This window comes from Zea mays, chromosome 10, assembly GCF_902167145.1.
Source record: "Zea mays cultivar B73 chromosome 10, Zm-B73-REFERENCE-NAM-5.0, whole genome shotgun sequence".
Taxonomy (NCBI): Eukaryota; Viridiplantae; Streptophyta; class Magnoliopsida; order Poales; family Poaceae; genus Zea; species Zea mays.
In genome coordinates, this window is record NC_050105.1 from 20,039,210 (window position 1) to 20,111,298 (window position 72,089).

Consider the following 72,089-nt stretch of genomic DNA (forward strand, 5'->3'; position numbering starts at 1 on the left):
TTGTTAGGTCCGTTACCACCGGCTCAAGGAAACTTAAGATATGTTGTAGTGGCTGTGGAATATTTTTCTAAATGGATTGAGGCAAAGCCTTTAGCCACAATAACTTCGGCCACCATTCAAAAGTTTTTCTGGCAGAATATTGTTTGTCGTTTCGGAGTACCAAAGGCCATCACTGTAGATAATGGAACACAGTTCGACTCTGAAGCTTTCAGAGAATTCTGTGATCAAATTGGCACGAAGATTCATTTTGCATCAGTCAGGCATCCGGAGTCAAATGGACTTGTTGAAAGAGCCAATGGCATCATAATGACAGGAATAATGAAATTAATCTTCAATCAACCCAGGGGAAAGTGGCCAGATCAATTAATCAAAGTGGTATGGAGTCACAACACAACAACATCAAGGTCTACAGGCTTTACTCCATTCAAATTATTGTTTGGTGACGAAGCAATAACTCCGGAGGAAGCTAAAACTGGATCAATAAGAGTAGTAGCTTCGGTAGAATCAGATTCTGAAGCTGATCATTCTGTGGAAAAAGATGCTATAGAAGGGATCAGGCTTCAAGCTGTGGAGAACATCAATAAATATCAAGCCGAAACAATCAAATGGCATGATAGAAAGGTTTGGCTAAAGAGTATTGAGCCAGGACATTTGGTGCTTCGGAGAGTGGCTAACCCAGATACAGTGGGCAAATTGCAGTTGAAATGGGAGGGACCTTTTTTGGTAGTATCTTCGTCGAGACCCGGTTCATACAGATTGAAGGATATGGACGGCAACGACATTCCTAGATCTTGGAATGCGGATGAGCTTCAACGATATTATGTATAACTTGATGTAATTTTTTATATTTTTTATTTTTTATTTTTTCTTTCATGGCACCCTTTTCCTTTCTGAAGGGGAGAAAGGTTTTTAATGGGGCCATCACATGTAATTTCCTTTTTTAGCTCTATAAGAGTAAAATCCCCCAAAGATGTAAATGTAAAAACTGAGAACGCACCATCGAGTGCCGAAAAGAAACAGGGAAGAAGCTCGAAAGCCGTCCCTAAGGGGATGCGGAGCACGACGAAGCTACTAAAGAAGTCGCTCCAAAGGGGGCGCAGCGTAAGTTTTCTGCTCAAAAGTCGTTCCAAAGGGAATGCAGAGCTTACAGCGAAAAGTCAACACTGATACCGCCGAAAGTAAAAGGCGAAGAAGCTCCTAAGGGAGGCTTACAGCGAAAAGTCAACGTTGATTCCGCTGAAGTAAAAGGCGAAGAAGCTCCTAAGGGAGGCTTACAGCGAAAAGTCAACGCTGATTCCGCTGAAGTAAAAGGCGAAGAAGCTCCTAAGGGAGGCTTACAGCGAAAAGTCAGCGCTGATATGTGATTGTTTCTAAGGAAATAACGGTTGTGATTATGGCTTCGGATATGTGTTTGGACATTCATTTGCACACCACATTACATCATAACATTTGCATTCATAAACATTCATCCAGGCATATGTAGGATAACCATCATCATAGCATAAGTGGTTGCTTCGGCAAAAAGGAAAAGCTGTTTTTTATGCTTCGCTGTGTACGAAAAGAAGGGAAGGTGTTTTTTCGCTTTCGGCTCAAAAAGATAATTTCGTCCACATCAAAGCACCTCATACATTAATGGAAGGGTAAGAGCATATTACAAGGTATGAACAAAATTCATTAAGAACTGTTTAGCCATATTTATAAAAGTTATTTCAAAAGTTTCTTGAGTTTTTCTACAGTCCACTCCTACTGATCTTCATGGGACCTCAGCTTTGGCATCATACTCTTTAAACATCGGTCTCGGCTTCGCCATCCTGCATGAATTAAGTTGTTGTGAGTCAAAACCAAGTTTGAAGGAAAAGGTAAGCACAAGGTATGATTTCTTACTGGTTCAAGATGACTCCGAGCTTCGTCTCCAGCCTTTTCTCGCCCGCCTTTTGTCCATATCATCTTTACAAATCTATTAGAAATGCTTCGAGCGAGGTCAGGAATATCATCTAAAATTGATGGTGATAGAGTGAAATTGGGCCTATTAACAATTTTTCCATGTTCGCAGCCAGCTTTCAGAAAAACTGCAGTAGTGCCCCGAGAAGCTACCCAGGCACAGAAATCACCGTGCCCGGCTATAACTTCGTCAAGCTCATCAATTTCACCCTCAATATGTTCGAAGGTCTTTGGTAAATCTTCAGCTGACGGGGTGAACTTCCCACTGCTAGCCCCGACTGAGTGGAAGATTTTTCTCAGTCGTTGAATACATTTATTGCTAAACTCCAAACATTTGTCTTGAAGGCTTGCCAATAATTTTTTCAAATCTGAATTTTGTTGGACTTCGGCTTCAAGTCTCGCATTAAGTTCTTGCTTTTCTTGTTCAAACTGTTCAGATTGATAGAGAAGCTTCGTATTCAATTCTGTTATTTTAGCTTCGGCTTCTGCCAATAAGCCTTCAGTTGCCTGAAGTTCGAAGTTTTTCTTTTCAATGGTAGCTGATTGCTCTTTTATTTTGCTCTCTAAATTTTCAATTATAACCTCGTGTTTTTTGTCTTCCAGATCCTGCTGCATTTTCAAAGCCTTACTCAGCAGCATACTCTGCACATAAACAACCTTCGTTAGAAATGTCTTCGTTATTAAAAACAATAAAAGTCAAGGGAAAAATAGTTCACCTTGAAATTGGAATAAAATAAACTACCAACGATATGTTGTCGTCGGTAGCGGCTAATATCCGTTTCTAGCTTCGGAAAACCGATGCTCTTTGATAGAGTACCGATAATCTTAGCTCCAGTTTGATCCCGGATACAGTCTAATTTTTCATCGTCAATACCCCCGAAGAGGAGTGCTCCTGGTTTATATCCGCAAGATTTGGCATATTCTTTGAGCTCATCTATTTCGGTTTTTGACAGTTCTTGTCCAACTAAATTTTGAAACATGAAGGCTTCATCCTCTGAAGTTTCGTCAGAGATTTCCTTTTCTTTCCCAGACACTGCGGCCATGGTCTCCTCGGCGGCAGTCGTAACTTCTTCTGTCAGTATTTTGTCGATATGTTCAATTGTGGTTTCCAAGTTCAAATCTTCGGTTGAGGTAGCTTCGGTAGCCGCGATCTCCGAAGGTGCGACTTCAATATTTGTTATTTCCTCAACCGCTGGTACCTTCCGAGCTGAGGCTCTCGGTGGTGTCTTGTCAATGACTTCTGTCACTGCGATGATTCTTTGTCTCTTTGTTTTAGTTGTTTCCTTCGTTTTTTCGGGCTCCTTTTCCTTCTGAAAAAACTTCGTCAGTCGAGGCCCTAATGGACTTAGCTTCACAGGCAGGGATTCAGTCATTACCTTCAAAATCTCTTCCACGTCAGTGGCAGAGCGTGATGCAGGAGTCTCTTCTTCGTCGGATGCTTTTCGCTTCGGAGATGATACTTTTTTCTTCTTCGGAATTTTCTTCTCTTTTGGTGGTTCTTTCTCATCTTCATTTAAAGCTTCGGCTACCCTTTTCCTTTTCCGACCTTTGACACCTTTATTCAGTTGTTCGTAGTCAGGGTATTCCAAACCCAAGGCGTCCAGCACTCGATTCAGTCTTCGCTTCGGACGGGTACCGAAGGCCGCAGTCATCAACTGATCTTCTTTTTTGGAGTAATTACCGAGTATTTCATTGCACATTATTTCAATTGTGTCCAGCCACTCTTGGCAAGGCGTCTTAAAGTATTTCTTAAACTTGTAATAGTAAGGTAACCGTACAAGTTCTCCTTCTTTCTTCTCCCCCTTTAGCTTCGGCATTTCCCATTCTTTTAAAGTAGGAAAAACCCTGAAGGCCAAGAACTCTTGAACCAGGTCTCTCGTGCCGATATGCTCTGAAATAATTTTAAACTCAGCCAGTGCAGCCCAAGTGGGACCTTCTAATGACATTTGGCATCGCGGTCTTGTTTCTCCGAAGATCAATTCAAGAGGGCTTTGTACCAGCTTCTCTTTGTCTTCGTCAACTTTCACATAAAACCATTCCGACTTCCAGCCTGCCGACCATTTGCTTCGGTAGCTGATTACAGGAAATTTCGTGGTTTTCCGATAAGCAAAATTATAGCAACCAAAGTTATCATGCAATCCATCTTTTCTAGCCTTCGTCTGATAGTGCAGCTCATGAACTCGACAAAAGCTGTCGGCAAACGGCTCCACCGCCTGGCTTCGAAGGGCCCAGATATAAACACCAAGCCTAACGATAGCGTTAGGAGTCAACTGATGAAAGTAGATCCCAAACTGCTTCAATACATCTGCAATAATCCCATGGAGGGGGAATCTCAACCCAGCCTTTAGAAAGCTCTTGAAAATGACTATTTCATCCTTCTCCGGCTTCGGGGTAGTTTCTTCCCCCCGAAGCGAAGTAGCTTCTTCTGACTCTCACTGAAATAACCCGACTTCACCATTTTGGAGAAATCAGCCTTAGAGACAGTCGACTTTCCGAAGTCCAAGTGGCTGGGCTTACTTGGCATGGCAATTTGATAATCATCTTCGGAATCAGTTTCCTCAATGTCTCCTTCTTCTGCTTCGGCAGTTGCATGTTTTGTTTCAGCGGTGGGGATTTCTTTCGAGATTACCAGTCCGGATCGTTGCATCGCTTCGGAGATGGGAACAGTCTCCGATCCTTCAGCTTCGCCTCCTTCACGCTCAACCCTAGCGGTAGAGCACACTCTAGCCATTTAATTCTGGATTTTTTGGGAACTAAATACTTTTCTTCCGAAGTTTTTTCTCTTCTGACGAAGTAGGCTTCAAGCTGGAGCTTCGTTTGGTTTCGAGAGTCAAGCTTCGGCTATGGTTAAAAATTTTGGCAGCAAAACAGTACAAACAGCAATGAATGCTGTGGTAACTTCACACCTACCCGTCTGTTTATATAGTGATGTAGGTAAGAAGGTGAATCGCCAGGATTTTTACACCAGGCGAACAGCTGCTTGCACCCGCTGCCCGGTGGACCGCAGAGACCAAATAGTAACTCTGCAAGGTGGGACCGTTACGCGCTCGGAAACTGAATCGTTTCTCGACAACGAGCTCAGGGAAGGTGTTTTTTGGACCTTCGGCTTCCCGAAGCCTAAGATACTTTTTTCACGGATCAAGCTCGTTACGAAAAACGATCTAGCACCGCGAAGGGGCTACTGTTGGGACTATGCTTCGTCGCCGAAGGTCTGGTAGGAAGAAACAGCTTCGGCTGAAGCTGTCCGCATGTGATGACCGAAGGTTCCTCTTCATGAAGCTTCGGAATTTACAAACCGACATAAAAGTAGAATGACCCTTTAGTCCATAAATGTTTGAGTCGCTGTTGTAATCCCTTATGAGGGGCATAATCGTAATTCCTCACAGGCTGCGCCCTGTGCCTATAAATAGGTGAACAGTACCCCTGTACTGTTCACGCAATCTTGTAATCACTGGCACATTACACCGGAATTATTGCTTTCTGTCAAGACGAAGGTATAAATGTACCTAAATATTATGTTTTGATATTTAGGTTAATATAATAAAATATATGAATAATGTTATTTATTTTCGGTATGTCTCTCTATAATGTTTCGTGTTTTATACTTCATTTCATTTCATATTGTTTTTAAGTCTTATCACGAAGGTATGACCTTCGTGATATTTTGCTTACGGCCTTCGTCCGAAGCTCATTAAATCCTTGGGGAGATAATGCTTCAGCGGACGAAGGGCATTAATATTTAACATTTTATGTTGCCTTGTTCTTAATTCATAGCATTTGAGAACAAGTCCCCAACATTAATTTTGTCTATACCATGTTTGTTTGTATTGCTACGACTAGTAGCGAGGTTTCGAGTCACCTGAAGATCACCCTGGTAACTGGAATCTCAAGTGCCAGGCAAGTTGTGCCCTTGATCACTTCTTTTTACCCAGTCATGTTCTAATTAATCATAATGATCTGCATAGGTTAATTTTGATGGGACCCAATAGGTTATCCTAGTTTGACTATCTTTATACCTTGTTCACCACTGGATTTTCGGGTAGTACCTGCTATTGCTTTATGTGGTTTTGGGTATAGAGATACATTTTATTCATGATTATCTTTTATTATCAGTTATTATTTACTGTTCATGATAAGATCATTATGTTAATTGGAACATGGAGAACCACCCGGGAAAACAGTGCTACCACAAGGGTTTATGGACGCCCTTGGCTGATTAATTAGGAAAGCTAGTGGAGGACTACCTTACCCGAAAGGGGCAAGGGCAGTAGGGGAGTGGTCAGTGTAGGGAGGTCCTTGGTTGATTTTGCTGCGATGGCGGTCAGGCAAGAACCCTGCATTGGAGCTTCCTATAAACTATAGCGGGTTTTCTGAAGCTAGTGGAACTTTGTAAAAGCCTCGTAGTGTTACCCTGCCTCGCCTCCTCGGTAGAGGTGTATGGGAAGTCGCGATCCCTTGGCAGATGGGTAACATGACTTGTGGGTAAAGATGCGCAACCTCTGCAGAGTGTAAAACTGGTATACTAGCCGTGCTCACGGTCATGAGCAGCTCGGACACTCACATGATTAATTTATGAAACTTAAATTCAATTTGTCATATGCATTGCATCGCAGGCGATGTTGTTACTTTTGTTCTACTACTTAAATTGGGTTGGTATTTACTTATACTTAGTAATTGCTAATAAATGTTTGACCAACTTTAAAAGTAATGCTCAGCTTCAACCATCCTCTTTGGTAAGCCTTACACTTCATGAGCTCCCACCTTTGGCGGGTTCATGCACATTATTCCCCACAACTTGTTGAGCGATGAACGTATGTGAGCTCACTCTTGCTGTCTCACACCCCCCACAGGTCAAGAACAGGTACCGCAGGATGAGGCGCATGGAGGATGCTGCGATGAGTTCGTGAGAGAGATCTAGGTCGTCGTCTCCCAGTCAACTTTGGTTTGCTGGACCGTTGTCTCCATATAATGTATTTATTTATTTATTTTGTACAAAACTCCGATTATATAGTAAAGATGTGACATTCGATCCTGTGCCATGATTCATCATATGTGTGAGACTTGGTCCCAGCACACCTGGTGATTATGTTCGCGCCCGGGTCTTGGTGCCCCGCAACCCGGGTGTGACACATACTAGTATCCATCTCAAAAAGAAATCCTAAGTTCATGCAACTAAGGGTTTCAAGCAACTCCTACACTTAAGTGCACATTACAAGCCAACAAACATTTAAGTGTAGTAAAGTAGCATATATAAACAGTTATGCATAAACCGGGGCTTGCCTTCAATTGCTGGGGCTGCGGGGAGATCCTCGATGGCAGTCTTGGGAGCTTGCTCCTGGTCCTCCTCGTGGACAACTTCTTGCTCGGGGATGAGCACGTACTCTCCGTCAACAAGATTGCAATCTAATGAATGCAATGAGTAAGATACATGCATGATATGATATGCAATTTAGCAATTAAACTTTGATGGTGAATGATCATTTTAATAAGGTAGGGCTTAATCTTGCTACTTGAATGTTTTGGTGGTACACTTAGCAAATTAGGGTCAAGCTTAGTTAAGCTAAGTGGTAAGTTCATTTTGATGTTCCACTGATTTCCTTTTAATGTCTTAGTGAGAATTTAATAAGATTTCTAGTTGAACTTATCGGAGCGAGGTTTATTTTTCCCTTCTTTCCTTCTATTCCTTTTATGCCTTTAAGGTGGGTTTGAACTACAAGTTAACTTAATAATTTTCCAACAATTCTGCAAAAATTACAGTGGCTTCTTACTGGTGTATACGCTTCTGTCTCAAAATTTGGGGTTTAAAAAGTAAGTGGTTTTCTCTGTATAAAATTATCAATTATTAGGGCAGAGAGGGTGTTTTGAACTACAACTCCTTTTTAACAGAAGGTTACTCTTTAAGACATATTTTTGCTGGCATTAAGGGTTATAACATGACTTTGTATAAATTTCTAGCCATTAATATTTATTAGTTATTTTGCTATGATTTTCCAAAGTTTCTATCCAAAGGGGTGCTTTCTACTACCACTATATTTGAAAAATATCAAACAACAGATTTCTAATTTTTTTCTACCTTCTTCTTTGTGCAAGAGCAATCATTCTAAAATTTGGCAACTTTTTGCTTAAGGGAAGGGTGGTAGGAATTATTTGGATTAAATGGCCTTTTCATAAAGTATTAGCAATGAGTATTATTTTGTAGCTTTCAATTGGATTTTGCATTTTTCTCTGGTGGCCTATTTCATTATTGATCTAGTAAAATTTTATTTGTCCACTATTGCACAGGTTTTGGCTTACTTATGATTTAATTGAAATATGGCTTAATATCAAGTTTTATTTGTTTACCCTACTTAAAATGATGGACTAAGGTGTTTATCATTTTTGTAGTGGGGTTCTAGTGGTTACAAGTCCACTGGATTTTTACTAACAATTTTGAAATTGTTTGCATAATTCTAATAATTGTTTTTCTAGTTGATTAGTGCCTAATAAAACATTTCTTCTAGAATTTGCTCTGGACTAGGGGTCCCTTTATTTTTCCTAGGTTCTCTGTTACTTAAGTAGGCTAGGAAAAAATATTTGCATTCACTGTTCATTACTTTGTAATACCTCTCTGATTTTCTTAAATTTTGGGCAAAATGGCTTTGAACGGATAATCCTACTTAAATTTCCAATACTGGGGTGCTCACTATTTTTAATCAGTGTCTATATGGGTTTTGTACATCTACAAATTTTCTTAAGTTCAGCATAGAAGCATAACTAGTTTTCTATAATTTAATAAGGTTTGGTCATTTCCCTTAATCATTTTCAAACTCAAAAATTCAAAACAGAAAGCATAGGATTCATTATTTTTAATTGATAGTCCATAATATTTTGAATTCAGCAAAATTGGTTCGGTTAAATTTGGTTGAATATAACTCAAGATAAAAATTTCCTAAGTTCTCTACTGAATTTAAAAAGATTAATTAGAAATAGATAAAGAGAAAATAGTTTTGCGCTGGGGTCCCTGGCGAAAGATCTTAAAGGAATTACAGACAGGTCCTCGGTGCACTATTCACATGAGTATACGGCTCTTCAGAAAACCCCCTAGGGTTTCTGGAAATCGAACCCACGTTCCTTCCCTAATGGAACAGTGGACGCGGAGGAAGAAAGGGGCGGAGGGGCTTATCGGCGGCGAGGCTGCTTCGGTGAGGTGGTCGAGGATGTAGGGGAGGTCTTGAGGATCATGGCGATGTGCGGGTCGCCATCGGGAATGGTCGGAGTCGGCCGATCCACGTGTGCAGGCGAAGGAGCTCGTCGACAGCGAGGAGTCCAGCCTGCTCACGGTGCGATAGTGCAATCAAACGGGTCAGAGAGCTTCACTGGATGCTAGGGAAGACGTGGGTGCAAGGAATCGGAGAATGACTCACCGGATTGCTCGGTCTACGCGTGCAGGCGGGCGACCGAAGTCCAGCGAGGATGATCTTGGGTTTCCGGTGAGGTTCTGTCGGGTCTGAGGGCTTGGAAAGCTTCACGGGCCACTAGTGAAGCTAACCGAAGGGCTGGCGCGGCTTGGAAGCGACTGGAGAGAGCTGGCCACGGTGGTCGAAGCTTGGGTAGTGGTGGCGGGCGGAAGAAAGGCTCGCCGGAGCTAAAGAGGGGCGCCTGGCCAGCGAGGGTGAGCACGGGGTGAGGTGAGGCGCGCCCGGGGAGGCTTTAAAGGCGCGGGCGAGCACGGCCGAGGGCGAGGGCGTGCGGTGGACTTGACCGGATGCTGGGGCGAGCGCGCGCGGGGGTTGGTCGAACGCCGGCGTGCCAACCAGGGTCGAACACGTGTGTGTGTTTATTCTGCCCGAGTTCTAGTGTGTGGTCGTTCATCCGAGCCTGCTCTCGCCTTGGTCAGTGCACAAAACCTATTATCCTCCCTATAAGCTACCAATCTTTTGTGGGGGTCATAGGATTTTGCCTACTGGTTTCGAAGATTTGGAGCTCTGAAATATCGTATGTCTCCCAGCCCGAGGCAAATCCTTGGATTTGTCGTGTCTAGGGCCCGCGTCCCAATGCCATCTTCTGGCATGTAAAAGAGGGGTTAGTTAGACACGATTTTGTCAATGGGAGCATTTGGATTAGAGTCAAGGATCAAGGTGAACATGCTCGGTTTTTGTTCAAGGGCTGAAAATTCAGAAATCTGAATTTCAGATTTCCCCATTGAACTCCAATTAAATGGCTTGTTTGGAGTTTTTAATAAACTATTTTGGCCAAGCTTTCATAATCTTTATTATAGCTTATTTAGTGTATTTCCATGTTTATAATTGGCCTAAGCCATGATTTTATTTTTTTCATGGTCTTTCATCCCTTTTCTTCATTTCTACTTAAATGGCTTAAGTAGGGTTAGTATTAGGGTTTCAACATTTTTCTCTTTTTGAAAACCTCATTTGTTTCAGACATGATTCTTTAGATATAAACTTAGTGGATCTTTTATTCTTACATTGATTTGGTGCTTATGCTCAATTTGGCTCACATGAAATGATGGTTCTTGGGTTAGCACTGAGAAAAGCCCTAGGTGACACTGGGGTGTCACACATAAACTAGGAGATATATGCCAGGCAGTGCTTCACCAATAATTCTGAGTCATGGCAATCCATTCCTTGCCGATAATTTGTCGCGTTTTAGTTTAAAAATAAATTAATTAGACAACAAATATTCGAGAATGGAGGTAGTATATGTCATTAATCGGTGACAGTGTCGCACCAACAATTCTGAGCCATGGCAATCCCTGCTGACAAGGCCAAACAGGACCTGATGTTAACGTCCCTAGGCCCTAGCTTTGCCAAACCACTCGCTTTTGTGATCCGTAGGGGTTCTGTTGTGCAAGGTAAGGGTAAGCGGTAAGCCAGCCATGTACGTGAAGACATTTGAATTCATCCACCAGATCTCTAGCCTCACCACATTTGAATTCATCCACCAGATCTCTAGTCTCACCTACCATTTGCACCCAACGAGTAGGTACTACCAAGCAAGCAAGAGAAAGAGAAGGTCGAGGTGGGAGCCATGGCCAGCTTGGCCACCAAGCTGGGCGACCTGCTCATGGAGGAATATGTCGTGCACAAGGCCCTCAAGCCCGACATCGAGTCCCTCTCCAGGGAGCTTGTGATGATGAATGTCGCCCTCGTCGACGTGTCTCAGGTTCCACCTGACCAGCTCACTGAGGGCATGTTCGTTTTGTTCTCAATCCATGTGGATTGGGTGGGATGTGATGGGTTTCAATCCCAAATAAGTCAAACTCTTTATATTTTTTCCAATCTCATCCAATTCAGGCCTTGTTCGGTTAACTCTCAATCCATGTGGATTGAGTGGGATTTGATGGGTTTGAATCCCAAACAAGTCAAACTTCTTCTTAATTTTTTCTAATCTCATCCAATCCATGTGTATTGGGAATAACCAAACAAGGCATCACATGGGATAGGAATAACCGAACAAGCCCTGAGGTGGAAAAGCTCTGGGCACGTCCCGTTGGGGAGCTGTCGTATGACATGGAGGACACCATCGACGATTTCATCCTGCGTGTGGCCGGTGGTTGCAACTCTGCAGCCGCTGCCACAAACGCCAGAGTCTTCAAGAAGATCCTTGGCAAGATCACTGCCGCGATGTCGATGAAGAAGTTCAAGGATGGCGCCAGATCTCTAACAAGGTCAAAGACATCAAGAAACTCTCCTACCAGTTAGTTGAGCTCCGCACCAAGTACACAATAAGGGGTGCAGGTGTTGATCTCGCCACAAGCACTAGCATCGACCCCTGTGTCATCAATCTGTACAAGAAAGAGTCAGATCTCATTGGCATCCAGGAGTCAAGGGACAAAGTCATTAGGGCATGTACAGTCTCTGTTCAATCCTCACCTTTTCAGAGCAGCAAGAAGCATTGGTGCGGTCTCTGTTCAATCTACAGGGACTCTAGGAACCAGCGCTTTCTTCTAAAATCTGGCAGCAGGGAAGCCGTATGTGGGGGAGACTGGGAGCCACCAAGGCAGCTCCAGCGCCTGAGTATTAAAGGCATCGTCTTCTCACGACAGCCTCGATGGATCAACCACTCCTCCCTACCATGCCTCTGCTTCTTATATTTGTCGGTGCACGCCGTTGAAGCACATGACCTAGATAACCTAGTGAGGTTGACACAGCTCCAGTACCTCAAGCTCTAGTACCTCCAAGGTATGTTGTCGGTCCGGACGACTTCAGGAATCTGAGGTTCTGCGAAGTGGGTACAACCTCGAGTTTCATGTGGGCGCCACACCAAGACTTGAAGAGTTGCAGTTTGGAGTTTTTGCAGGGTACTCGACTTGGGAAGTGAATGGTGTGTTGTTGGAGCAGTTCCCAACAATGGGTGTGATCGAAGATCTTGACTTGGGTTTAGATAACCTCCTTTCACTTGAGCAAGTCAGTATCATAGTAGACTGCTCAGGTTATATATGAAAAAAACGGTTCGAGTATTTGAAAAAAAATATCTTATCTAATGAAGAGCGGGAGGCTCAGGTGAGGCTGTTCTCTTCGAGTCTGCTAAAGAAAATACATTGTCTCAATTATCACTACCGGAATCCGGGTCTTTGCCGAGTGCTTTTTTGTCGGGCACTCGGCAAAGACTTCTTTACCGAGAGCCGCACTCGGCAAAGTCCTGCACTCGGTAACGATGTCGTTTACCGAGTGTAGGACACTCGGTACAGAAATACACTCGGTAAAGACAAGTTTGCCGAGTGGCAAACACTCGGCAAAGGTGGCTCGGCAAAGAGTCATCAGCGGTCGTTCTAAGGCTGACGGCCGTCAGCCTTTGCCGAGGTCCGAGGGTCGGCACTCGGCAAAGTGGTTTCTTTGTCGAGTGCCAAATACTTGGCACTCGGCAAAGAACTCTTTACCGAGTGTCTTCTGTGGACACTCAGCAAAGCATATTTTTATTTTTAAAATTTTGTCCACCAAACTTTTTGTGGTATGTTCCTACACTATGTAGACCTACATGTATCATTTGTTGACAATTATAACAGAGTTTTCAATCGGTAGTAGATTTAGTTTGTTTATTTGAATTTCTTCGGAAAATTCAGATTTGAACTGCAGGTCACTCGAAACTTGAAAAACCGTGCATGCAAAAATAATATTCATGCTACTTAGCACAAGTTACGATCGATTCTAGGAGCGGACCGGAAACTTCGAGCAACATGCTCACTAAACATGGTCGTTAACTTGCCATCCACATGTTTAAAAATTGTATAAAATACAAACAAAATCAGAAAATCATGAAACTTGTCCACGTGTCATGATATCATATATATATGTTGTGATAAAAATTTGAGAAAGTTGAGACGTAATATGTGTAGAAACCTAAGAGAACTACACATGAAATCATAGAGTTTCAATGTAGTTCTCCTAGGTTTCTACACATAGTACGTCACAGCTTTCTCAAAACATTATCAAATTTTTATCACAGCCTCTACATATGATATCATCTCCAGAGGACAAGTTTCATGATTTTTTGACTTTGTTTGTGTTTTATACAATTTTTAAACAACTCGATGACAAGTTCACGGCCATGTTAAGTGAGCATGGTGCTCGAAGTTTCCGGTCCACTCATGAAATCGGTCAGAACTTGTACTAAATAGCATAGATACTATGTTTGCATGCACGGTTTTCCAAGTTTCGAGTGACTTGCAGTTCAAATGTGAATTTTCCGAAGAAATTCAAATAAACGAACTAAATCTACTAGCTACAGAAAACACTTTTCTAATTGTCCCAAAATGGTACATGTAGGTCTACATAGTGTAGGAACATACCACAAAAATTTTGGTTGTCAAAATTAAAAAAATAAAAATGTACTTTGCCGAGTGTCCAAGGATGACACTCGGCACAGAAGCCTTTGCCGAGTGTCAAATGGGCGGCACTCGGCAAAGTACAATGAAATAATCTTTGCCGAGTGTCCCCCGGGGGACACTCGGCAAAAACACTAAGGACACGCTTTGTCGAGTGCCTGTCAGTGGACACGCAGCAAAGAGGTCTTTGCCGAGTGCCGGATCCGGGGCACTCGGCAAAGTGTATTTTTTAATTAAAAAAAATATTTGTCGAGTGCCCGCGATCTGGCACTCGGCACAGACTGTTTCGTTGGCAGTAAACCGAGCGCCGCCACACTCTTTCCACTCACTCTCTCAATCTCATCACTCTCACCCGCCGTTCGCCGCCCGGACGTCGCCTCACCACGCACACGCCACCTGGCTGCTGCCGCGTCGCCCGTCCCCGCCATTCGCACGCCGCCCCGCCCCTCCCCACCATACTCAGGCCGCCCCGCCCCTCCCCGCCGTCCTCACGCCGCCATGGTCGCCGCCCTCCCCACCATCCTCACGCCATCACGGTCGCTGCCCCTCCCCGCCATCCACACGTCGCCCCGCCGCTCCCCGGCAAAGGTCACATTTATTTATTTATATGTGTGCATGTAATATATTGTTTTGTTTGTCTCAATTTGATATAGTGCATAGATGGATGTATTTGTGATTGATGATCATTGTGTCAATTTGATAAAGTGCATGTGCTATATTTATTTGTTTGTCTCAAATTACATGTGATGTTATATTTAGCCACTAGGTACTTAGAATTTGCATTGTGTGGATAACCCTTTTTCTAGTAGATTAATAAAAAAATGTCGAACTCTAAAACATGTATATTACAAGGACAGAATAGAAGCGGATATATATATATATATGAATTATGCCGTTGAATTATGCGTGGATGTCTCATGGATTGGATATATATGTGTGTGATTGTCGGCCATCATGTCGTTGAATTATGCGTGTATGTCAGCCATCGTGCTAATAGTTTTATTTGCAGGATTTCGAAACCTCCCCGTGCAGGAGAGGTCCTGCCGAAATTTTCTGCTAGGCTTCTGTTAGAGGATGGAGGACCGTGAGTGGATGTACATGGGCCGTAGAGGAAGGAACGATGTCACCACTGAATAGATTAGAAAAACCGATGATTTCGTGGAATGGGCGTATGGCAAAGCTGCTAAAGGAGCGAGTCTAGTCCCATACCTGTGCAGCAAATGTGCCAACCGGAAAAGAAAACCAAAGAAGGCCATGGTAGAACATATTTGGGAGAATGGATTTACGTCGGGCTATACTCGGTGGATCTTTCATGGTGAAGCACATCGTACGAGAGAGGAGGTGCTGAGACAATGTGTCGAGGATTATGACGCGGATGCAGGGGTAGCGTATATGTTGAACGACTATCACGAGGCACAGTACACGGGAGGATGTATGGATGACGAGCCAGAGCCAACTACAAAGGCGTTCTACGACATGTTCGACGCGGCACAGAAGCCCCTTCACGGCCAGACAAAGGTTTCTCAACTGGATGCCATTGGGTGTGTAATGGCGTTCAAGTCGCAGTACAGCATGAGTAGAGACGCATTCGATGGCTTGTTGACGGTTATTGGGAGCCTGCTTCCGGATGATCGCATGCTATTTAGGAAAGAATACGCGGAGGCAAAATATTGTCCCAAGTGTAAATCGTCTAGGTTCATGGAGGTAGACTCTGGTGATGGACAGAAGAGGTAGCTCGACATCCCCTTGACAATCCTATGGCACCTTCCGTTCATACCGAGGATCCAGCGTCTGTACATGACAGAGGAATCCATGAAACAGATGACATGGCACAAAAATGGAAAACAATACAATCCTGACAAGATGGTGCACGCATCTGATGGTGAAGCGTGGAAACACTTTGATGCCATTCACCGTGAGAAAGTCGAAGAGGCTCGTAATGTACGTGTTGCGTTGGCCACAGATGGGTTCAATCCCTATGGAATGAGCGTTGCCCCGTACACATGTTGGCCCATGTTTGTTATCCCAATCAATCTCCCCCCTGGTGTGTGCTTTCAAAGGCAGAATATATTCGTGTCGTTGATAATTCCCGGACACCCGGGGAATAAAATGGGCATGTACATAGAGCCTTTGATCGATGAATTGGTACATGCCTTGGAGGAAGGGGTATGGATGTATGACCGAGCTACGAAGACAAACTTCAGAATGCATGTTTGGTACCAGTACTCCATGCATGACTTACCGGCGTATGGGCTATTCTGCGCCTGGTGTGTTTACGGTAAGTTCCCATGCCCAGTTTGCAAGGAAGCTCTCAGGTTCATTTGGTTGAAAAAGGGTGGCAAATATTCGTCCTTCGATAAACATCGACAATTTCTCCCTCCTGACCATCCATTCCGCCTAGACATCAAAAACTTTACGAAAGGTATCGTAGTGACAGACCGCCCACCTGCAAAGATGACTGGCGCTGAAATTCGTCAACAGATAGATGGGCTCGTGGCCAATACAGAAGGTGGTTTTGTTGGATATGGTGAGCAGCATATGTGGACACATAAGTCTGGCTTGACTCGGCTCCCCTATTATGATGACCTGCTCCTTCCACACAACATTGGCGTGATGCACACTGAAAAGAATGTTGTCGAGGCACTGTGGGCAACAATTATGGACATTCCTGATAAGTCAAAGGATAACATAAAGGCAAGAGTGGATCTGGCAGCGTTATGTGATAGACTAAACCAAGAGATGAAGTCGCCAAGTGGCGGAACGACATGGAGGAAGGCCTAAGGCCGATTTTGTCCTAAGCAGGGCCCAGAGGAAGGAAGTACTTCAGTGGATCAAGATGTTGATGTTCCCTGATGGGTATGCAGCTAACCTGAGTAGGGGGTGAACTTATCTACTATGCGAGTCTTAGGGATGAAGAGTCATGACTTCCACAAATGGATTGAACAGATTCTTCCTGCGATGGTTCGAGGCTATGTCCCTGAGCATGTCTTGCTAGCGCTTTCAGAGTTGAGCTATTTCTTCCGTCAACTTTGTGCAAAAGAGTTATCTTAGACCATGGTTGCATACTTGGAAAGATTGGCACATGTGTTACTGTGTAAGCTTGAGAAGATATTTCCACCCAGCTTCTTCAATCCAATGCAGCATTTGATTCTTCATCTCCCCTATGAGGCATGAATGGGGGGCCGTGCAGGGACGTTGGTGCTATCTAGTCGAGAGATGTCTAAAGACTATTCGAAAGAAATGTAGAAATAAATGCAAAATCGAGGCTTCCATTGCCGAGGCATACATTCTAGAGGAGGTGTCAAACTTCACAACAACTTATTATGGTGACAAACTGCCGAGCGTGCATAATCCACCCCCTCGTTACAATGATGGCGACAATGAATCGAACCTTAGCATATTTCGAGGCCAACTCGGAAGCGCAAGTGGCTCGACCACCAAGACCCTGACACATGAAGAGTGGCGACATATCATGCTATATGTATTGACCAACCTTGAAGAGGTGACGCCATACATGGAACAATTTCTTCATGAATTCTGGCGTCGATCAAGGGAGCGGGTGAAGCAAGAGTTGTGGGTAAGTCTTAGTATAATGTAAAATATGTCGCATTCGTTGCAAATTCTTGAAATAATGTATGGATACATCCTTTTTGTATGCAGGATTTCTTCAGATGCGAGGCTGGATACGAGGCTAGGGCGGATGTGGTGGCCACCACGAGCTGTAAGAAGCTCGTCGTGGACATGCACTATGAGGCCCGAATCCAGGCCATCGTCAGCTACCACGGCTCCGTCCTTAGGGAGAAGGTGACCAAGTAGCAAGCCCGAACCATGTCGTTGACCAGGGACTAGTACCTGCAGGTAAAGTCATGCATGTTTGGTACCAGTACTCCATGCATGAATTTTATTTTATCTTCTGATATGCACTTTACGTGTTTACTTTGTAGATGATTCCACATTGGTGCGCCGCACATCCTCTGTGCTGGGAGCAGATGGTGGATATGTGGTGTTCGGCTGAGTGGGACGAGGCGCACAACGCTAGCCGGGAACGGCGTATGATGATGCAAGGTTCCTCCCACCACCAAGGCAGCCGGAGCCTGGGCCAATATGCAGAAGCATGGGTAAGCCCTCTTTTTTATTTAGGTATATAGCACTGGATTAGATATTATTTCTAACTATCTCATTGGTTTTCTTGCAGTTGGCGTCGCATGGTGGCCGGCCTTGCTCCATCTTCTCGGCCTATGTTATGGCCCATAAGGGCAAGGCGACGTCCGACGTCACCTACAACCCGGATGACGGGCCCGAGGCCTACACCAACCCCACCGTCTACAGCCGCCTTCATGACTACATCGCCATGGCGCAGGAGGTCCATGGCCCAGAATATGATTCGAGCACCGAGCAAATCGACCCCGATGTGATCATGAGGGTCGGAGGAGGCAAGAGACATGGGCGGTACTGGATTGCCGACGGGGCAATCGACTCGTCCTCCACTCCCACTCTGTCTCAGGTGCAAGCAAGGAGCACGGGATCGAGTCCAGCCATACGACCTCGGCACGATAGCTCACAGCATCGCATATAGCAACTCGAGGTTAGTGCTTCTGTAACTCGTCCTTCCTTGAGTTATATACCTTCTCTTTGAGTTACTATAACGTTGGCTTGTAATATTACAGACCCAACTAGAAGAAGAGAGGAGGGAACGTCAAGAGATGGAGGCGAGGATAATGGCGGAGCGGGAGGCGGCTGATCAGAGGATGGTGGAGATGTACAGTACATGCAGAGCCTTGGCGCCGCACAGGGTTTCGCTCCGCCACCTCCATTGTTCCCTGCAGTTGACCCTGCTCTGTTCCATACTCCTGTGAGTATCAAAATTGTAATTACATGTTGGTAATGCATCTGGTATAACACATGCAATCTCTTCTCTGTGCAGGGCCAATCTGGGGCGGCATCCAACAACCCTCATGAAGGGTACAGCCCAACGCAGCACCAGTCCAACCGCCCACCTCCATGAGAGTTATGTTTTTAGTGTTTCGAACACAAAACTTATGTTGAATACTTGTCAGAGCTTGTGAACTTGTGTTGATACTTCTGAACTTCTGTTAATACTGTTTGTGTTGAGAACCTCTCAACTTATGTTGAATACTTATGTCAAAATTTGTGTTAATACTGTTTGTGTTGGCTATATATGTCTGTGATGATCTGTGATGTATATATGTGATATCTATGAAATATGTTTTGTTTGTTTGGATGGAATAGGGAAAACAAATAAAAAAGGTGCCTACTGGTCACTTTGCCGAGTGTAACACTCGGCAAAGCACCTCTTTGCCGAGTGTCAGAACCATAGCACTCAGCAAAGAACCAAGACCTGGGCACCGGTATAGGTTCTTTGCCGAGTGTAATGGCGCTGGCACTCGGCAAAGAAGCACGCTTTGCCGAGTGCCATACCAAGAACTCGGCAAAGTACCTGACATGGGGGCCCCTCTAGCGTATTCTTTGCCGAGTGCTATCAGGCAGACACACGACAAAGGTAACTCCTTTACCGAGTGTCACCTGGGACACTCGGAAAAGACGCTGTCTCCGTCACCGGCACCGTAACGGCTGCTTTTCTTTGCTGAGTGTTCTCTGGCACTCGGCAAACCACTTTGTCGAGTGCCCGAGAAAAAGTACTCGGCAAAGAAGGCTTTGCCGATGCACTGTGTGCCGAGCCCTCTTTGCCGAGTGCGACACTCGGCAAAGTCTTTGCCTAGTGTTTTTAAGGCTTTGTCGAGTGCTTTAGGCACTCGGCAAAGCCGTCGATTCCGGTAGTGTATATATGTTCATGGGTATTACCTACTCACTTGTATGTTTGTGTACCACAATCCTCACCTTCAGCGACACATTGAAGAGGATTGTTGTGTGTGCACAATGAAGGATGGATCTGATGCTTTCTTCGTCTGCATGGTGCCAGCATGTGTGAGGTGCAAAAAGTGAAAGCAGCTTTTAGACATGCAGCTGAGGCTCATCCTAACCATCCAAGTATCGAACTGATCAGAACAAAACCCAATGAAATGGCCTCATCTGACCATTCCGACATAGAGGTTCATCCTAGCTACTTGGATTTAATTTTTGTGACAATTGTGACTATACCCTTCTCCGGTATTGCGATTTTACCCAACGTCATGGAGGCTTTCAAGTATGGTGGTCTGGGCAATCGGCTACAGGATATGTACCCTAAAAGCATAACTGACCATGGCATTCAAAGCCTCCATGAGAAGGATAAACACCCTAAACATACTGGGAAATTGTCCAGTGGCCTTTCCAGTATGGTGGTCTGGGTATTCTCAACCTGGAGATGCTTGGATGGGCCTTACGTGCCAAGTGGCTTTGGTTACAGAAGACTGATGCGTTAAGACCATGGTCTCCCTAACCGAGTGCACCGTAATGCAAAGGCACTCTTTGATGTGGTTGTTATCTCCGTGGTAGGCAGTGATGAATCTGTGAAGTTTTGGTCTGATCGTTGGCTTCTTGGTAAAACTGTGGCTGAACACTGTCCAACTCTGATCCAAATGATTTCTAAAAGGGCTTTAAAGCGGAGAATAGTAGCATAGGGGCTCACAGATCGTAAATGGGTGTCAGATATAAGGGGAGGCTTGTTTCTATCAGTTCTAGTGGAGTATCTGCAGCTCTGGAACTTGGTTGATGGGGTAGATCTTCAACCTGACATCGCAGACCAACATATTTGGCGCCTCTCTGCTCATGGTACTTATTATAGCAAATCGTCTTATGATGCTTTCTTTGTTGGCTCTATCTCTTTTGCCCCTTGGCGACACGTCTGGAAGACCTGGGCCCCATTAAGATGCAAATTATTTGTATGGTTCGCAATCAAAACAGGGTTTGGACAGCTGATAGATTAGCAAAAAGAGGCATGCCCCATCCAGTTGCTTGCCCTTTGTGTGATCAGACCGAGGAGTCCATCCAGCATATTCTTGTCTCCTGCATGTTTGCTCGGCAAATATGGACATCCATTCTACACAATTTAGGCCTCCTAGTCATTGTCCCTCAGCCTGGATGCACACGGTTCTCAAACTGGTGGTGCCAAAGTATCAAAAGAGTTGAGAAGAGTCTAAGAAAATGTCTTAATTCCCTGATTATTTTGGTTGCTTGAGAGATTTGGAAGCACTGTAATGCTTGTGTGTTTGAGGGGGTTGTACCCTGCATCCAACAAGTTAGGAGTGTTGTGATTGAGGAGGGCAGTGCTTGGTGCTTAGCTGGTGCATCAGCTCTACAAGACCTCCTCCTGCGCCAGCTCCCTAGGGGACCCTAGCAGTTTGGCTACTGGTTGTTGCTTTGGTCGTGATGTTGCTCTGTGTGCGTGGCACGTTGTGTTATTGTCAAGGGAGTCTTGGCCTATGGGCCTTTGTATTAGGGGTTGACAAGTCTTGTCTCTCCTATGTTTTTTCTTCTTAATATAATTACACGTAGCTCTACTGCGTTTGTTAAGAAAACGTGTTAATGTTCAGAAATAAATGTTAACCGGTCTGATAGGTCATAAGATGATTTTAAGTGAAACGAACTAATCAAAGCACCAAGATAAACAAATATATCATATATCTAGATGTTTTAATCTTGTAATAGTGCTTTTGCTAAACTGAATTGTTTTGGATTAGGCGTGTTCCTTGGCAAAACAACCCTGTGTCATTATGCTTTGCTTGAAGAAATTCTGTGATTGCATTTTTTTCTTTACATGGTTGCTCCATCCTTTTTGTTTCAAATTATTTACTATATATACAAATCAATATTTCAGGCAAACGTGAGTTGTTTAAGTACTGAAACGACAGGTCATATTCAGCAACATGATTACAAGCATTCGCGCATCATATTAGATTTTTGGTTTAGTCTAACATCACATTGAAGAGGGAGATGAACGCAAGTGATGCAGCTTATGTGTTATCAATATTTGTCTCTGTTTTTATAAGATGGATCATATATTTCCTCGAAAGCGATCTTGATTGATTTTGTGTGAAGTGTATTTTTAATGACATGGGTCATGTTTTTCCTTGGAAACGACCATGAGATTGGTTGTGTATTTGCATGAAAGTTAAGGATATAATTTCCTGAAAAATACTCAATACTGTAACACAATACTCATGTAGGTAGCTTCTTATCAGTATCCAGCCATGATGGAATCCAAATCAGTGAGCCAGAGCTTTCCAACAAGTGATTCTATTTTTGCGATAATCGTTTCAAGAACTGCCAAATGAATCCTACATCAAAACTAGCAGGCGCCGTACACTAATTCCTTCCAGATTTTAAAAAATGTAAAAATAAGAAAGGAGCACTTCAGTACAGAATTACACGCATGTTAATAACAGGCGCCGTACACTAAATCCAACGTTCCTGTCAACAGAAACTTCCCGATTTCTAAGTATGAACGAAAGAACGATACAATTGACATGGTACAATCTCAGTCACCAGCAGGTCAGTTGGACCTAAAGCGACAGTGAATGAGCTGTTATGTTGCAGCGGTAATAAACAATGAAATGAATTAGACTCCTAATGCAGATTAATTCTGCAAACAATGGAACCTGGCGCAATTATTCGATTAGCATCCATCCCCTTCAGATCGCTCGCCGTCAGAGAAGAAACCTGTACTTGTGCACGAGCAGTCAAAGGCCGCGTTTCTTTTTCTTGTCACACGAGTGGCCAGTCTTCCTCTTGTGGCGGCTGAAGTCCGACACAAACCGGAACGTCTGGGTGCAGCCAGGTTCCGTGCATGCGTACGGGCGCACCCCTGTATGCACCCTCATGTGCTCTGTCCTCGCCCATGGCCACTTGAATGTCTTCGCGCAGCCTGGGAATGAGCACATGAGCGGCCTTTCATCCAGGTGCACTTTGCGGTGCTGGAGCAAGTATTTATGGCAGAAGAACTTCTTCTTGCATCCTTTGACAGGACAGATGTCTCTCTTGTGCAGCGACAGGTCATGCTGGGTGCTGAAACTCATGTCACACCCTTCTATATCGCAAGAAAATTTTGCTCCTTTATCTCCATCGCCTGCCTGATGTTTACTGGTTTTTTTCTTGTCACCTTGCATCTTGGGTTTCACTTTCACAGCATCGGCCTTTTCTTTTGGAATTTCTTCAAAATTGGCTGCCGTTGTTCCATCTCCTCTTCTGTTGCACACTTCTATGTCACTTGATAATTTCATTTCCTTGCCTCCATTGTGCGAACCATCACTTGCCTGACATCTGCTGACTTTTTTCTTGCCACTTTGCATTTTGCCTCTAGATTTTACTCTCACGTCATCTGTTTTTTGTTTTCGAATTTCATTGCAGTCTATGTATGTGCCTTCATCTCCATCATCTTCATGAAGCAAATCCACAATGTCAGCCTTTTTGTGATTTTCTTGAAACTGCCTATTTGTTTTGTCATTCTTTTGCTTCTTAGTACTAATTTTCTTACCCATCTTTACCAATTTCTTGTTTACATTTGACAAACCATTACTTCCCTTCTCCTTGCTAAACCTCTTAGTGCCTAGCAATCGAGCACCAGATTTCACTGCTTTGACATCACCCCCTTGTGGTGGACTATTATCCCAGTCACCTATTGAGGTGTTTTCAGTGCCGTCTGTATCAAACCTGCAGTCAATGTCAACATTGTCCTTGTGTAGCTCATGAAAGCTGTTGCTTCTATTATTATCCTTTCGCCTCTTCAAACTTGATTTTTTATTTAGCGATTCATATTGTTGATGATGTCGGGTGTTCCGTGCTTCCACACTTTCATCTCCATCTTCATATTTGGCATGATTATCAGAATTTACAGGCTGATCATACACACTGCAGTGCAAAGCAGCTTCATCAGAAGCACTGGCACTGCATCTCTTCTTTTTGCCTCTAGATTTCTCAACAGAGTCCCCCTCTTTTCTTCTGGTTATCTTTTTTGAAGAATTTTGGTTGATCAGGGTAGTAGATCTTGTTGATTGTTCTTGCATCCTGTCACAACTAGCAGATAACATCGTTTTGCTGTAAACTGTTTCATGATTCTGTTCTACCTGTTCACAAGCTAAAAGTGGATGAACTTGGTTTGACATCCATTTTTTGCCACACCACCATCCAGCTACCTTTTTCTTTGTTGTGCTTGATCGCTGTCCATCTGCGAAGCTGTCTGGATTTTCCTGAGCAAATGCCTTGTAAATGATAGAATTGTATGGTACCTGCTTGCTGTAAAGTGGAGATTTGCTTTGTTTGGCACTGTAATATATGTTGATACCCATTTTTACTGCCCAGTCACTGCTCGTAGGTTCTGCATCTTCATCCTGAAGAGCCAATTGAATTCTTCCAGTGTCTTCACGTGTTGCTTTTTTGAAAGTGATATCTTTCCAGGCATGCTTCATACCAAGTTCTTCTGCTATAACTTTTGCTGCTGACTCTGCTCTAGGGTATTCTGCAAATGCATTGTGAATTAGTATGAAAAATTTCCAAGTTGCAAAAGATTGCAGGATTAGGACTTTGTCATTGCCATAATCATCAAAATGCAATAGGCCAACATCTCCTGTGTTACACTGGTTAGGCTGACTCCAGTAGTATACACATGCGGATGTGGAGCATGTGGCGTCGGCGGCGGCTGCATGCGAGCGTGGAAAAATTGAGTGCATCCAGTAGAGCGCGCATACAGATGAGTATCTACACCCACATAAGAGAGAGAAACACGTAGAAATGCGGTACTAGACGGCCGAGCGCTCATTTCGCATGTCTTCATCTGCGCTCTGCTGGAAGCGTGAATAGTTGAATACGGTCGCACAAAATATGCATCTGCGGCCTCATCCGCACACTGCTGGAGCCGGCCTTAGAGCGTTGAGGTCCAGGAGACAATGAAACCCCCATTACCCGTCCAGGTTTGAAGGCTGGCACAAACTTGATAAGACCAAAATCAGAGGACATCCCTCCCTCTGGTCGAGTTTTTTATTTAAAACTGTACTGCCACTAATCATTCTAAGTAAACAGGATACAAAGAGAAATACTAACGAGCAATGGAAAAATAATTTTGTGGATATTATGGAAAGTGCAACTACCTGGATGGCATAAGAGCATGATATTAGCACCACCAATTTGTTCAAGTCGTGTCCAAGTTTCCAAAGCATGTTCTAGACAAAACACGTGCATTCTGCAGGAATCCTTGCTGTACTTGAACAAAGTCAGTGCATCTGTTTTCATTGCAGCTTTAGCCGTGCCCAAACTAGTATTCGGAGAGGCTTTTACACCTGATGCAGTTAGATCATCAAAGTCAAGATACGCATGCCACTGCTCATGGAAGGTTAGTGACTCTCCCTGATCTGCTAGATGGATAATATTTGTTTCCATACTAACAGGAGTCATAGCAGTACTCTTATCCTCCACTGGTTGCATCAGAGATGCTATTGCTCTGGAGTTATTTTCCTCTTCATACAATTGCAAATTCGTATTTTCATCCTGAACTGATGTTCTGGAGGACTGAATATTTGTGGCTCCATTTGCCGCATTATTGTTTTCACAATTGTTTGATATATTGTTAGGTGCATCTGCTTCTTCATCAGATTCTGATGATTCATAAGCAGAAGCCAGAAGCCCAAGAGCGGAAGTGCATCCATGGGTGCTGCTGCTGTATAGCTGTCTACACCTATCAGAAACTTGGGCTGCACTCACATTTTGTATTGTATTATCATCAGTTTGATGAGCATATCCTGTTGAAAAAAAACGATATATTTACACGATGGCCTCCAAACTATGCACTAGAAGAATAATTTCATTACAATAAAAAAAATAGTATTACAATCAATGACACTTTGATACCGTTCAATCACGAAAGCGTGAAGACGTCAACAGAAACAAAATAGAAATATGCTGTTGAGTCTTGAGCATCACAGAGAAAAGTGTTGCCAACTGAATTAAACTAACTAAAACGATAAATGATTCAGAAACAATTAATATAGTTCACTAAAACATTCACCCAAGAGTTCATTTCAAAAGAAAATCCTTGTTAAAATTAGAAACATAATTCAGCCAAACAATTGAAACTTCGGCCATCAATATTTTATGGACATTTCGATTGTCAATATGAGGTATATCAGAAAGTACTTAAACAGTACACTGTTTATTGAGAATATGAATTATTATCTGGTAGGTTCATCCATATAAAAGTTATGTTTTGTCAGCAGCTTCAATGTCAAAATTGACTAGATATTGAGTTGTGACTGGAAGGGTTACTAACAAGAAAAAATGGAAGATCGATCACCTTTTATGATGCACAAGTGAATGACATAGCTGTAGATTTATGAAATTTCTGCTTTTACCAACCATTTGACCAGAAGCATAAAATAGGACTAATATTAGAATGCATATACCAGATCTAAGAGAAACATTATCGCTGTCACTATTTAAAACCAATATGTGAAATGGTGGAGGCTAGATAATGATATCAAGTAAAAGGAAAATCTTGAGGACCGGGCATTAATAGTGCAAGTTGATCCATGTCTTGCTAACCTTGTTGATGAGCTATCACCATTCGATTTGAGGTATCATCCGATTCCATTATTTCTCTGTGTATTGCACTTGATGACATGCACTCCCTAGAAATGACATATTGGACTGCCGCTTCTTTAGGTTGAATGATAGCTACACAAGCATAGCTTAATATGCCACACTGAACACATGGCAACCGCCCTTGATCTAAGAGCCCACCTCCTTGATGTGATCTACCTTTTCCAATTACTCCAATCTGAATATCTGAAGTTGATAAGCAAAATGCAGTACTACTAACTATTCCAAATTTTGTTTCGTAGAACTTTCTTTGGTTACATGCAGAGGAAGTGGTTGATTCACTCATGTTCTCAACCTCTTTGATTTCATCAATTTCATCACCATAAACAAGAGTTTCCTCAGCTTTTTGCTGGCTAATACTACAGGGACCAGCAATCAAGCCTTGCTTATCAGAGACTTCAGGTGCCCTCGTTGTAGGAACAGATGGAAGGGGAAATTCAATCTCCGGGATAATTATACAAGAACTCTTGTCAAGAAGGGTGCTCAGAAAACTGTTGTTTTCTATCACACTTCCAACAAATGTTTCTTTGATCATTCTTTCACCTTCATTCTTCTTCTTGTCCCTTAGACGAGAGCTTCTAGGCATATGAGAATTCTTAGGCTCCCTATAAAAGGAAAATATTGTCTAGATTCAATCTCCAGTAACATGATGACCCAGAGAATTACACAAACAGAACTGCTATTTGATATCCATTTTTTAGATGCTGTGATGTAACTGGCCTCTCTAGTTCAGAAATAGATAATACTACAATGAATACATCCTGAGAGAATGTGGTGTGTGGGAGGGAGAGAGACACACACACAATGGTGGGTGTGTTGTGATTTATTTATCTCCTTAATGCAATGATACACATCTCATGAGTATTCAAGAAAAAAACTGAGATCAGATAATTTGGATGGCATCCTCTCCAATATTCATGGACAATTGAAAAGTCGTATAACAACAATTGAAATCATATTTACTGCAGGCAAACCTTAGATGTAATGACAGTGCTAGCTCATAAAGCAGCTGATAATGAGACACCATTGGGCCTGAATTTGTGGAAGCCCTCCTGATTGCAGCTTCTTTAGCCACTTGCAACCAGCAAGGTGTAGCAATGTTTGTTGCTTCTCCACAATTAAATCCTATAAAACATGGATAGTGAAATAAAATGAATTGTTGCATTCAGAGATGTTCCATGTGCAACTGTGAGTGATTTCAGCAAGATACTGAAAGTATAAGAAAATATGCATGAACATGAACACTGTATCATAAATATGGAATTGCAAGGTTAGCATTTCACTTGATATGTTAAGTGAAAATTATAGTCTAAACACTAGTCAGTGAAAGGACTGGACCACATGTAGCATACAGGAGCAACCAGATAGCTAGTTCAAGGAACTTTTTAATTTTGACAGCGATTTGAGAACATTTTGCTAACCCAATAAGTGCAATATACGAATATGGATGTATTAGATGGCTTACCATGGCTAAAACCAGAATGATAAGCTCCAGGGAATGTGATAACAAATTCACCAGGGTTTTGAACCAATCTGCTTTGGAGAAGTATCTATCAATCATTATACCCAATACTCAAAATAATGGCCAACAAAAATGCCACAAAAATAATAGTTAAGAAATGCAGTAACACCTGCAGCAAGGAACTCCAGCAGAAAGAAGCACTTCAGGAGACAAGACAGTTGTCTTTTCATTTAGTATTTGAAAGGCCACTGCACCAGATAAGCAATCCATCAGCAAGCTTTTTTTTCTTTAGAGTGAAGAAAACTGAAGCATTCATACTTAAAGAATAAGACTAAGGCTAATTACTATCAAACACCCCTAATAAATAATTGATCTTTCATCAGTTTTCCAAAACAGCATGTCAGGATCAGTTGATCCCTGCCTTTCCTAGTCTCCTTGCATTACTGATGTGCCTTAGGATTCTGCTATGCATCAGTGGCTCTGGATGTCTCCATTGGATATGTATAAAAAAACTCAACCAGAGCTGGTCAACTTTTTCTTCAACCAGACTGGTATTAGATATTATGCAATCCATTTACAGCTCATCAAAACCAAACATGAACAACGTAAACAGTTCACACTGCAATCTGACAATGGAGTAAAACTGCTGAACCAAACAGCATCACATCAACATCGACATAGTCTTTTAGTCCCAAACAAGTTGAGGTAGGCTAGAGTTGAAACCCAACAAGAAGTCACCAAAAAGAGAAAGAAAGAGGAAGAGGAGGGGAAAAAGCTTTTGAGAGAACTAAAAGGGAAAAGGCATAATCACGGTTCGGGCACGTGGATAGCTTCTTTCCAAGCACTTCTATCCAAACACAGCTCCTTTGGGATCTTCCATTCCTTCAAGTCCCTTTTGATTGCCTCCTCCCATGTCAAGTTTGGCCGTCCTCTACCTCTCTTCACATTATTGTCCCATCTTATGATGCCTCTGTGCACTGGTGCCTCTGGGGATCTTCGGTGGACATGCCCAAACCATCTCAACCGGTGTAGAATAAGATTTTCTTCAATTGGCGCTACTCCTAGCCGATCGTGTATGTCATCGTTTCTCACTCGGTCCAATCTTGTGTGCCTACATATCCAACGCAACATAAGCATATCTGCGACACTTAGTTGTTGGATATGTCATCTCTTAGTAGGCCAACACTCAGTCCCATATAACATAGTAGGCCTAATCGCCATCTTGTAGAATTTACCTTTCAGCTTCTGTGGCACTCTCTTGTCACATAGGACTCCCAATGATTGATGTCATTTCATCCACCCCACTTTGATTCTATGGCTAACATCTTTATCAATATCACCATCTCTCTGTAGCATCGATCCCAAAAAACGGAAGGTGTCCTTCTTGGGTATACTACCTGGCCTCCCAAGCTAAGTGAATTGTCAAATCAAAATGACCAAAATTCGAACGAACTAGAACACAATCTAATTTGTTGTTACAGCCTTACATTTCAGTAAGTGCAGCTGCTGCGCAACTGCTGCTGCCCAATATCCATCAAAGCGAGTTACTCCATCCAAGCACAAAAACTTGTTGTTTAGGACAAGGTCTGTTCGAACTTAAAAACTATAAACATCAATAATTGTTAGATTATTTAGTTTGACAGTGTGTAGGTTATATGTGTAAATTTGTACTCAAAAGTCAAAGCATTTGCAAGGTCTCTGTTAGACTATGTCTTTTCTGTCTAAATGTTATGGGCCTAGAGCCCAGCCCATGTAAACTGATATATATGTTATATTCAGCTCACTCAAGGGTTAGGGTATTTACTCCTTCCAACATGGTATCAAGTTAGGCTTCTCTCCCTCGTCCCCTAGCCGCCGCCTGCCCCTGCTGGCCGTCGTCGGGCTTCTCCAACCACTGTCGAGGCCATGGCCAGCCTGCCCCCCCCCCTCCTCACCCCTTCCTCACCATTGGGCTGCCGTTGTTGCCCCTGCCGCCGCCCTTTTGGAACCATGTTGGACTGCAAGTCATGTGTGACACCAATGGACACGTAGACCAAGGTCTTTGGCGACGGTGCCCCTGTCAGCGACCCCACTGCCTATCGCAATCTTGTCAACGCTCTCCAGTATCTCACCTTCACTCGACACGACATCGCTACATTGTCGAGCAGGTCTGTCTCTACATGCATGATCCCCGAGAGCCGCACCTGAGCATGGTCAAGCGGATCCTTAGGTACCTCTAGGGTTTTGTCGACTACGGGCTCCATCTTCGACGGTCCTCCACACATTAGTTGGTCATCTACACTGACATTGACTGGGCCAGTTGCCCGGACACATCCTGGTCCACCTCCAGCTATGCAGTGTTTCTTGGGGCCAACCTCAAATCTGGTCCTCCAAGCGCTAGCCCATGGTCTCCCGCTCCAGTGCTAAGGAGTATCGGACTGACGCTGATGGAGTAGTTGAGGCAAGCTGGCTATGCCAGCTCCTCCAGGAGCTTCACAACCCCCTCACTAGGAGTACGCTTATCTATTGCGACAACGTAAGTACCATCTACCTCTCCGTCAACTCCATCCAACACCAGCGCACGAAGCATGTTGAGATCGATCTTCACTTTGTCCATGAGCGCGTTGTTGTCGAGGACGTCCGCGATCATCATGTCCCGACGAGCTCGCAGTTTACCGACATCTTCATTAAGGTTCTTCCCTCCTCGTTGTTCTCAGAGTTTTGATCCAGTCTCAACATCTGCCATAGCTAGAGTTTTGCTGGCAAGGGTGTTAGACTATGTATTTTCTGTCTAAATATTATGGGCCTACAGCCCAACCCATGTAATCTAATATATATTTAATACTCAATCCACTCAAGGGTTAGGGTTTTCACTCCTTCCAACAGTCTCTTATATTTGAAGTATTTTATGAATCTATTCTAAAAGAAATTAGTGCTCCAAGACACACATCGAGGACTACCAAAAATCTAATGTGTCAAATATGTGACTGGAAGGAGTACATGTTTAGTAAGTAAACAACATAGAAACTAAGTTCAAGAACTTCAGCATGATATGCCATGACATCACTTAACATTGTTTCCTTTTGCACGTCACTATTTTGGCACAGTGCCCAACAAAAAGGAAAAACAAAGTATATAAGTTTTCTTCAGCCAAAGGTTTTGTGCTAAAAATAGTACTAACTTCTGCTTGGTTTATATGCCACTATAATGCCAGAATGCGCATTTGAAGCTCCTGACAAACTAGCTTTCCTTTTTTTTGGCACATTGCTGTTGCTCTGCAGAAAAAGTTTTCACTTCGCTCATCAAGTAGAAAACCCAAAAACCAAGACTAGTTATGAAGAACTCCATTAAAAACGTCCAAGCAAGAAACAAAAAAAAAAGTGCTGGGGGAAACAAGAGCCTCAAATCCACAATGATGTGCACATCTTTGTACATGCAGTATGCTTCTGAAGTAGAGATTAGTAAGAAAAAATTTGACTTTACTTCTCTTGTAAAAGCACACCCCACCCATGTACCCTTAAATTCGCTGCCTGGTGAGGAAGACAGGAAGTACCGTGTCATATCCTGATCAAATTTGCTACTCAAATCAGAGTTCAAGTTTAATCAATAGTCCAATCAGAACCTCCAGGTACCCAGAATGGTGAGCTGATTCATTTATTAAAAGGGCAGACCCAGTGACGGAAGCTCCCACATGAGGGCTTCAAAGGGGATTGGAGGAGATTAAATCCCTCTCTTAAGGCTGGTTTGGTGGACAGGGAAATGGAGGAGATCCTTGGGGAGGGATCCCCTTGCTATTCAATTTATCAAAATTGAAGAGAAGGGGATTTATTACCCCTCACTCCCCTTCGATCCAGATGCAACCGAACAAGGCCAAAGTGAGGTCTGAAAAATAGATAAACCAAAACAAGCCTCTCCCCGCAAATGTGGAGAGACTGCTTTGTGCCCTGGTGACTTAATGAGACAGGTTTCACCACTGTACCAAGCCTGCCCTTGAACTGATTGATTCATTCTCTTCCTTAAATTCCATTACAGTCAAAAACTTGCATTATGGCATTGATTTCTGCTTAATTTACATGGTACTCTAAATGTAAAAGGGGCCATTTGGAGTTGCTAATACCATTTCGGTTTTTTGAAACCTGTTTTGGAACAGTGGCATATAGACAACGGTACTGGAGAAAAAGTTTTGACTTTGCCAGTAAAGAAAAAAGCAGAAAAGACTAAATGATGCACATCTATCCAAGGAACCAAAGCATAGCATAGTAGAAGGGTCAAAAAGAGGCAGGGCACACGCACTGATGGCGTTGAGGTCGTCGGCGTAGCCGTGCACGCGGACGGCGTCCTCGAAGGCGAGCATGGCATCCCGTGGCACGCCGTACCAGGTCTTGGACTTGCCGAAGTGGAGGTAGTTGAGGCTGTGTAGCTCGTGGTCCTCCACGTGCCACGCGAACCAGCTGTACAGCATCGCAACATACAGCATCGGCGTCGTCACGCCGGCCACATCCCGGCCCATCGGCTGCAGCAGCGAGCCTCGAGCACGAGGGGCCAACCGCATGTTCCACTCCGTCTCCCCAACGTCCCTCGCTGCAAGGGTCGCATTGCCTCCAGCGCCCTCCAGGTCGAGGCTCAGCTCCTCCGGCGCCGCAAAGCCGGAGCCCGGCATGTCGTTGCCGTACTCGACGTTGAACGGCTTCGCGGCGCAGGCGCCCCAGAAGAGCGCCTCCAGCTGGAGGTGCGTCGCGTGTTTGGGCGGCACCGCGTGCCTCGGAATCTCGATGTCGCGGGCCTTGGCGCGGAAGGCCTCCAGCGTGTACCGCTCGCCGCTCTCCCAGACGCGGCGGCTCGCGGGGCGTCGATTCTTGGCGGAGAAGCCCACCTGTTGCAGCCGCGTCGGGAAGGTGGGTGCAGGGGCCTCGACGTCGCCGGCGGTGGTGGAGGCCGCATTGGCAGCGAAGGAGGCCTTGAGGCGCTCGACCGTGGCCTCCCGTGGCGGCGGCGCGAGGGGAGGCACGATCTTGCAGATGCCGTAGCGGGAGGCCTCAGGCTCGATCTTGAGTATATAGGCGATGGGGTCCGCGAACTCGGCGGCGGTGGGGCGGAACTCCGGTGCCACGGGCAGGTTGCGCAGCCACTCCGGCGTCTCCACCGCCGGCGGCGGCATGATAGCCGCGGCGGGGACCACGAAGAGGTCGGGAAGGGCTTCCTCAGTCGAGGACTCGCATTTGGGAGGGGAGATTCGGGGAATTTGGTGTCGCTGACTGCTGCTTCGAGCTTGCTGCAGCGGGCGCTGGCTTGTTTGCTGCTGCTTTGAGGTAGTGAGGAGAGAAAGGGGACTTCCAAGGAGAGAGACAGGGATTAGACGAGAGGACGGAGAATTTTTTTAATTTTTATATTTTTTGCGCCTTTGGAGGAGTAGAGACGGAATTTGATATTTTTTTCAGAAATGTAGCGTTTAAAAAGTTTAGCCCGGTGTTTAGTTTTTAAGCACTAATTTTTATTATCTCCATTTTATTTTGTTTTAGTATCTAAATTATTAAATAAGAAAAATAAAAATTTAATTTTTTTATTTTTCGTATTTAATAATTTAGTGACTAAAATGGAAGGACTAAAAAATTAGTCCCTAAAATCAAACACTCCCTAAAAATAGTTGGAAAGAGCAGTTATATTAATCTCCGAATCTATTGATTGATACTCCAAATCTATCTTTGAAGGGTGACTATGAAATCTCCAATTAAAGCGAATGAGGAGGTAGAGTGATATGTAGCAACTTTCTAGAATCGACACCGATAATACTAGTAGGATGTGATCTTATTTAGATCATTCTTAGTGATAGTTTCATCTCACTTTTTTCAATGTTGCCTCGTCAATAAGAGTAAGGTGAAATAAAGAATAAAATATGTTCTTGTAGTGAAGAGTTTCATGACATAATTTTATAGGCTAATGTGTGACTTAAATATTGTATCTAAATAACCAATAGGAATAAATAAAATGCATGGAAATGAAACAAATTGCTTTCAATGGTGGTTTCACGCGCTTCCCAATACCTTGGAAACGAGTTGGCATAGTTTTATGGTAATGAAACTAGTTTCACCTAATTCATAATAAATATAGTGTTATGTCATCAAAAATCATATGTGGCGTACTAATTATTGTCATGAAATCTCTCATGAAACTCCTATTGAGAATGACCTTATAGTGATGTACTTTGAGATATATAGGGTTGGCTACATAGAATGTTTAAGCACTAGATATGTAGTTAAGAGCCAAGATGGAAAAAAACTATGAGAGGAAGGATGATATGCAAGCATGGAAAAGGAGAAAGGTGTTAGGACACAAAAATCTCACCTTGTTTAAACTTTTGATAACCTCATTGTTAAGTCAAATCAAGTAACTTTTTTATCCTCGTCCTCCTTGGTGTGATGAAAGGGCCAAGAACTTGAACCCTAAATGAAGTTGATGGATATAGATAGTGAGTACCATCGCATCCTAGATTCTAAGTACCAAGAGAAAAGGTTGATGAACATCAGTAACAAGTATCTTGCCAACTTGGATTGCAACCCTCAAAAAGCCATAGTGGAGTTAAGGAAGTGCCCTAGAACCACCCCTAACTCAATAGTGCCCAAGAGCCCTCCTTCGTTGCCCCATATATTCGTTTGTGATGTCCTTAAGAAAAGTTAGTTAGCATGCCATGTCAGCTAGCGGGTTTTTCAACTATGTAAGTTCTTAAGGTTCTAATGAATCGTCGGTCATGTCCCCATGGACTACCCACCAAAACATTGGTGACTATGTAATATACATGTATTTTGTGTCCATCACCTTCTCGCCCTAGCCCCACCCGGTAGTGACACACTCACACATGCATAACACCCCACTATCCTTCTCTCCATATAACACAACTCACACGGCTCAACACAACTATGCAAACATCATCTAGGATCAATTGTAAGATCGCAACTCATATGGCTCACAAGTTCACTTTACATTGTATCAAAGTAATAAAGTTCACAACATGTTGTTCACACTTTATTCATTACCCATCACACACATATTAGAGTGTGACAAAAGTATTTAACATAAATGAAAGACGTCTAGAGGGGGTGAATAGGCAAAACCTGAAATTTACAAACTTTGAACATGCACTATGCCCGGGGTTAGTGTTAGAAATAATTCGGAGTGCGGAAGATAGTTCTCCTTGCTAGGAGTTGCTCAATCAATGCAGATAACTTAGGGAGCCAACTCAAATCAATATGAGCAAGGGAACTTTAGAGAGAGGAAGGGAGGGGAAACAAATCGAGTGGAGATTAACACAAATGAACACGATGATTTGTTTATCGAGGTTCAATTCCAAAGAACCTAGTCCCCGTTGAGGAGGCCACAAAGGCCAGGTCTATTCCAACCCTTTCCCTCTCTCAATCGGTCGCTTAGACCAGTTGAGTGCTTCTCCTTAATCACGCGGGTCACTAAGACCCCGCAAGGATCACCACACAATTATGTGTCTCTCGCTTACTTTACAATTCACTAAGAAGGTTGAGAAAGAGATGAAGAAAACATGATTAAAAGCCAAGAAACAAGAGCAATATGAAAAGACACAAAATCACACTCTCTCAAGTCACTAATCATTAATGATCACTAGTCACAATTATGGAATTTGGAGAGATTTGGAAGCTTGAATGTTTCTTTGGTTGAAGTGAATGCTCTTGTATTGAATGAGAGTGAATGAGAGGCTTGGATGATGTGAATGGAGGTGGTTGGGGTTGTATTTATAGCCTCCAACCACTTCCTAGTTGTTGCTCCTTTTCTACCGACCGCGGACGGTCCGCGCTCCTGGTCCGGACGGTCCGCCCCTAAAAATCAACAGCTGAAATCGCAACGGTCAGTAGTAACGGCTATATCAACGGCTATAGTGCATTTAATGCGTCGTCAGATGTCAGATAAAGCAGTCACGGACGGTCCAGTCGTGCACCCCGGACGGTTCGCAAGGACGCTAAAAATACATTTTACTGAACCCGTCACCTTCAGGTTTTTCTGGTTTTTCAACGACCGGATAGTCCACGCCGGAGGCCGGACGGTTCGCGCTTGGTCTCGGATGGTGGTCGCTTCTCCATCGGACGGTCCGTAGTGTTAACTTGTGTTTTTGCAGTGTTCCTGTCCGAGGCTCATCCTGGCGTCGCGGACGGTCCGCCGCAAGGGCCCGGACGGTCCGCGCATAGGTGTTTTTCCAAAAAGCTTCTCCTATCCGAAATAATCTACAGTATTCCGGATAGTCGGCTTAGAATTGTTGTAGATGAACTTATCCACCTGACAAATGATTAATCTGGGCAAACTAGTTAGTCCATAAGGTTTGTGATGGTCGTCAAACACCAAAATCGATTATAGGAAATGTTGAGGCCATTTTCCTTTCAATCTCCCCCTTTTTGGTGATTGATGCCAACACAAACCAAAGCAAAATACAAAGTGTAGGAATGTAACTTAGTTTGCAATTTTGACAAATGTGCATAAGTCACTTCGAGTTAAACCAATTGAAAGTTTTTCTAAGTATATATGATTGGTTTCTTCTAGTTTAACATTTTGGACCACATTTGCACCATATAGGTTGTTTTTGCAAATTTTTGGAAAAAGCTTTTCAAATTCTTTTGCAAATAGCCAATGGATAAGAATATGATTTCAAAAGGCATTTTCAAGATTTTGAAAATTCTCCCCCTGTTTCAAATGTTTTCCTTTAGCTAAATAAAAGCTCTCCCTGAAGAAGTTCTCCTCTTAGCTGTCAAGAGGGGTTTTGTAATTTGAATAACTTCTCCCCCTTTGTGAAATAGTTTTTGAAGAACAGGGTGGTGATGCGGTCCTTTTGCTTTGGGCCTATTAGTTTCTCCTCCTTTGGCATTGATCACCAAAAATGAAGAAACTTGAGAGGCCTTTAATTCTCCCCCTTTGGGCCTATTTTCTCCTCCTTCGGTAAAAGGATATGAGTGAAAGTTTATGAGGAGGGCAAAGGATAAGTGATACCGACAGAGTTGTAGTGGAAGCCTTGCCTTTGCCGAATACTCCATTTCCCTTTCAATCTAAGACTAATCACAAAAATACTCATGGAAGCACATTAGTCTTAGCTTTGGCACAAGAAGAATAAGAAATATGCATTTGTACCAAAGGAAAGAGACATGATCAAAGGTATATAAATTAGCAATATGTGCAATGTTTTAGTAAAAGTTCCGAGAATCGAGAATATTTAGCTCATTCCTAAGTTTGCTAAAAGTCTTTTCATCTAGGGGCTTGGTAAAGATATCGACTAATTGGTTGTGGGTGCTAACATAAGCAATTTTGATATCCCCCTTTTGTTGGTGATCTCTCAAAAAGTGATATCGGATGTCTATGTGCTTAGTGCGGTTGTGCTCAATGGGATTATCCGCTATGTGGATTGCACTCTCATTATCACATAGGAGAGGGACTTTACTCAACTTATAGCCATAGCCCCTTAGGGTTTGCCTCATCCAGAGTAATTGTGCACGACAATGGCCTGCAGCAATATACTCGGCTTCGGCGATGGAAAGAGCTACTGAGTTTTATTTCTTTGAAGCCCAAGACACCAGGGATCTTCCTAGAAACTGACAAGTCCCTGATGTGCTCTTCCTGTCAATTTTACATCCGGCATAATCGGCATCGGAATACCCAATTAAATCAAAGGTAGACCCCTTGGGGTACCAAAGCCCAAACTTAGGAGTGTAAACTAAATATCTCATGATTCTTTTCACGGTCCTAAGGTGAACTTCCTTAGGATTTGCCTGGAACCTTGCATACATGCATACAGAAAGCATAATATCTGGTCGTGAAGCGCATAAGTAGAGTAAAGATCCTATCATCGACCGGTATACCTTTTGATCTACGGATTTACCTCCCGTGTCGAGGTCGAGATGCCCATTTGTTCCGATGGGTGACTTGATGGGTTTGGCATTCTTCATCCCAAACTTCTTGAGTATGTCTTGAATGTACTTAGTTTGGCATATAAAGGTGCCCTCTTGGAGTTGCTTGATTTGAAATACAAGGAAATACTTCAACTCCCCCATTATTGACATCTCGAATTTCTGTACCATAATCCTACTAAACTCTTCACAAGAGGATTTGTTAGTAGACCCAAATATAATATCATCCACATAAATTTGGCATATAAACAAGTCTTTAGCGATTGGTTAAGTGAAGAGAGTAGGGTTAGCTTTTCCAACTTTGAAGCCATTAGTGATAAGAAAGTCTCTCAGGAATTCATACCATGCTCTTGGGGCTTGTTTAAGCCTATAAAGCGCCTTTAAGAGCTTATACACATGTGTAGGATACTCACTATCTTCAAAGCCGGGAGGTTGCTCAACATATGCCTCTTCCTTGATAGGGCCATTGAGGAAGGCACTCTTCACATCCATTTGATATAACTTAAAGCCATGGTAAGTAGCATAGGCCAGTAATATATGAATTGACTCAAGCCTAGCTACGGGTGCATAGGTTTCATCGAAATCCAAACCTTCGACTTGTGAATATCCCTTGGCAACAAGTTGGGCTTTGTTCCTAGTCACCACACCATGCTCATCTTGTTTGTTGCGGAATACCCACTTGGTACCTGAAAGTCGCCTAGAGGGGGGGTGAATAGGGCGAATCTGAAATTTATAAACTTAAGCACAACTACAAGCCGGGTTAGCGTTAGAAATATAAACGATTCCGAGAGAGAGGGTGCAAAACAAATTGTGAGCAAATGAAGAGTGAGACACGATGATTTGTTTTACCGAGGTTCGGTTCTTGAAAACCTACTCCCCGTTGAGGTGGTCACGAAGACCGGGTCTCTTTCAACCCTTTCCCTCTCTCAAACGGTCACTTAGACCGAGTGAGCTTCTCTTCTCAATCGAACGGGACACAAAGTCCACGCAAGGACCACCACACAATTGGTGTCTCTTGCCTTGGTTACAATTGAGTATGATCACAAGAAGAATGAGAAAGAAAAGAAACAATCCAAGCGCAAGAGCTCAAATGAACACAACAAATCTCTCTCTCTAATCACTAAAGCTTTGTGTGGAGTTTGGAGAGGATTTGATCTCTTTGGTGTGTCTTGTATTGAATGCTATAGCTCTTGTAAGGTGTAGAAGTGTAGAAACTTGGATGCCATTGAATGTGGGGTGGTTGGGGTATTTATAGCCCCAACCACCAAAAATGGTCGTTGGAAGTGTGTTGTCGCATGGCGCACCGGACAGTCCGGTGCGCCACCGGACACTATCCGGTGCGCCAACCACGTCAGCCAGCCGTTGGGGTTCGACCGTTGGAGCTCTGACTTGTGGGGCCTCTGGGCTGTCCGGTGGTGCACCGGATAGGTCCTGTAGACTGTCCGGTGCGGCAACTGCGCGTGCTCTGACTCTGGCGCGCACTGTAGCGCATTGAATGCGGTTGCAGACGACCGTTGCGCGCAAAGTAGCCGTTGCTCCACTGGCACACCGGACAGTCCGGAGACTCACCGGACAGTCCGGTGAATTATAGCGGAGCGCCCTCTGAAATTCCCGAAGGTAGCGAGTTCAGCTTCAAATGCCCTGGTGCACCGGACACTGTCCGGTGGTGCACCGGACAGTCCGGTGCGCCAGACCAGGGTGCCTTTTGGGATGTCTTTAGCTTTCTTTGTTTGAACCTTTTCTTGGTCTTTTTATTGGCCTATTGTGAACCTTTGGCACTTGTAAAACTTATAGACTAGAGTAAACTAGTTAGTCCAATTATTTGTGTTGGGCAATTCAACCACCAAAATCAATTAAGAAATAGGTGTAAGCCTAATTCCCTTTCAATCTCCCCCTTTTTGGTGATTGATGCCAACACAAACCAAAGCAAGTATAGAAGTGCATAATTGAACTAGTTTGCATAATTGTAAGTGCAAAGGTTACTTAGAATTGAGCCAATAAATATTTTCATAAGATATGCATGGATTGTTTCTTTATTTTTAATATTTTGGACCATGCTTGCACCACATGTTTTGTTTTTGCAAATTCTTTTGTAAATTATTTTCAAAGTCCTTTTGCAAATAGTCAAAGGTAAATGAATAAGATTTTGAGAAGCATTTACAAGATTTGAAATTTTCTCCCCCTGTTTCAAATGCTTTTCCTTTGACTAAACAAAACTCCCCCTTGATGAAATCCTCCTCTTAGTGTTCAAGAGGGTTTTAAGATACTGATTTTGAAAATACTACTTTCTCCCCCTTTTGAACATAATAAGGTACCAATTTGAAAACATCATTTTTTGTAAGATTAGGTGGTGGTGCGGTCCTTTTGCTTTGGGCTAATACTTTCTCCCCCTTTGGCATGAATCGCCAAAAACAGATACTTGAGTGAAATATAAGCCCTCTTGGAACTATTTTCTCCTCCTTTGGCAAACAATATATGAGTGAAGATTATACCAAAGTTGGAGAGTTGCTCGGAGCGACCGCGAAGGATGAGTTATGGAGTTGAGTGGAAGCCTTTGTCTTCGCCGAAGACTCCAATTCCCTTTCAATACACCTATGACTTGGTTTGAAATATACTTGAAAACACATTGTCATAGCATATGAAAGAGACATGATCAAAGGTATACTTATGAGCTATGTGTGCAAAACATCAAAAGAAATTCCGAGAATCAAGAATATTTAGCTCATGCCTAAGTTTGTTAAAGGTTTGTTCATCTAGTGGCTTGGTAAAGATATCGGCTAATTGTTCCTTAGTGTTAATATATGTAATTTCGATATCTCCCTTTTGTTGGTGATCCCTAAGAAAATGATACCGAATGGCTATGTGTTTAGTGTGGCTATGCTCAACGGGATTATCCGCCATGCGGATTGCACTCTCATTATCACATCGAAGAGGAACTTTGGTTAATTTGTAACCATAGTCCCTAAGGGTTTGCCTCATCCAAAGTAATTGCGCGCAACAATGTCCTGCGGCAATATACTCGGCTTCGGCGGTAGAAAGAGCGACGGAATTTTGCTTCTTTGAAGCCCAAGACACCAAGGATCTTCCCAAGAACTGGCAAGTCCCCGATGTGCTCTTTCTATTAATTTTACACCCCGCCCAATCAGCATCCGAATAACCAATTAAATCAAATGTGGATACCCTAGGATACCAAAGCCCAAACTTAGGAGTATGAACTAAATATCTCAAGATTCGTTTTACGGTCGTAAGGTGAGCTTCCTTAGGGTCGGCTTGGAATCTTGCACACATGCATACGGAAAGCATAATATCCGGTCGAGATGCACATAAGTAGATTAAAGAACCTATCATCGACCGATATACCTTTTGATCTACGGATTTACCTCCCGTGTCGAGGTCGAGATGCCCATTGGTTCCCATGGGTGTCTTGATGGGCTTGGCATCCTTCATCCCAAACTTGGTTAGAATGTCTTGAATGTACTTCGTTTGTCTAATGAAGGTGCCCTCTTGGAGTTGCTTTACTTGAAATCCCAAGAAATACTTCAACTCCCCCATCATCGACATCTCGAATTTCTGTGTCATGATCGTACTAAATTCCTCACATGTAGATTCGTTAGTAGACCCAAATATAATATCATCAACATATATTTGGCATACAAACAAATCATTGTCAAGAGTTTTAGTAAACAAAGTAGGATCGACCTTTCCGACTTTGAAGCCATTAGTGATAAGGAAATCTCTTAGGCATTCATACCATGCTCTTGGGGCTTGCTTGAGCCCATAAAGCGCCTTAGAGAGTTTATACACATGGTTAGGGTACTCACTATCTACAAAGCTGGGAGGTTGCTCAACATAGACCTTCTCTTTGATTGGTCCGTTGAGGAAGGCACTTTTCACGTCCATTTGGTAAAGCTTAAAGCCATGGTAAGTAGCATAGGCAAGTAAAATGCGAATTGACTCAAGCCTAGCTACGGGTGCATAGGTTTCACTGAAATCCAAACCTTCGACTTGTGAATACCCCTTGGCTACAAGTTGGGCTTTGTTCCTTGTCACCACACCATGCTCATATTGCTTGTTGCGGAAGACCCACTTGGTTCCTACAGCATTTTGATTAGGACGTGGAACTAAATGTCATACCTCATTTCTAGTGAAATTGTTGAGCTCCTCTTGCATTGCCACCACCCAATCTGAATCTTGTAGTGCTTCCTCTACCCTGTGTGGCTCAATAGAGGAAACAAAAGAGTAATGTTCACAAAAATGAGCAACCCGAGATCGAGTAGTTACCCCCTTTTGAATGTCGTCGAGGATGGTGTTCACGAGGTGATCTTGTTGGATTGCTTGGTGGACTCTTGGGTGTGGCGGTTTTGGAACTTGTTCATCTTCCTCATCTTGATCATGGGCATCTCCCCCTTGATCATTGCTCTCCTCTTGAGGTGGCTCAACATCTTGATCTTCTCCTTCATCATTTTGAGCCCCATCCTCATCTTGAGTTGGTGGAGATGCTTGCATAGAGGAAGATGGTTGATCTTGTGCATGTGGTGGCTCTATGGATTCCTTAGGACACACATCCCCAATGGACATGTTCCTTAGTGCGACGCACGGAGCCTCTTCATCACCTATCTCATCAAGATCAACTTGCTCTACTTGAGAGCCGTTAGTCTCATCAAACACAATGTCACAAGAAACCTCAACTAGCCCAGAGGACTTGTTAAAGACTCTATATGCCCTTGTGTTTGAATCATATCCTAGTAAAAAGCCTTCTACAGCCTTAGGAGCAAATTTGGATTTTCTACCTCTTTTAACAAGAATAAAGCATTTGCTACCAAAGACTCTAAAATATGAAACATTAGGCTTTTTACCGGTTAGGAGTTCGTATGATGTCTTCTTGAGGATTCGGTGTAGATATAACCGGTTGATGGCGTAGCAGGCTGTGTTGACCGCCTCGGCCCAAAACCGATCCAAAGTCTTGTACTCATCAAGCATGGTTCTTGCCATGTCCAATAGAGTTCTATTCTTCCTCTCCACTACACCATTTTGTTGTGGTGTGTAGGGAGAAGAGAACTCATGCTTGATGCCCTCCTCCTCAAGGAAGCCTTCAATTTGAGAGTTCTTGAACTCCGTCCCGTTGTCGCTTCTTATTTTCTTGATCCTTAAGCCGAACTCGTTTTGAGCCCTTCTCAAGAATCCCTTTAAGGTCTCTTGGGTATGAGATTTTCCTGTAAAAAGAACACCCAAGTGAAGCGAGAATAGTCATCCACAATAACTAGACAGTACTTACTCCCGCCGATGCTTATGTAAGCAATCGAGCCGAATAGATCCATGTGTAGGAGCTCGAGTGGCCTCTCAGTCGTCATGATGTTCTTGTGTGGATGATGAACACCAACTTGCTTCCCTGCCTGACATGCGCTACAAATCCTGTCTTTCTCAAAATGAACATTTGTTAGTCCCAAAATGTGTTCTCACTTTAGAAGCTTATGAAGATTCTTCATTCCAACATGTGCTAGTCGGCGATGCCAGAGCCAGCCCATGTTAGTCTTAGCAATTAAGCAAGTGTCGAGTTCAGCTCTATCAAAATCTACCAAGTATAGCTGACCCTCTAACACTCCCTTAAATGCTACTGAATCATCACTTCTTCTAAAGACAGTAACACCTATATCTGTAAAAAGACAGTTGTAGCCCATTTTACACAATTGCAAAACTGAAAGCAAGTTGTAATCTAAAGAATCTACAAGAAAAACATTGGAAATGGAATGATCAGGAGATATAGCAATTTTACCCAATCCTTTGACCAAACCTTGGTTTCCATCTCCGAAAGTGATTGCTCTTTGGGGATCTTGGTTTTTCTCATAGGAGGAGAACATTTTCTTCTCCCCTGTCATATGGTTTGTGCACCCGCTATCGATGATCCAACTTGAGCCCCCGGATGCATAAACCTACAAAACAAGTTTAGTTCTTGATTTTAGGTACCCAAATGGTTTTGGGTCCTTTGACATTAGATACAAGAACTTTGGGTACCCAAACATAAGTCTTTGTTCCCTTGTGTTTGCCCCCAACATACTTGGCAACTACCTTGCCGGATTTGTTAGTTAAAACATAAGATGCATCAAAAGTTTTAAATGAAATGTTAGTATCATTTGATGCAATAGGAGTTTTCTTCTTAGACAATTTTGCATGGGTTGATTGCCTAGAACTAGATGTCTCACCCTTATACATAAAAGCGTGATTAGGGCCAGAGTGAGACTTCCTAGAATGAATTCTCCTAATTTTGCTCTCGGGATAACCGGCAGGGTACAAAATGTAACCCTCGTTATCCTGAGGCATGGGAGCCTTGCCCTTTACAAAATTAGACAATCTTTTAGGAGGGGCATTAAGTTTGACATTGTCCCCCTTTTGGAAGCCAATGCCATCCTTTATGCCAGGGCATCTCCCACTATAGAGCATGCTTCTAGCAAATTTAAAATTTTCATTTTCTAAGTCATGCTCACTAATCTTAGCATTAAGTTGAGCTATGTGATCATTTTGTTTCTTAATTAAAGCTAGGTGGTCATGGATAGCATCAACATTAATGTCTCTACATCTATTACAAATGGAAGTATGCTCAACAGTAGATGTAGAGGGTTTGCAAGATTTTAATTCAACAACCTTAGCATGTAATATATCATTTTCACTTCTATGGTTAGAAATAGTAACATTGCAAACATCAAAGTCTTTAGCCTTAGCAATCAATTTTCATTTTCATTTCTAAGGCTAGCGAGAGAGACATTCAATTCTTCAATCTTAGTAAGCAAGTTAACATTATCATCTCTAAGATTTGGAATTGAAATATCACAAACATTTGAATCAACCTTAGCAATTAAACTAGCATTCTCATTTCTAAGGTTGGTGATAATATCATGGCACGTGCTTAGCTCACTAGATAGTTTTTCACATTTTTCTACTTCTAGAGCATAAGCATTCTTAACCTTAACATGCTTTTTATTCTCCTTAATTAGGAAGTCCTCTTGGGTGTCCAAGAGATCATCCTTCTCATGAATAGCGCTAATTAATTCATTCAATTTTTCTTTTTGCTGCATGTTTAGGTTGGCAAAAAGGGTACGCAAATTATCCTCCTCATCACTAGCATTATCTTCATCACTAGAGGATGCATATTTAGTGGAGGATTTTTATTTTACCTTCTTTTTGCCGTCCTTTGCCATGAGGCATTTGTGGTCGACGTTGGGGAAGAGAAGACCCTTGGTGACGGCGATGTTTGCGGCATCCTCGTCGGTGGAGCTCTCGTCGGAGTCCCATTCCCGGCAAACATGGGCATCGCCGCCCTTCTTCTTGTAGTACCTCTTTGTCGGGGACCATAATTAGGGGTACCCTCAAGACTCCTAATTCTCAGCTGGTAACCCCCATCAGCATAAAGCTGCAAAGGCCTGATGGGTGCGATTAAGTCAGGGATCAGTCCATTCGAGCGACTCGATCATGCCTCGCCCGAGCCTAGCCTCGGACAAGGGCAGCCGACCCCGGAGGATTTCCATCTCGCCCAAGGCCCCCCTCCAACGGCGGACACATCTCCGGCTCGCCCGAGGCCCTGTCTTCGCTAAGAAGCAACCCTGACTAAATCGCCGCACCGACCGACCGAATCGCAGGAGCATTTAACGCAAAGGTGGCCTGACACCTTTATCCTGACACACGCCCCCCAGCAGAGCCGAAGTGACCGCCGTCACTTCGCCGCTCCACTGACCGGCCTGATAAAAGGACAGCGCCGCCTGCGCCACTCCGACTGCAGTGCCACTTGACAGAGTGAGACTGACAGGCAGTCAGGCCCTGCCAAAGGCACCATAGGAAGCTCCGCTCCGCCCGACCCAGGGCTCGGACTCGGGCTAAGTCCCGGAAGACGGCGAACTCGCTCCGCCCGACCCAGGGCTCGGACTCGGGCTAAGTCCCGGAAGACGACGAACTCCGCTCCGCCCGACCCAGGGCTCGGACTCGGGCTAAGTCCCGGAAGACGGCGAACTCTGCTCCGCCCGACCCAGGGCTCGGACTCGGGCTAAGTCCCGGAAGACGGCGAACTCCGCTCCGCCCGACCCCAGGGCTCGTACTCGGGCTAAGTCCCGGAAGACGGCGAACTCCGCTCCGCCCGACCCTAGGGCTTGGACTCGGGCTCAGCCCCAGAAGACGACGAACTCCGCTCCGCCCGACCCCAGGGCTCGAACTCGGGCTCAGCCCCAGAAGACGACGAACTCCGCTTCGCCCGACCCCAGGGCTCGGACTCCGCCCTGGCCTCTGCCGAACGACCTTCGCCTCGCCCGACCCAGGGGCTCGGACTCGGCCTCGGCCATGGAAGACAGACTCGACCTCGGCTTCGGAGGAGCCTCCACGTCGCCCAACCTAGGGCGCAAGCCAGCCACGTCAACAGGAGGCGCCATCATCACCCTACCCCGAGCTGACTCGGGCCGCAGAGAACAAGACCGGTGTCCCATCTGGCTAGCTCCGCCAGATAGGCAATGATGGCGCCCTGCATGCTCTATGACGACGGCGGCTCTCAGCTCTCTTACGGAAGCAGGAGGACGTCAGCAAGGACTCAACCGCTCCGACAGCTGTTCCTCCGCCAGGCTCCGTCGCTCCTCCGACGGCCACGACATCACACCAGCTGGGTGCCAAGATCTCTCCGGCTGCCACATCGGCATGTACTTAGGGCGCTAGCTCTCCCCTGCTAGACACGTAGCACTCTGCTACACCCCCATTGTACACCTGGATCCTCTCCTTACGCCTATAAAAGGAAGGACCAGGGCCCTCTTAGAGAGGGTTGGCCGCGCGGGGACGAGGACGGGACAGGCGCTCTCTTGGGACCGCTCGCTTCCCTCTCCCGCGTGGACGCTTGTAACCCCCTACTGCAAGCGCACCCGACCTGGGCGCGGGACGAACACGAAGGCCGCGGGATTTCCACCTCTCTCACGCCCATCTCCGGCCACCTCACTTCCCCCCTTCGCGCTCGGCCTCGCGTCAACCCATCTGGGCTGGGGCACGCGACGACATTCACTCGTCGGCTTAGGGACCCCCCGGTCTCGAAACGCCGACAGTTGGCGCGCCAGGTAGGGGACTGCTGCGTGTTGACGAACAGCTTCCCGTCAAGCTCCAGATGGGCAGTCTCCAGCAACCTCTCCGACCCGGGACGGTGCTCCGTTTCGGGAGTCTTGAGTTCATGTCCTTCGACGGCAGCTACGACATGATACTCCTTCCACCGCCGCGCGACAACGACAATGGCGGCCGACAGCCCGCCCGCCGGCGGCGGAATCGATGACGTCTTCCCCGCGTGGTGGAAGAACAACATTCGAGCTCGCCCCGTCCTCTCCCCCGCCAACGGAGGAGGAGGCGGGGCAACCAAGGCCAAGCGGGAGGCCGCGCCTCGTCGGCTGTCAAGCGAGTCGACGTCCCCAGCGCCCCAACGGGGGGCGCGTCGGGCGTCGACCTCGCGTTTGAGACGAAGGCAAGCGCCGTCTCCCCGCGACACGCCAATCCCGAGCAAGTGGACGACGCCGGTGCGCTCGCAGAGAGCTTGCAGGACGTCGCCCTCGTACCTGAGACGACGGTGCAATCAGTCCCCGACGTGACTATGTCACTGCTCGTCGACCGAAAGGTACCGACCGATTCCCATCCTACGTCATTTGGACTCAGCCACGACCCGCCTAGCGACCTTGCTTTGGCGGGCGCTCTCGTAGAGGCGAGATCAAACCCTCTGGGGTTTCGCATGCGGTCGCCTTGGGACCGGCTGACGGACGTCTCGACCTACGGGCCCTCTGGGTCCGAGGAAGATGACGACCCCAACATCTGTTGGGATTTCTCTGGATTTGGCAACCCCAGTGCTATGCGGGACTTCATGACCGCATGTGACTACTGCCTCTCCGACTGTTCCGATGGTAGCCGCAGCCTCGACGACGAGGACTGCGGCCCAAGCCGCGAATGTTTCCACGTCGATCTAGGGGATCCCTCCGAAGGCAATCATCTCGGCATGCCGGAGGACGGTGATCTCCCTAGGCCGGTGCCTCGCGCTGACATCCCGCGGGAGCTAGCTGTGGTCCCCGTTCCGGCGAGGGGTCACGACCCACAGCTCGAGCAAGTCCGCGGGGCGCAGGCCAGGCTCGACGAGGGAGCAGGAGCGCTTGAGCCGATCCACCGGGACGTCGGGCAGGCATGGGCGGGCCAACCCCCGCCCGGAGAAATACGTCACCTGCCCCAGGGTCTCCAGCACCGTGTCGCCAACGACGTCAGGGTCAGGCCGCCACCCGCATCCAGTGGGGTCGGTCAGAACCTGGCTGCAGCAGCGATGCTTCTCCGCGCGATGCCGGAGCCATCAACCACCGAGGGTCGGCGAATCCAGGGAGAGCTCAAGAATCTCCTGGAAGGTGCTGCGGTCCGACGGGCCGAGAGCTCTGCCTCCCGAAGGCAGGGATACCCCTCGGAACCTCATGCCGCGACTTCCCGATTCATGCGGGAAGCCTCGGTCTACACCGGGCGCACGCGCAACACCGCGCCTGCAGCCCCGGGCCACCTCGGCAACGAGCACCATCATCGCGACCGTCGGGCCCACCTCGATGAGAGGGTGCGCCGAGGTTACCACCCCAGGCGTGGGGGACGCTACGACAGTGGGGAGGATCGGAGTCCCTCGCCCGAACCACCCGGTCCGCAGGCCTTCAGCCGGGCCATCCGACGGGCACCGTTCCCGACCCGGTTCCGACCCCCGACTACTATCACAAAGTACTCGGGGGAAATGAGACCGGAACTGTGGCTCGCGGACTACCGCCTGGTCTGCCAACTGGGTGGAACGGACGACGACAACCTCATCATCCGCAACCTCCCCCTGTTCCTCTCCGACATCGCTCGCGCCTGGTTGGAGCACCTGCCTCCGGGGCAGATCTCCAACTGGGATGACCTGGTCCAAGCCTTCGCCGGCAATTTTCAGGGCACGTACGTGCGCCCCGGGAATTCCTGGGACCTCCGAAGCTGCCGGCAGCAGCCGGGAGAGTCTCTCCGGGACTACATCCGGCGATTCTCGAAGCAGCGCACCGAGCTGCCCAACATCACCGACTCGGATGTCATCGGCGCGTTCCTTGCCAGCACCACCTGCCGCGACCTGGTGAGTAAGTTGGGTCGCAAGACCCCCACCAGGGCGAGCGAGCTGATGGACATCGCCACCAAGTTCGCCTCTGGCCAGGAGGCGGTCGAGGCTATCTTCCGAAAGGACAAGCAGCCCCAGGGCAGCCCATCGAAAGATGCTCCCGAGGCGTCTACTCCGCGCGGCGCCAAGAAGAAAGGCAAGAAGAAGTCGCAAGCGAAACGCGACGCCGCTGACGCGGACCTTCTCGCCGCCGCCGAGTACAAGAACCCTCGGAAGCCCCCCGAAGGTGCTAACCTCTTCGACAAGATGCTCAAGGAGCCGTGCCCCTATCATCAGGGGCCCGTCAAGCACACCCTTGAGGAGTGTGTCATGCTTCGGCGCCACTTCCACAGGGCCGGGCCACCCGCGGAGGGTGGCAGGGCTCGCGATGACGACAAGAAGGAAGATCACCAAGCAGGAGAGTTCCCCGAGGTCCGCGACTGCTTCATGATCTACGGTGGGCATGCGGCGAATGCCTCGGCTCGGCATCGCAAGCAAGAGCGCCGGGAGGTCTGCTCGGTGAAGGTGGCGGCGCCAGTCTACCTAGACTGGTCCGACAAGCCCATCACCTTCGACCAAGCTGACCACCCCGACCACGTGCCGAGCCCGGGGAAATACCCGCTCGTCGTCGACCCCATCGTCGGCGACGTCAGGCTCACCAAGGTCCTTATGGACGGGGGCAGCTGCCTCAACATCATCTACGCCGAGACCCTCAGGCTCCTGTGCGTCGATCTGTCCTCCGTCCGAGCAGGCGCTGCGCCCTTCCACGGGATCATTCCCGGGAAGCGCGTCCAGCCCCTCGGACGACTCGACCTACCCGTCTGCTTCGGAACGCCCTCCAACTTCCGAAGGGAGACTCTGACGTTCGAGGTGGTCGGGTTCCGAGGAACCTACCACGCGGTACTGGGGAGGCCATGCTACGCGAAGTTTATGGCCGTCCCCAACTACACCTACCTGAAGCTCAAGATGCCGGGCCCCAACGGGGTCATCACCGTCGGCCCCACGTACAAACACGCGTTCAAATGCGACGTGGAGTGCGTGGAGTACGCCGAGGCCCTCGCCGAGTCCGAGGCCCTCATCGCTGACCTGGAAAGCCTCTCCAAAGAGGTGCCAGACGTGAAGCGCCATGCCGGCAACTTCGAGCCAGCGGAGTGTAACACCCCAGGTGTTACCTTGGCTAGAACCCACCTTGATACTAAAGGCTATAATCACATGTGGAAGAACTTAAGGGACAAAAGCATGAGGGCCTTGGAAAGCTAGATGTTAACCAAGGATTGTGAGTAACCAAAAGCATTACTCTAATCCTTGCACACTTACTACCTTGGATAAGAGGGGAGAAGAACCCTAGACCTCTCTTAAACCCTATCTCCCAAAACCCTAGGTAAGAAGGGAAAGAGAGTGAACAAGTGTGCAAAGCATGAGTAATTTTTACCCAAACCTTAACTAACCTTGTGACCATCAATTAGGGGAGGGAAATATTGCAAAAAGACCCCTGGAGAAACCCCAATTTAAATCTCCAAGTGGAGAGAGAGCTAGAGCTCTCTATTTCCTTCTAAGTCAAATTCTAACCCTAATCCAAAGACCAACCGTGTTCACCTTAAAGATGGCGCCAAAACCACTTAGGTTCTATACCAAAAATGTGGTATACCACCTAAGGCACCCCTGGAAAAAGTGGAAACCGAGACTTGGACGTTTGATAGGATTTGGCATCAGTTTTGTCGCGAGGTGGGCAGTGAGACAAGCCAGATTTGGCGCCCGTCTATCTCCTGATCTAGGGCGTATCCTCCATTGGAACTCACACATGTGAGATAGCCCTAGGTGCCAGGAGGAGGCCTACGCCGGATTCATGGCAAGATTCGCACGTTTGCGATCTCTGGAGACGTTTGAACAATGGAAGAAACACACCTCCACGTGTTCGACGCTTCCTGCCCGCGCCAGAGCATGCTCGCGCGCGCCCCCGCATGCCCAGCGCCGCGCTCGAGCCAAGCCAGCGCCATGGCCCGCGCCCGCGCCTATAAAACCCTCCCAGGCTTCGACTGCACTCTTCCGCGCACCCTCAAACCTCGCCGGAGTCTAGCTCGCCGTCGTTTGCCCGTGCGCAGCTTGTCCGCGGCCGCCCGATCCCTCTGCCACCGTAGACCGGCCCGTAGAGCCATTCCCAATCCCGTCCAGCCCTCGGAGAAGACTGTGCACACCTCCGTGAAGCTCCCCGAGCAAGGAATCGGAGTTTGCTTCGCCGGAGAGGCCAGTCCACGCTCGCCGGAGCTCTCAACCCCGCCGGAGTACGTGGACCGGGTAATCCACTCAACCATCCTTCGATTCCTTGTGCACACGGTCGCTACGTTACCCCGTGAAGCTCACCGTGCCCTTGGATTGAACCAGTTCGCCATGGTTTGGCCGGTACACTCGCCGCCGACAAGGACACCCGCCTGCGCGCGTGGACCGGGCGATTCCGGCCATCCCCTACGTCAAGCCGTACCTCGACGTGACCGCCAGAGTCTCCCCGAGCCAACCCCACCCTTCGCCGGACCTCCCTCGCCGCCGGTAAGCCGCGCCACCCTTTTCTTTCCCGCGGTTACTGTTTGCATAAGGGGAAGGACTGCGGGTGAGAGGGAGAGAAGGTCAGGGGGTTTTGTGAAATGTCAGAGACACAGGGGAATAGTGGCGCGAGGGTAGATTTGCGAAGGTTGATTTAGTTTAAACCCAGGGACCTCGGTGTAAACTGTTTTTCCAGAAAACCTTTATTAAATCTGTTTTTAATTTGAACAGAAACTTTGAAAATCCATAACTTCTGTTTAGTTCATCCAAATTTGGTCAAACCAATTTTGTCAGACTCTAAATAATGCAACCTACTTAAGAAAAATATAAAACCCCCTATGTACTATAGAAAACTTTAAAGCTCTGATTTAATTATAGTTTTGACCAAAAGCTCAATAATAGGGCCAAAATTAGTTGCACTATTTGACTAGGGTTAGAAAATTTTTGAGAAGTTTGTATCTACCTACTAACCCAAATAAAAATGTTAAACCTCTCTGTCCACTCCATTAAGTTAGTTTTTACCCCTTATTCTATAATATGCTTAAGGATAAGTAAAATAGAAAATGTAATTTAAATAATGAACCAGAGAGTACCTCTATTTTTGTTAGGATACTTATTTAATGTAGTTCACTGGAAAAATATATCCTACCCTGGTTTAGTGTAAAAAAATAGGTAGGATACCTTTTATTTTAATAAAACAAGTGAAACTTAGAAAAACTCTACAAAAATAACCCCAAGGTAAAAACACCCCCACCCTTGGGATAACTAATGTTTTATTAATGAGAACTTAGGAAAAATATGAAATCTGCTGTTTGACATTTTTCAAATAATAATGTAGTAGAAAGTGCCTTTTTGACATTAAGCTTAAGAAAATCATAACTAAATAACCATCCCTTAGTTTTCTGTGATTTTTAGCACAGAAGCCTATTATTACTATGGGATGCCAACAAAAATAACCTTTAGGACAGAACCTACCCCTAACTAAGAGAGGTAGTGTAAAGTGGCCCATTTTGCATAACTCTTGTTATTTTTGTTTAAAGCCTAGCCTTTGTACTTTGAGCCTCAAATTTATAAAACAAGTTAGAATAGCAAATGACAACCCACTGTAATTTTTGTAGAATTTATGGGAATTATTAAAACACTGTAGTAGTTCAAACCTACACTAGAAACCCTAAATGGAAATTAAAGCAAGGAAAATGAATAATGCAAATCAATGTCATCCTAAAACCTTTGTAATCTGTCCACTAAAATGTATTAAGGCAATACCAATCCACTATGTTATCTTCACTGAAAACCCAAGCCTAAAGAGTAATAAGCCTAACCCACTGGAAGCCCCGCATGACTAAGAAACCCTAAGTTACTTCTTAACTTAGTTCTCTTTAGCATAATATTATTAAATCCTGCATAATCATGACATACATGTTCATTGCATTTCGATAGACTGTAACCTTGCTGACGGAGAGTACATCCTCGTGCCGGAGCAAGGAGCTGCTCAGGAGGTAGCCCCGGATCCAGCACCCGAGCCTGCCCCAGAGGACCTGCCTGCCACTGCTTTGGAAGGCAAGCCCCGGTTTTATGCATAACCTGTTACTTATGCTATTTTACTTCACTTAATGATTGTAGGATTGATTGTGCACTTAGGTGTAGGAATTGTTTGAAACCCTAGTTGCATGATCTCAGGAATCCTTTTGAGATGAATACTAGTATGATAGGTCGAGTAGTTGCTTTATTTAATTAGGATCTCGGTAGAAGACGAGTGATTTTTCTAGCACTCGCGCGAGATCAGGATTTGGTTGTACCCACCTTCATACTATTATGATATTAGTGGTAGACAACAATCCATGGGGATTTGTTGACTACGAGATGGGAAAATGGAATAAGGATTAACGTGCGGATACCTGTGTCAAGCGTTTGAACGTACTAAACACATATCGAGAAATATGGTAAATCGGTAAGCCTAGTACCTGAGTGAACTTGCCCGTAGACTTTACCCCTCACGCGACCTGAGACGTGGTCTCCCATTCCGGTTATGGTGGGTACAAGTGCGGTCACTGCACGACGGCCAGTCGGGGTCAGTGGGGCATTGTACGCCAAGGCGGTGAGCCCTGATCTGTTGCCAGGGAATCGATGGGGACAGTTGATGTGTGTGGGGACGGAGTGCCCCTACATGTCGTGGGTTTAGGTTTACCTTGCAAGGATAAAAACTCGATTCGAATCGTCTGCTTCTCGCAGCTAATGAGACTGCTTGATCCATTGTACTGCATTGAGTAACAAGTGGAAATATGATGAGTTGATATAAGATATTGATTGTTAATAATGCTTGCTACCATGTATGAATAGATAGTCCACTTTTAGCCTTAAGAGAGTCACACTTAATTTTGACCAAATTAAAATCTTGACTTAGAAACTCAGCTAGTGCTTTTGGCAACCAAACCCCACAGCCAAACAGCTGCATGTCTAGAGGTAGAGGAGTAGACTCCTCACACCGGGTAAGTCTAGCTGAGTATTAGTATACTCAGCCTTGCTTGTGGCATAATTTTTACAGGTTCTCTGTAGGAAATGGTTGCTGGAGTGACTTGGCCGTCCATCTTGCCACCGGGTTGGACTGTCGAGTGGGACCCTGCCTCGGCTGAGGGGGAGCATGAGGAGTGATGGGACAGGCTTCCCCATCTCTCTATTTATTTACCGTTAGTTTATTTCCGCTGCACTTCGAACAATGATGGTTACTTTTGCAAAAACTCCGATGATGATGATGATGTAATAATTTTTAATACTCTACCCTGCATGGTTTTATGCTTTATTGTATTTGCTCCGTGACTCACCATCGAGTGAGATTGTGGTACTTGATCCTGTCAGTGGCCGTGTCGGACTAGATCCGAGGGATTGACGGGTTATCCCCATTTAAGTGTGGTCTAGCCTCTGAGGCGGGGCTTAGGCACTTAAGTTGGAATAATTCGGGCAGTTCCGCCACAGCTGGTATCGGAGCTTGTACCACCACAGAGGAATCAATAAAATGTAAATAACATCAATTTTCCAAGTAAAACCTGATAGAAACAATATTGGATAGATAGTAGGACGAGCAGGATAGACCTAGGACGTGAAGCCTTAGGGTAATAGAAGGGTAGCTAGGTGGCTAAGTAACTAGGCCCTACAGGCCACTTTTACAGGATGGGAGTTCCTCCCTATTCCTTTTACCTTGTTGTGAGGTCGTCCAGGACGAGCATGCATGCATTCATAATTAAGCAAATGGATAACTGAGTAAAGGACTTAAAAACAAGATAACAACAAACTAGGTCCCCAGTGCCTTTTCAATTAACTAGAGAAAGGATGAGTTTTATTTTTCCTTGTTCTTTTTATAATTCTTTTTCTTTTACTTACGCTCAACCGTACACAGATGACTTCCCACGGATCCTCCGATGACGGAAATGCACTGTCTCACACTGACGGACTTGCACGAGAGGGCTTTCCCCGCATTTTGTGGGAGGTACTTCAGGGGGCCGGATACACGACACCCCCTCAGTACGCGGTGCAGCAGTTCGAGAAGCACCGAGTGCCTCGCTGTAGAGTGAGGATGACTTTGGAGCCTCATCCCCTGCAGTCAGGCTGGCGCTCTTTGGACTCCGAGTCTTTCGGATACCGAGCAGAGGACACGATCGAGGCGATCGCTCTGCATGGATTGACTACTTTCTGCGGATTCCATCCTTTAGAGCTGGCTACCCACCCCATTGGCTTGTTCCCCGCCGAGAGGGAGGACGACCCAATGTGGAAGGATCGGGTGGAGCATGCCAAGGATATCTGGGCCATCTACCCAGGGCAGACTGCGCACTTGACCGTACGGTGCATGAATGCTCTGTACCGTCTGCAGGTGATGCGCGGTGAGGCGATGTCCCATCTGATGGCACTGCTGGAGGCAACAAAGATTATGTTGGATAACAGAGAGGAACTCGTGGTTGATTTGTCTCAAGAAATGGTGGAGAAGGACTTGCAGGTGGAGCAGCTATCCACTGATATTCAGGAGTTGGAGGAGCTAGTGGGCACCAGGGAGAACACCATCGAGGTTCTAGAGGATCAACTCATTAACACTCAGCAGCAGCTTGCTGAGGCTAACGAGCACCTGGACATGCATCACCAGGAGATCCAGGACCAGGAGGCCAACGAGGACGTCGACATCGAGGGAGGAGATGAGCCTGCCTCCAGTGTGGACACTGCTGGCTCGGGAAGACCACCTTCCCCCGAGTCGAGTGTTGCTTCATTCGCTCACTAGGTTTCAGGATAGAATTAGAAGTTGGATGGTCGGACTCCTCGCAGCTAGCTTAGCTTTTGCACCCTTGGGGTACTAGGCTAGATAGAGTTGAGTCATTGTGGGACAAATTGATGTAATCGTGCTAAACTCTCTTGGGAGCTTGTTTGATGGATGCTGTCATCAGTTTAAATTTGGAAGGAAGAATTTGTGCCTTTTAAAATCCTTTTGTTGAAGCCGGAGTCTATCATGTTGTTTTAACTTTTTCCTTCGCGATAAACTTCTTGAACTTGGGAATAAGGTGTTAAGTATGTGATTTTTCAGATGGCCGGGAGGCAGCGTCGTGGCCAGAATGAGCACGTTCCTCCACCGCCACCGCCTCCCACTCTGCAGGAGCTCATGGCTCAGCAGAATGAGATCTTGAGACAGCTGGCTCAGCGTCAGCCACCACCTCAGCACTATGGTGGTGGAGACCATCAGCGTCACCCCGCGGCGGCTACCTATCAGGAGTTCCTCAGCACCCAGCCTCCATTGTTCACAAGGGCAGAGGACCCACTTGATGCAGATGTATGGTTGCGAGTGGTGGAATCCAAATTCCCACTGCTCCATGGAGCTTACTCAGAGACCACCAAAGTCTGGTTTGCCACCCAGCAGCTTCGCGGACCCGCAAGGACTTGGTGGGATCATTTTCTTGCTATGCAGCCAGAGGACCGAGAGGTGGAGTGGAGGGAGTTCAAGGCAGCTTTCAGGGGACACCATATACCAGCCGGGATTATGAACAGGAAGCTCAATGAGTTTTTGGCACTCACTCAGGGCAACAGGACAGTGTTGCAGTATGCCCAGGCCTTTAATGACTTGTGCCAGTATGCTGGGTATCATGCAGATACAGATGAGAAGAAGAGAGACAGGTTCAGGAGGGGGCTCAGCACTAAGCTCCGTGACCGTCTCAACACCGTCAGGGCCAACAGTTACAATGAGTTGGTCAACATGGCTATCTCCCAAGAGGACTGCATTACAGCTAGGCAGGCAGAGAAGAAGAGGAAGACCCCTGTGGTAGGACCCTCAGCTCAGCCACAGCGCTTCAGGATTGTGTCCGACACTCTGAACAGGGGACCCCAGCAGCAGCAAGGAAGATGGGTGATCCGACCACAGCAGCAGCAGCAGCAGGCACCCAACCGCACCCAGTTTCCAGCTCAGAGGAACAGTCAGCAGCAGCAGCAGTACCGCCAGGCAAATGACAATAGGTGCTTCACATGTGGCAACACCGGGCACTATGCCAAGAATTGCCCCAGGAATCAGCAGAGGCAGGGGCAGAATGCTAATCAGAACCAAGGCAAGAGGCAGAAGGTGCAAGTGAGGCAGGGCAGGCTAAACTTCACCACCATGGCTGATATTCCAGAGGGAGCACCCGTCATGACTGGTATCTTTACAGTTTTGAATTATCCTGCCATTATTCTTTTTGATTCTGGTGCATCGCATAGTTTTATCAGTGCCAAATTTAGTGCCAAGTGCCAGTTGCCTTTCCACCACACCGATGGGGGCATTACAATTTCAACACAAGGAGGCAGGGTTGCCACCTATCAAATCAACAGACACGTGCCCATAAAGTTGGGTAGTCTAATAATTAAAACCACCCTCCTCATTTTGGGTTTGGATAGCGTGGATATTATATTGGGAACTGACTGGTTAACCAGGCATCAAGCAGTTATTGATGTTGCAGCCAGGGCCATTGAGGTGCACTCACCAACCTGTGGTGAAACTACATTATATTTGCCCGATCAGGGATGCACCCGTTCTTGTGCTTTCGTCATGATAAATTCCCCAGTGGAAAAGATCCCAGTGGTCCATGACTATCCGGATGTTTTTCCGGAGGAATTGCCAGGGATGCCACCTGACCGAGATATTGAGTTCGCCATCGAATTGCAACCCGGGACCGCTCCTATCTCCAAGAGACCCTATAGGATGCCTCCCGCGGAATTGGCGGAATTGAAAAAGCAATTGCAAGAGTTGTTGGAAAAGGGGTTTATTCGTCCAAGTACTTCACCATGGGGATGTCCAGCATTATTTGTGAAGAAAAAGGATGAGAGTTTGAGGATGTGTGTTGACTACCGCCCTCTCAATGCGGTGACTATCAAGAACAAATATCCACTGCCCCGTATTGATGTTCTGTTCGATCAGTTGGTAGGAGCCAAGGTATTCTCCAAGATAGACCTTCGCTCAGGGTACCATCAGATCAAGATCCGTGCCAGCGATATTCCCAAGACGGCTTTCTCTACCAGATATGGACTGTATGAGTTTCTGGTGATGTCTTTTGGGCTGACCAATGCCCCGGCCTATTTTATGTACCTGATGAACTCAGTGTTCATGCCAGAGTTGGATAAGTTCGTGGTCGTTTTCATTGATGATATTCTAGTTTATTCCAAGAATGAAGCCGAGCACACCAAACATTTGCATACTGTACTTCAGAGACTGCGTGACCATCAGTTGTATGCTAAGTTTTCTAAGTGTGAGTTCTGGCTAAAGGAAATTAAATTCTTGGGTCACACAATTTCTCAGGATGGGATATCAGTTGATCCTGAGAAGGTACAAGAGGTAATGGATTGGAAACCCCCGACTACAGTGAAGCAAATTCGGAGTTTTCTGGGATTGGCAGGGTATTATCGACGATTTATTCCGGATTTCTCCAGAATTGCCAAACCAATGACTGAACTGTTAAAGAAGGGGGTCAAATTTGAGTGGAGCCAAAAGTGTGAAGATGCCTTTCATACCTTGAGGCAGCATTTGACAACAGCCCCAGTACTGGCCCAACCTGACAACACCAAGCCATTTTAAGTTTATTGTGATGCTTCTGGTACTGGATTGGGATGTGTCTTGATGCAAGAAAACAGAGTCATTGCTTATGCTTCCCGAGCACTCAGGCCCCATGAGCAGAGCTACCCTACACATGATCTAGAATTGGCAGCTGTAGTTCATGCTCTAAAGATATGGAGACACTACTTGATGGGAGCCCACTGTAACATCTACACTGATCACAAGAGTCTCAAGTACATTTTCACTCAAGCAGATCTGAATATGAGGCAAAGGAGATGGTTAGAGTTAATCAAGGACTATGATTTGGAGGTGCATTACCACCCTGGTAAGGCCAATGTTGTGGCAGATGCTTTGAGCAGAAAGGCCCAATGCAATTGTAGGAGCATGGATGCAAGAGTCACCACCCTGTGCGATGAGTTGTGCAAGCTGAACCTGGAAGTTGTTTCTTCGGGTGACTTAAGTTATATCTCGGTGGAGCCCACATTGCAAGAACAGATAGTCAGGGCATAGGTTGAGGATAAGGGTGTTCAGGTTATCAAAGATATGGTCAAGCAAAAGGCAGAAAAATACAAGTGCTTCCGACAGGACAGCAAGGGAATTCTATGGTTTGGAGATCGATTGGTTGTTCCCAAGGACCCTGAGCTCAGAAAGAAGATACTGGATGAAGCTCACCTCTCCAAATTCTCTATGCACCCGGGCAGCAACAAGATGTACCATGATCTCAGATCTCTATATTGGTGGACTAGAATGAAAAGGGAAATTGCCAAGTACATATCCGAGTGTGACACCTGCCAGAGGATCAAAGCTAGTCATTTGAAGGCAGCAGGCCCTCTGCAACCCCTTCCCATACCATCTTGGAAATGGGAGGACATTTGCATGGACTTCATAGTGGGATTACCCAATACCTCCAGGCACCATGATTCTATTTGGGTTATTGTGGACAGGTTGACCAAGACTGCTCATTTCTTGCCAGTGCACACCACCCACAAGACAGAAAAGTATGCGGAAATTTACATTGATCAGATAGTAAGATTGCATGGTATTCCAAAGACCATTATATCCGACAGAGGAGCACTGTTTGTGGCACGCTTTTGGGAGAAACTGCAAGAATCACTTGGGACCCAAGTAATCCGAAGCTCAGCATATCACCCTCAAACAGATGGCCAGACAGAAAGGGTGAATCAGATTTTGGAAGACATGTTGCGAGCATGTGCACTACACTATGGGAAGGATTGGGACAAGTGTCTGTCCTTGGCAGAGTTTTCTTACAATAACAGCTACCAGTCCAGTCTGAAGATGGCACCTTTTGAGGCATTATATGGGAGAAGGTGTAGGACCCCACTAAATTGGTCTCAAGCAGGAGAAAGGGAAATTTTTGGGCCAGACTTAGTACTCGAGGCAGAGGCAAAGGTCAGGGTTATTACCAAGAACTTGGAAGCTGCTCAGGCCAGACAAAGGAGCTATCATGATAAGAGGCGGAAGCCTCTACAGTTTGAGGTGGGAGATCATGTCTATCTTAAGGTATCACCCACCAAGGGTGTCCAGAGATTCGGGATCAAGGGCAAGTTAGCTCCTCGCTACATTGGACCCTATGAGATCAAGGCAAGTTGTGGACCCGTAGCCTACCAATTGGAATTACCACCTCACATGTCAGCGGTTCATAATGTGTTCCATGTATCTCAGCTGCGGAAATGTGTTCGTCTACCCACTGAAGTGCTACCGGAACCAGACCTTGAGATAGAACCAGATTTGTCCTACCAAGAGTACCCCGTCAAGGTATTAGATCAAAAGGAAAGATCAACTCGGGCAAGGTCAGTCAGAATGTATAAAGTTCAGTGGAGTCACCATTCAGCAGAAGAAGCTACATGGGAGACTGAGGAATTTCTACGCTTTCGCTTCCCCGACTTTTTGCCCAAAGGAGTCGGTACGTAACCCCAAAACCCCACCCCCACCTGCCCTCTGAATTCAATTATAAGAAAAACTTAGATAACAAGGATAGTCTAAGTTGTGGATTTAACTTAAGAAGGGCTTCCTTCTGAAGTTGCAAAGAGGATGACATTCGAAGAGCAGTTAATAAGAGAAACTTAAGTATAACGGGGAAACAACACCAGCACACCTTCAAGCACCCTCCAAGGGACTCTACCTAAATCTCGGGACGAGATTCCTTTAAGGGGGGAGGGCTGTAACACCCCAGGTGTTACCTTGGCTAGAACCCACCTTGATACTAAAGGCTATAATCACATGTGGAAGAACTTAAGGGACAAAAGCATGAGGGCCTTGGAAAGCTAGATGTTAACCAAGGATTGTGAGTAACCAAAAGCATTACTCTAATCCTTGCACACTTACTACCTTGGATAAGAGGGGAGAAGAACCCTAGACCTCTCTTAAACCCTATCTCCCAAAACCCTAGGTAAGAAGGGAAAGAGAGTGAACAAGTGTGCAAAGCATGAGTAATTTTTACCCAAACCTTAACTAACCTTGTAACCATCAATTAGGGGAGGGAATTATTGCAAAAAGACCCCTGGAGAAACCCCAATTTAAATCTCCAAGTGGAGAGAGAGCTAGAGCTCTCTATTTCCCTCTAAGTCAAATTCTAACCCTAATCCAAAGACCAACCGTGTTCACCTTAAAGATGGCGCCAAAACCACTTAGGTTCTATACCAAAAATGTGGTATACCACCTAAGGCAGCCCCTGGAAAAAGTGGAAACCGAGACTTGGACGTTTGATAGGATTTGGCATCAGTTTTGTCGCGAGGTGGGCAGTGAGACAAGCCAGATTTGGCGCCCGTCTATCTCCTGATCTAGGGCGTATCCTCCATTGGAACTCACACATGTGAGATAGCCCTAGGTGCCAGGAGGAGGCCTGCGCCGGATTCATGGCAAGATTCGCACGTTTGCGATCTCTGGAGACGTTTGAACAATGGAAGAAACACACCTCCACGTGTTCGACGCTTCCTGCCCGCGCCAGAGCACGCTCGCGCGCGCCCCCGCATGCCCAGCGCCGCGCCCGAGCCAAGCCAGCGCCATGGCCCGCGCCCGTGCCTATAAAACCCTCCCAGGCTTCGACTGCACTCTTCCGCGCACCCTCAAACCTCGCCGGAGTCTAGCTCGCCGTCGTTTGCCCGTGCGCAGCGTGTCCGCGGCCGCCCGATCCCTCTGCCACCGTAGACCGGCCCGTAGAGCCATTCCCAATCCCGTCCAGCCCTCGGAGAAGACTGTGCACACCTCCGTGAAGCTCCCCGAGCAAGGAATCGGAGTTTGCTTCGCCGGAGAGGCCAGTCCACGCTCGCCGGAGCTCTCAACCCCGCCGGAGTACGTGGACCGGGTAATCCACTCAACCATCCTTCGATTCCTTGTGCACACGGTCGCTACGTTACCCCGTGAAGCTCACCGTGCCCTTGGATTGAACCAGTTCGCCGTGGTTTGGCCGGTACACTCGCCGCCGACAAGGACACCCGCCTGCGCGCGTGGACCGGGCGATTCCGGCCATCCCCGACGTCAAGCCGTACCTCGACGTGACCGCCAGAGTCTCCCCGAGCCAACCCCACCCTTCGCCGGACCTCCCTCGCCGCCGGTAAGCCGCGCCACCCTTTTCTTTCCCGCGGTTACTGTTTGCATAAGGGGAAGGACTGCGGGTGAGAGGGAGAGAAGGTCAGGGGGTTTTGTGAAATGTCAGAGACACAGGGGAATAGTGGCGCGAGGGTAGATTTGCGAAGGTTGATTTAGTTTAAACCCAGGGACCTCGGTGTAAACTGTTTTTCCAGAAAACCTTTATTAAATCTGTTTTTAATTTGAACAGAAACTTTGAAAATCCATAACTTCTGTTTAGTTCATCCAAATTTGGTCAAACCAATTTTGTCAGACTCTAAATAATGCAACCTACTTAAGAAAAATATAAAACCCCCTATGTACTATAGAAAACTTTAAAGCTCTGATTTAATTATAGTTTTGACCAAAAGCTCAATAATAGGGCCAAAATTAGTTGCACTATTTGACTAGGGTTAGAAAAATTTTGAGAAGTTTGTATCTACCTACTAACCCAAATAAAAATGTTAAACCTCTCTGTCCACTCCATTAAGTTAGTTTTTACCCCTTATTCTATAATATGCTTAAGGATAAGAAAAATAGAAAATGTAATTTAAATAATGAACCAGAGAGTACCTTTATTTTTGTTAGGATACTTATTTAATGTAGTTCACTGGAAAAATATATCCTACCCTGGTTTAGTGTAAAATAGGTGGGATACCTTTTATTTTAATAAAACAAGTGAAACTTAGAAAAACTCTACAAAAATAACCCCAAGGTAAAAACACCCCCACCCTTGGGATAACTAATGTTTTATTAATGAGAACTTAGGAAAAATATGAAATCTGCTGTTTGACATTTTTCAAATAATAATGTAGTAGAAAGTGCCTTTTTGACATTAAGCTTAAGAAAATCATAACTAAATAACCATCCCTTAGTTTTCTATGATTTTTAGCACAGAAGCCTATTATTACTATGGGATGCCAGCAAAAATAACCTTTAGGACAGAACCTACCCCTAACTAAGAGAGGTAGTGTAAAGTGGCCCATTTTGCATAACTCTTGTTATTTTTGTTTAAATCCTAGCCTTTGTACTTTGAGCCTCAAATTTTTAAAGCAAGTTAGAATAGCAAATGACAACCCACTGTAATTTTTGTAGAATTTATGGGAATTATTAAAACACTGTAGTAGTTCAAACCTACACTAGAAACCCTAAATGGAAATTAAAGCAAGGAAAATGAATAATGCAAATCAATGTCATCCTAAAACCTTTATAATCTGTCCACTAAAATGTATCAAGGCAATACCAATCCACTATGTTATCTTCACTGAAAACCCAAGCCTAAAGAGTAATAAGCCTAACCCACTGGAAGCCCCGCATGACTAAGAAACCATAAGTTACTTCTTAACTTAGTTCTCTTTAGCATAATATTATTAAATCCTGCATAATCATGACATACATGTTCATTGCATTTCGATAGACTGTAACCTTGCTGACGGAGAGTACATCCTCGTGCCGGAGCAAGGAGCTGCTCAGGAGGTAGCCCCGGATCCAGCACCCGAGCCTGCCCCAGAGGACCTGCCTGCCACTGCTTTGGAAGGCAAGCCCCGGTTTTATGCATAACCTGTTACTTATGCTATTTTACTTCACTTAATGATTGTAGGATTGATTGTGCACTTAGGTGTAGGAATTGTTTGAAACCCTAGTTGCATGATCTCAGGAATCCTTTTGAGATGAATACTAGTATGATAGGTCGAGTAGTTGCTTTATTTAATTAGGATCTCGGTAGAAGACGAGTGATTTTTCTAGCACTCGCGCGAGATCAGGATTTGGTTGTACCCACCTTCATACTATTATGATATTAGTGGTAGACAACAATCCATGGGGATTTGTTGACTACGAGATGGGAAAATGGAATAAGGATTAACGTGCGGATACCTGTGTCAAGCGTTTGAACGTACTAAACACATACCGAGAAATATGGTAAATCGGTAAGCCTAGTACCTGAGTGAACCTGCCCGCAGACTTTACCCCTCACGCGACCTGAGACGTGGTCTCCCATTCCGGTTATGGTGGGTACAAGTGCGGTCACTGCACGACGGCCAGTCGGGGTCAGTGGGGCATTGTACGCCAAGGCGGTGAGCCCTGATCTGTTGCCAGGGAATCGATGGGGACGGTTGATGTGTGTGGGGACGGAGTGCCCCTACATGTCGTGTGTTTAGGTTTACCTTGCAAGGATAAAAACTCGATTCGAATCGTCTGCTTCTCGTAGCTAATGAGACTGCTTGATCCATTGTACTGCATTGAGTAACAAGTGGAAATATGATGAGTTGATATAAGATATTGATTGTTAATAATGCTTGCTACCATGTATGAATAAATAGTCCACTTTTAGCCTTAAGAGAGTCACACTTAATTTTGACCAAATTAAAATCTTGACTTAGAAACTCAGCTAGTGCTTTTGGCAACCAAACCCCACAGCCAAACAGCTGCATGTCTAGAGGTAGAGGAGTAGACTCCTCACACCGGGTAAGTCTAGCTGAGTATTAGTATACTCAGCCTTGCTTGTGGCATAATTTTTACAGGTTCTCTGGAGGAAATGGTTGCTGGAGTGACTTGGCCGTCCATCTTGCCACCGGGTTGGACTGTCGAGTGGGACCCTGCCTCGGCTGAGGGGGAGCATGAGGAGTGATGGGACAGGCTTCCCCATCTCTCTATTTATTTACCGTTAGTTTATTTCCGCTGCACTTCGAACAATGATGGTTACTTTTGCAAAAACTCCGATGATGATGATGATGTAATAATTTTTAATACTCTACCCTGCATGGTTTTATGCTTTATTGTATTTGCTCCGTGACTCACCATCGAGTGAGATTGTGGTACTTGATCCTGTCAGTGGCCGTGTCGGACTAGATCCGAGGGATTGACGGGTTATCCCCATTTAAGTGTGGTCTAGCCTCTGAGGCGGGGCTTAGGCACTTAAGTTGGAATAATTCGGGCAGTTTCACCACACGGAGACGGTCAAGGCCATCCCCCTCGACCCTAGTGGCGACGCCTCCAAGCAGATCCGGATCGGTTCCGGGCTCGACCCCAAATAGGAAGCAGTGCTCGTCGACTTTCTCCGCGCGAACGCCGATGTCTTCGCGTGGAGTCCCTCGGACATGCCCGGCATACCGAGGGATGTCGTTGAGCACTCGCTGGATATTCGGGCCGGAGCCCGACCCGTCAAGCAGCCTCTGCGCCGATTCGACGAGGAGAAGCGCATAGTGATAGGCGAGGAGATCCACAAGCTAATGGCAGCAGGGTTCATCAAAGAGGTATTCCATCCCGAATGGCTTGCCAACCCTGTGCTTGTGAGAAAGAAAGGGGGGAAATGGCGGATGTGTGTAGACTACACTGGTCTCAACAAAGCATGTCCGAAGGTTCCCTACCCTCTGCCTCGCATCGATCACATCGTGGATTCCACTACTGGGTGCGAAACCCTGTCTTTCCTCGACGCCTACTCAGGGTATCACCAAATCAGGATGAAAGAGTCCGACCAGCTCGCGACTTCTTTCATCACGCCCTTCGGCATGTACTGCTATGTCACCATGCCGTTCGGTTTGAGGAATGCGGGCGCGACGTATCAGCGATGCATGAACCATGTGTTCGGCGAACACATCGGTCGCACGGTCGAGGCCTACGTCGATGACATCGTAGTCAAGACAAGGAAAGCTTCCGACCTCCTCTCCGACCTTGAAGTGACATTCCGATGTCTCAAAGCGAAAGGCGTCAAGCTCGATCCCGAGAAGTGTGTCTTCGGGGTCCCCCGGGGCATGCTCTTTGGGTTCATCGTCTCCGAGCGGGGCATCGAAGCTAACCCGGAGAAGATTGCAGCCATCACCAGCATGGGGCCCATCAAGGACTTAAAAGGCGTACAGAGGGTCATGGGATGTCTCGCGGCCTTGAGCCGCTTCATCTCACGCCTCGGCGAAAGAGGCCTGCCTATGTACCGCCTCTTAAGGAAGGCCGAGTGTTTCGCTTGGACCCCTGAGGCCGAGGAAGCTCTCGGGAACCTGAAGGCGCTCCTCACAAAGGCGCCTATCTTGGTGCCTCCAACTGATGGAGAAGCCCTCTTGGTCTACGTCGCCACGACCACTCAGGTGGTTAGCGCCGCGATTGTGGTCGAGAGGCAAGAAGAGGGGCATGCATTGCCCGTTCAGAGGCCAGTTTACTTCGTCAGCGAGGTACTGTCCGAAACCAAGATCCGCTACCCACAAGTTCAGAAGCTGCTGTATGCAGTGATCCTGACGCGGCGGAAGTTGCGACACTACTTCGAGTCTCGTCCGGTAACTGTGGTGTCATCCTTCCCCCTGGGGGAGATCATCCAGTGCCGAGAGGCCTCGGGCAGGATTGCAAAGTGGGCGGTGGAAATCATGGGCGAGACAATCTCGTTCGCCCCTCGGAAGGCCATCAAGTCCCAGGTCTTGGCGGACTTCGTAGCCGAATGGGTCGACACCCAGCTACCGACGGCTCCGATCCAACCGGAGCTCTGGACCATGTTTTTCGACGGGTCGCTGATGAAGACGGGAGCCGGCGCGGGCCTACTCTTCATCTCGCCCCTCGGGAAACACCTACGCTATGTGCTACGCCTCCATTTCCCGGCGTCCAACAATGTGGCTGAGTATGAGGCTCTGATCAACGGGTTGCGAATTGCCATCGAGCTAGGGGTCAGGCGCCTCGACGCCCGCGGTGACTCGCAGCTCGTCATCGACCAAGTCATGAAGAACTCCCACTGCCGCGACCCAAAGATGGAGGCCTACTGCGATGAGGTTCGGCGCGTGGAAGACAAGTTCTACGGGCTCGAGCTTAACCACATTGCTCGGCGCTACAACGAGACTGCGGACGAGCTGGCAAAAATAGCCTCGGGGCGAACAACGGTTCCCCCGGACGTCTTCTCCCGGGATCTGCATCAACCCTCCGTCAAGATCGACGACTCGCCCGAGCCTGAGGCGCCCTCGGTCCAGCCCGAGGTACCCTCGGCACAGCCCGAGGCACCCTCAGCTCGGCCCGAGGCGCCCTCGGTTCAGCCCGAGGTACCCTCGGCCTCCGAGGGCGAGACACTGCGCATCGAGGAGGAGCGGAGCGGGGCCACGCCTGATCGAAATTGGCAGACAACGTACCTGCAATATCTCCGCCAAGGAGAGCTACCCCTCGACCGAGCCGAGGCTCGGCGGGTAGCGCGACGCGCCAAGTCATTCGTCTTGCTGGGCGATGAGAAGGAGCTCTACCACCGCAGCCCCTCGGACATCCTCCAGCGATGCATCTCCAGCGCCGAAGGTCAGGAACTCCTGCAAGAGATACACTCGGGGGCTTGCGGCCATCACGCAGCGCCTCGAGCCCTTGTCGGGAATGCTTTCCGGCAAGGCTTCTACTGGCCAACGGCGGTGGCTGACGCCACTAGAATTGTCCACACCTGCGAAGGGTGCCAATTCTATGCGAAGCAGACCCACCTGCCCGCTCAGGCTCTGCAGACGATACCCATCACCTGACCCTTTGCTGTGTGGGGTCTGGACCTCGTCGGCCCCTTGCAGAAGGCGCCCGGGGGCTACACGCACCTGCTGGTCGCCATCGACAAATTCTCCAAGTGGGTCGAGGTCCGACCTCTGAACAGCATCAGGTCCGAGCAGGCGGTGACGTTCTTCACCAACATCATCCATCGCTTCGGGGTCCCGAACTCCATCATCACCGACAACGGTACCCAGTTCACCGGCAGAAAATTCTTGGACTGGGCCGCCGTGGCTCATCCCATGTCGAATGGGCAAGTAGAGCGTGCCAACGACATGATTCTACAAGGGCTCAAGCCTCGGATTTACAACAACCTCAACAAGTTCAGCAAGCGATGGATGAAGGAACTCCCCTCGGTGGTCTGGAGCCTGAGGACAACGCCGAGCCGAGCCACGGGTTTCACGCCGTTCTTCCTGGTCTACGGGGCCGAGGCCGTCTTGCCCACTGACCTGGAATACGGCTCCCCGAGGACGAGGGCCTACAGCGATCAAAGCAACCAAGCTAGCCGAGAAGACTCGTTGGACCAGCTGGAAGAGGCTCGGGACAAGGCCTTACTACACTCGGCGCGGTACCAGCAGTCCCTGCGACGCTACCACGCCCGAGGGGTCCGGCCCCGAGACCTCCAGGTGGGCGACCTGGTGCTTCGGTTGCGGCAAGACGCCCGAGGGAGGCACAAGCTCACGCCCCCCTGGGAGGGGCCATTCGTCATTGCCAAAGTTCTGAAGCCCGGAACGTACAAGCTGGCCAACAGTCAAGGCGAGGTCTACGGCAACGCTTGGAACATCCAACAGCTACGTCGCTTCTACCCTTAAGATGTTTTCAAAGTTGTTCATATACCTCGCACCCACGCAAAGTTTAGTCATCAAGGAAGGGTCGGCCTCGCCTCGACAAAGCCCGACCCTCCCTCGGGGGCTAAAAGGGGGGGAACCCCCTCTGCGTTGAAATTTTCCTCGAAAAAAGATCTCTTCTGCCAGAATATCTTTCGTGCTTTCTGACTACTTCGAAAAGTGGATCCTGAAAACGACGGAGTACACGTAAGCAGCCAAGGCTGACCGAGCCGAGGGACTCATAAGCCTCCGGGATACGGATACCTCACTCATCACCTTCTGCGATAAGTAACTCGCGTTCGGATAAAGTGATTCCGTGGACCGAACAAGTCTTCACGTTCGGAAGCTCTTCTGCCGAAGCGATCCTTCGAGCCTTCTCGACTGAGTCGGTGACAGGGCCTCATGGACGGGTGAAAGTGCGCGTAAGCGGCAAGGCCGACCGAGCCGAGGGACTCCCACGCCTCCGGGATACGGATACCTCACTCATCACCTTCCGCGAGAAGCAACTCTCGCTCGCACAAACATCCCTGTTACCGACAAAAAAGTCCAGATACTCGAAACAAGAGGAAAGGAGACGCAGCTTTACAACACAGCGAGGGTGTGTGTTCTGGCCTCGACGGCCGCAGAAGGCACACGCTACAAGACAATCTGATCCTGCAGGCTCGGGTCTTGACGCTGGAAGGGGGCAGCAGCACCCTCGGCATCGACGACAACTTCGGCGAGGTTCGACCTAGCCTCGGACGGCGACGCGGTCCGAAGACCTCCACTCCGAAGGATGACGTCATCACCATGCCCGGGCCATTGCCGCGAGGGTCTTCTCCGGGAATCCGGCCCAAGCAGGCGGCTCGGCCGGTCACCTCCGGGGCCTCGGCCAACCATCTTCCAAGGGCGCCAGCCCGACCCGAGGCTTCGGCTGATCAACTCCGGCGTCGGTCCCGCTAACGGACAACCCGGCTAGGCTCCGGCCAACCATGTTTCATTTCTGAGCCAACTCCGCCTTTGTTCATGCTGATATCACTACCCCTGGCCTCGGCTCGTCGAAGAGCGGCCAAGGGGTCCCTTTAACTAAGCTAGAGGAGCCTCAGACAACAAGGCCGACCGAGCCGAGGGACTCCTACGCCTCCGGGATACGGATACCTCACTCGTCACCTTGACACGGGGCGACTCATGCTTGGTGAAGCGGTTCAGATAATCAACAGGCGAGTCTTAGTGCTCGAAAATGAGGAAAAAACACGGCTCCGTACCAAAATTACATACATGTTCAGGCCTCGACAGCCATGATGAACAAAAACACTGGCATTCAAAGTGCCATTACAAACGGAACTCCGGTTCCCCCTCCGCAGGAACGAACAACCCCACTCGATAGGGGTGGGCCTGCGGAGCAACAGAAGACCGACGAACGGCGCGCCGTCACCCGCTCCAGCAGCGGCGACGACGACGACTTCTGCTCCGGGGGGCCGAACAGCGGCAGCACTGACCTCAGGGCGGATGCTGCTGCCAGGAGGCCCCCGCCCATGCCCAAACTTGTGAGGCAAGGACGGGCAGAAGGCCGTAGAGTTGGAGGTCGGTCTGTGTCCAGCCTTGGCTATCGCGCCGGCGGAAGAACCTCTTCCAGCTGCCGTGGCAGACGCCGGCGCCACGAGCGGCTCCGAAGCCACTCGCGTCCGAGAGCCAGGCACGGTGCAGCTGCCGGCGCCACGGACGACAACCGCCCTTCCCTCCGATCACTGAGTGAAGGAGCGGGCCGCCGCCCACGCAGGGGCCGACCCCAACTCGGCACACTCCCCTCCCCAGCCCTAGTGATGAAAATCCTTGAGGCTGAGGGAGGGGCAGAGGCCGCAGCCCGGCTCGCTTTCCCCCACCATCAAGCTGGAGGTCACCATCTTGGGTGACCGCCGGTGGAGGGGTGCAGCCGGGCTGCATGATGAAAATCCTTGAAGCTGAACGATGGCTGAAAGGTACCAACTCCCCCATCCGGGGGCTTGGAAGGTGGAAAGACGCGATGCATAAGGGAGCGAGAAGACATGGTCGCCTTCCGAAAGGGGTCACCCCCCTTTTAAAGGCAACTCTCCCTACTTGCGCCCCCAACCGTCACGGGCTGAGTCTTCTCCAACACGCTCCAAGGCCCTCCCCTGCGGCGCGGGGGCTGGGTCCCGCATGTCATGCAAACCGGCTCGGAGCAGAAGAAGCCAAACCGTCGTGCGTGGTGCACACAACCGCCCAGCGGTTACAAGTGACCCTCCACTTTTGCCCAGACCAACGGGCGAAAGAGGCGGGCAGCCATGCTGGCGGCATGCAACCGCGCCAAGTGGACGCGCTTCTCTGACTCCCGACACGCCCAGCATGGAGGCCCAGGCCCACGCGTCACGTAACCGGCGCGCCGGATGCTGCGTGCAAGCGACTGCACCGCCACTTGCGCCACCACCGCGCCTCTTCGGTTGCGGAACCAATACCGCGACTCGAGGCGACCCAGCACACGACCCAGCAGCGCCAGCCTGGCGCGGCGATCAATGCGGCCGAAAGTGGGCCGGCAGTAATGACGGTGGCAGGCGGGCGGGAGCAGCGGTCACGTCGTCAGCCAAGCTCACGTCCCATCCGGAGGCAGCAAGAGAACCCCCTCTCACGGCGTGAAGACGACGCGCCCGTGATCCGTTCCTCGAACGGCTCGCGCACGCGCAACGGCCGCCCTGCCAACAACTCGCCCCGTCGCATTAACTCCGCGGAGGGACAGACGGCGCTTCTGGCAGGAGAAGCAGGCGACGCTTCGCCTTCGCCGTAAAAACCGCGCCAAAAAAGGTACGCCGCGTCGTTCGATTCCGTAACCTTTTCCGTTTTCCTCTTTCTCTATCTCTTGCAACAGGGACCGGGAAAGGGGGATACCCCGAAAAAGATCCTTCCCCGTGAAGGAACCAGGCTCCGAGCCTCCTTACTGATCAGAGGTTCGAAGGCTGGCCCCCGGAAGGGTTTCAACAGTCGCCTCAGATCGCGTGGGCCCTACACCCACTACTGGTCAGAGGTTCGAAGGCCGGCCTCCCGAAGGGTTCCACGGCCGCCTCAGGCTACTCGGGCTCCGCGCCCATTACTGATCAGGGGTTCGAAGGCTGGCCCCTGAAGGGTTCACAGCCGCCTCAGACGCCGAGCGAGGGATGACCAGGGGTACGTTCGATACATAACCAAGGCTCGGGCTGTGCTCCCGAGGTACCCTAGGACATTTCCGAGACCAGCGGGAGCGATCTTGTAACGGAATCCCATCAGAGGGAGGCATCGAGCCCTCGGACCCCGTCGCCAGGGGACCGGGTCCGACAGATCACCCGCAGGTACTTTTGGGCGTGCCTCTGGGCCCCTAGCCGACCCCTAACGAACGGGGCACGGACGTCCACTCGGATTACCCGCTTGCAGCTCACCGGAGACACCATGTTCGGCGCCCATCGAGGGCAACATGGCGCTTTCCCCCCTCCTCCTTGCGGAAAGGCGACGCAGGGGCGTATGTAAAAAAGCTGAGTCTGTCCCTGATCGCCCTCTCGCCCTGTGCAGAGGCTCGGGGGCTGCTCTCGCAAACCCGGCTCCGGCCGAACCGTTGACAGCGTCAACATACCAGCCCGAGAACTTGGGCCCCGACCGTACACCCGGGCTACGGCCAGTTCGCATGAGGGAACAACCAGACCAGCCGAAGCATTACGCAAGACATTAAGACCTCAAAGGAGTGAAACCACTCCTCCGAGGCCTCGGGGGCTACACCCGGCGGGTGCGCTCGCGCGCACCCACCGGAACAAAATGCAACCGAGAAAGGCTGGTCCCCTT

At 47.2% G+C, this 72,089-nt stretch overlaps 1 protein-coding gene across 1 annotated transcript; it reads right to left on the reverse strand.

Annotated features, from left to right (window-relative positions):
- Nucleotides 1-21,947: 21,947 nt before the first annotated feature.
- LOC103640927 (lysine-specific demethylase JMJ705) lies at nucleotides 21,948-33,101 on the reverse strand. Its single transcript, XM_020545573.2, has 7 exons — nucleotides 32,043-33,101; nucleotides 27,940-28,018; nucleotides 27,774-27,841; nucleotides 27,283-27,433; nucleotides 26,252-26,913; nucleotides 24,805-25,452; nucleotides 21,948-24,176 (listed from the first exon to the last, which is right to left on the reverse strand). Exons 1-7 carry the CDS (start codon nucleotides 32,905-32,907, stop codon nucleotides 22,402-22,404), a joined length of 4,248 nt encoding a protein of 1,415 aa, XP_020401162.1. The 5' UTR covers nucleotides 32,908-33,101; the 3' UTR covers nucleotides 21,948-22,401.
- Nucleotides 33,102-72,089: the final 38,988 nt, after the last annotated feature.

What these genes read in the sequence shown, in the direction of transcription:
- LOC103640927 (XM_020545573.2), bottom strand. Translation starts at nt 32,907, where the DNA reads ATGCCGCCGCCGGCGGTGGAGACGCCGGAGTGGCTGCGCAACCTGCCC. An exon ending in GCTGGAGTTCCTTGCTGCAG is followed by an intron (nt 27,842 to 27,939) that starts GTGTTACTGCAT and finishes TCTCCAAAGCAG; the next exon opens with ATTGGTTCAAAACCCTGGTG. An exon ending in GGTGATAGCTCATCAACAAG is followed by an intron (nt 25,453 to 26,251) that starts GTTAGCAAGACA and finishes TTTTTTCAACAG; the next exon opens with GATATGCTCATCAAACTGAT.